The sequence below is a fragment of the Amblyomma americanum genome, chromosome 1, assembly GCF_052857255.1.
Source record: "Amblyomma americanum isolate KBUSLIRL-KWMA chromosome 1, ASM5285725v1, whole genome shotgun sequence".
NCBI classification, from domain to species: Eukaryota; Metazoa; Arthropoda; class Arachnida; order Ixodida; family Ixodidae; genus Amblyomma; species Amblyomma americanum.
The window spans coordinates 140,284,004-140,356,092 of record NC_135497.1 but is presented as its reverse complement, the minus strand read 5'-3'; the positions used below and the strand labels follow the sequence as shown (position 1 = coordinate 140,356,092).

Here is a 72,089-nt window from a genome sequence, read left to right as displayed (position 1 = left end):
TTCAGTGAATCTACTCTACAAGTACTTGAATCTATCAGCACGAGACAGGGACGAGAAAAGAAACAAAACAAGCACTGACTCGCAACTGAAGTTTATTGAAGTGAACAGAGAGTATACAGAAAAGCCACATGCCACACAACTACACAATTACACATAAGCTACATCACAACATAAGTAAAAAGATTGCCCTTAACATTCCTCTCATCTAGACAGTCCAACCCGCTGCATGTTAACGCTATGGGCAGCACACTCACACATTCGTCACCGAGTCATAAGATGTGTCTAGCCTCGATAATTTTCTGGTTAATCTGCTGTGAACGTAGTGCCAAAATGCGTGTTGCCGAAAGGAATGGCTAGCAGCCTTCACATCTCTTGTAATATGCAGATAAGTTACAACCCCTACCAATATCCAAATACCTCTCATGCTCCTGTAGTCTTACATTGATACACATTCCAGTTTCACCAACATAAACCCAACCACATGATAATGGTATGCAATGCATGCAATGGTTGCAAGGCACATATATGTTGCCACGTTTCACTCGACACATGTGCTTTTCCCTAACGAAATTCACAAAATTAACAATTTTACAGATTGTAGACAACTTATTAGGGGCCGAACACGCCATTTTTACGTCATACCTTTTGGCCACAGTTTTCAAATTTTGCAACAATCTATGTATGTACAGTAACACAGTCAGTCTTTTGGCATCTCACTGGCTGGCCCCAGCCTGATCATGCCAGTCCCTGCGAAGGGGTTTCAGCTTTTAACATGCTAAAGGGAAGAATGGCACAGCATCAAGTAACGAGGAAAGCAGGACAGCACACCCACGCACAAGTGCCAACCCTGGAGCAGGTACAAAATCCAAGAGTGCATGCTTGACATTCAGCGTTGACAGTCAAGGAAACGAGGAAACACGGATTTGAACGCTAAAGATTGAACGAGCCCGATCCTTGGCTGCCAACGCTGAATGTCAAGTACACGCTCTTAGATTCTGCATCCGCTCCAAGGATGGCACTTGTGCGTGGGTGTGCTCTCCTGTTGTCCTCGTTACTTGATGCTGCGCCATTCTTATCTTTAGCATGTCAGACCAACTTGCCCAATCTTATATGCTCAGCTTTAACAATTTATCGCACGCTTCTGCAATAGCATGGTTGGGAAATCATGCTTTCATTAGCCTTAAAATCTTCTCTTGGAAACCAGTTGTCACGCTGTAAAAGCATGGCTTCACCAATACCGAGCCTAGACTTGACGACGCAATGCTATCTTTCACTAGCTTAGAATCGTTTGATCAACAGTCAAGTAGCTGCTTAACACTCCTGGGTGAATATCGCTAGCACACATGGCGTGTGCAGAACATCAAGGTAAGGTTCAGAAACCACAGCTCTTTTTGTTGGGACATTTTCTCCAAGGTAAACTTAAGACAAAGGCCTTGCTCCTTAAACAAGTTCACAATATCTACAGGTCCCACACTATCACAACCTTTGTAAAAGACCAGAAAATCATAGACGTAGCGAAAGATTTCCCCCAGCCCATGCAATTTCTTGGCAATCATTCCTTCCACCCTGCTTAAGAGAATATTGCTTAGCACAGGGGCAGCCTTCGAATCGATACATTTAGCAGACTTTTGAACATATGCCGCACTGCCATACTCCACAAACATGCTCTTCACTTCAAATAAAAGGAGGCAAGTGCCAAAAAAGACTTATGTTACACACTGGTTCCTAAACACGAGCTCATCGTTGTGCTCCGATATACACATTCATAAGCTTTTCACAAGATCTTCATACGGGATAGAATAAAATAGTTCTGCATCGACACTAATCACATGACAATCCACTGGATTGTCATTCTTAAGATACTCAACCACACTGCGAATTGAGTACAAGAAATGGATCTTCAAGATGCGAAGTAGACAGATGCTTTTGCAAATAACCAGAGATAATTTTGCATGAATCATTTAATGAAAATTATCTGAAGAGCATGTTATTGAATAGCATTTATTTGAAGAGCATGTTTGTAGAGTAGCGCAGTGCGGTATGTGTTCTAAAGTCTCGAATATGTAGTGGTTCAAAGGTTGACCTTGTGCTAAGCAATATTTTTTTGAGTAGGGTGGATAGAATAATTGTCCAGAATGTGCATGGGCTGGGGGAAAAATCTTTTGCTATGTCGATGATTTTCTGGTCTTTTATAAAGGTTGTGATAGTTCGGGACCTGTACATCTTCTCAAGTTGTTTAAGGAGCAAGGCCTTTATCTCAGGTTTACCTTGGAGCAAATGTCCCAAGAAAAAGAGCTGTGGTTTCTGGACCTTACCTTGATGTTCAGAACACTTCATGTGTGCTGGGGAGTGTTAAGCTGCTACCTGGCTACATGTCGACCATTCCAAGCTAGTGAAAGATAGCATTGCACTTTCTAACGCGGGCTCAGAATTGATGAAATTATGCTTTCACAGCATGATGACTAGTTTCCAAGAGCAGATTTTAAAGTTAACGAACGCAGGATTTCCAAACCTTGTTACTGCAAGAGCATATGATAAATTGTTAAAGAAGCTGAGACAGTTTTGCGGTGACCAGCACAATCAGGCTGGGGCCAGCCAGCGAGATGCCAAAAGACCAGTTGTGTTACCGTATGTACATAAATTGTCGCACAATTTGAAAAATGTGGCCAGAAGGTATGATGTAAAAGTGGCTTTCTCGGCCCCTAATACGTTGTCTAAAGCATGTAAAATTTTAAGAATAATTCTGTGAATGTGGCTCGAGAAAAGTACACGTGTAGAGTGAAATGTATATGTACCTTGTAAAATGAATGTGGTATCAAATATTATTATCTTGTAGTCTGGTTTACGTAGGTGCAACTGGAAGGTGTATGAATGTAAGACTACAGGAACACAAGAGGGTAGGGGCTTGGCTAGGTGGTTGAGGTAACTCTGCTGTACACTGCACGGGATGTGAAGTCTGCTACCCTTTCCTTTTGGCAACACGCATTTTGGCAGTAAATTCAGAGAGATTAAATGAGAGATTATCGAGGCTAGACACATCTTATGACTCCGTGAAGAATGTGTGTTTTGTCTATTGTGTTAACACACAATGAGTTGGACTACCTCGATCAGGGAAATGTTGAGGGCGATTTTTGACTCATGTTGTCCTGCATGCTTACCTGTAACTACATGGTTTACGGTATTGCTTGGCTTTTTATATATTCCCTGTTCACGCCAATAAACTTTAGTCGCGAGTCAGCACCTGTCTTGTCTCCTTTCTCATCCCTGTCTTTCGCGCTGGTGGATTCACCGCAATGGCTCACCTCTGCAGAAATCCAAGGCATGACATTTTCCTCTTCACACTCGTGGTTCAGCGCATAATATGGCAAAGGCTTTTCAATTCCAAGGAAAGTTCATGGCTCCATTGAACACTGCCTCCTGCTTACAAGACACAGAGCAGCAATCATTGTAGATTCAACCTGTGACACAAAGAGCAAAGTTTTAGTTTGAGTGGACTAAACTAGGAAAGCAGCACAATATATCTATAGCCAAATAACTGAACTGAAAGAAATAGAGGGTAGTGTAATAGTGAACATACTGATATATTGCAAGTGAGATATATGCATAATATATTGCAATATCCAACACTGCTACCATTGCCTTAGCCAACTACTTCATAAATAACAATAAATGCAATATCACAAAAATACTGATAACGTACTATTAGTGTTAATAGTAGCAGTGCAGGTTCCATGAACTAAAAAGGGCCCAGTGCTGACTGTCGTTCCCACAGCAGCCCTGTGACCAATGGCCGGTGTAAAGGAAAGAGGAGGAATGACTGAAAAGAGAAAGAGCCAGGGGGAAGGAAAATAGGTATAGAAGGGCTTAGGATATCATAGGCAAATAAGGTTGTTTAGACAGTGAGCACAAAATAAACATTACCACACAAGTAAAGACATACAAAACCAAACATATATATCATTGTGCAGAGTGGCAAACTTGATGCCATTTAGCCCAAAATATGTTTTCAATAAAGTGATTATAATTATTAATAGAACAACTGACCGAGTGAAACCATAACAGGGATGAACAAGGAAGTTGTTAATATTCTGGCAGAAATTAAAAGAAGAAAATGGATCTGGCCAGGGCATACAATGCAGAGAATGAATCACCAATGGTATCTTAGGGCAACAGAATGAATTTGATGAATTTTAATGGCACAAGGGCATCTGTGGCCAAAGAGTGCCTTAGCACAAGTTAATTTCGTCTACTCAAGGTGAAATCAGAGACCCATTTCCCAAGCATTTCATTCCAGATAAGCTGAGCACCACGCCAGGAAACAGCTTGTGCATTGTATCGCAACAATTTCACCCTAAGGAAAATATAGCAGGAGATAGCTGATTATAAGCTCACTAGATAAGATTAGGTGACTTCTGATAGTGTGGCATGTAGCTGGTGCAAGACACAGATAATTAAACTGGAAAAGGCCATTGTCCTGAGGTGAATGTAAACTAAGCAATGAGGATAATGAAATTCGCTACACTAGAGCTGTTAAGAATCAGCTCAAGTTCCATGCTTCAAGATGATGCAAGTTTGCTCAGTGAAAAAAAATAAGTTCACCCAAGAATTGGTATCTTGGCGGTATCAAGCTGCAGGTGCAGATGAATTAATCCTGCCTCAGAGAAGAGCTACATAGAGCACAAAACATTTTCGGCCAGTCCTACACTGACAGCTGTTAATAACTATTTTAAAACTGTTTTTCATTGCACAAACAATAATACCGAGTTTGTGTTGGTCATGTGATTATGTTACTGAGGCTCTCCTAAAAATTCTAGCCAGAGCTAAAATACAAGCTGTCTCAACTAAGTTTTTATATCAACAATGAGAACATAAACTCATGCAGATTTTTCAAGTAGAAGTTTTATTCTTCATGACGTGCCCTACAAATTTTAAATTATACTTAAAAGTAATAGAGTAGAGTGCTTGTGCCAAAAATACTAAACCTCAACAACAAAGAGAACACAAGATAAAGGCAACAACATATTGCCCAAAATTTAAATGTTTGACAGAACAAATATGAAAAGAAAACCTCTCCACAACTGGAACAAAACAGCGTGATACCGAGCACACATTTGAAAATTGTTTCATCCAAATCCCCAGTCTGATGCTCCAGCACTCTTCAGCCAGCATGTCATGAAATGTACCATAGTTCTGGTATACAGCTGATCCGGCATTTTGATATGTGAACAGTAACCCTCAATGACCACCAGGCTGAATACTTTCAAGAGGCTGTTCTAGTAACAAGACTGCAGTGAAACACTTAGCAAGTTATGCTGGCGTAATAATGCAAACCGTTAATCTGAGAGTTCGCTACCACGCAACTCTGTAGTAACTCCTAAAGTGTTGCAATCGAATGAAAAAAAGGACTGCCTATTATATAAACAAAAGTCAAGAGGCTGCAATGCAAGGCCACGACAGAAGTGCTGCAATACAGCAATAGCGATACAATGTACACTTTAAGCAACACAATGAAACATTATCTTTTATCCTTAATTATCAGAATTTAAATATTTGTTTTCCTTGCTCTCTTGCAAAATTAAGTTTAGATCGTGAAAGCACTCAAAAAGACAAGGATACAGAAAGAGATTTCCACACAGTGCACTTACTTCCAGTGTCTTTTTGAGCACATCCACTATCTAAACATGGTAACCCAACTAGTATAAACACTGTCGTTATTCCAAAATTAAGCCTTTCACAAAGTGGGAGCCCCTTTCCCCATACAAGGTGCACCATAACTAATCCAACACTTTTTTCATGATATGTTTTCTCTGAGAATAAACACTGTTTGAAGATTTTGCAATAGTACTTGTCTTTTCAATTCTACGAATGTATCATGCAAGTGTTCAATGAAATGACCATCTGCCTATCTTGACCATTGCTCAAAATCAGGGTATAATGCACCATGAAGGGCAGGCTCTGCTTGATTTTTATGTTTTCCTAATGAAGCATGTACGTGCAACCCTTCTGCTGGCTTGTATGCAGCAGGTTTGTCTAGCTAGGCGAACTGTGGTTTTGCTATAAAGATGAAATGGTACTTTGGAAGTGAATGGTTTTCTAAAATGCATTTAACATACATACCGGGGCTTTAACAGCACCTGGTGTAAGCAACATCAGTGGGGGAACCGCAGGAGTGGCCTAGTGGTCCGAGCATCTGCCTCGCAAGCAGGAGGTGCGGAGTTCGATCCCCAGTGCCACCGGCTAACCAGCGGTGATACAATGGGTCGTTTCAATGGCCAGTTTAAAACTTGAAATAACCATGCTGCAATATATACAAAAAATGATTTGTGTGCTCTCTCTTACATGGCATAGTTAATCATATCATAGTGTTGGTAGTACACAAAATGCATGTGTGGAACATATACATGCACTGTTTTTGTTCACATCTTACCTGCTATGTGCTGTTATGGCAGGTTATGTGCTGGGAAAGCAACAGCTAGTGAGCAATGTGGTGTTGCAGCCTTTCTTCTGGTGGAATTTGAATCATGTGAGGTGCAGCTGAAAGAAATTGTTTCATACATAAGTATATTTCATGTAACACAACAAAAAGTGCATAGCCCCATCATGAGTTGTGGTTTAAACTAACAGCGAGTTTTTTACTACTCTATTTAACATATGATGCAAGTCAGTGATGCTGGAGGCACAAAACTAAATACTGTGAGGTAACAAGAGCTAATATGGACAATCATGCCTTTAGGAGATATTGTCAATATATATTTTCCTGAATGAACTAAAGTTATCCTTAGAAGCATTCAGAGGAAGATAATTTTGCTAAATGCCTTTTGCCAGAATAGGCCTTTTATGAACCAGTTGCAAATGAAAAGAATAACTTTAAGACCATGCTATGCATGCTCTAACGCCAAAGTAGTTGCATACAAGCAGTATACTATGCCCCTAGTTTTATGGTGGGCCTGTACTGCACAATTTTCATGCAAGGTAGTGGAAAGTATGTGCCGTGAAACAGACCTCTGCTTGCTGAAACTGGCAAATAAGTACTGGGTTTTTAAGGCAGGAAAGAAGTTACATAGTTCCTTCTGCTGGTTTTGAACTTCAGGTTAGTTATTCAAAAAATATCAATCCCTGAACTGCAATGATTGAAGTTTTTAGCAAATAACATTTCCATTGTAACAGTGGAAACGCTCTTTTATTTGAGGAACGACTTTTCAAAAGCCTGCGTTTCAAGGTGGCTGTCAAGTAGCCGTGATAAAGAGAAACCAGTCACGACACACAACCAAGCCCCCGTAGCACATTTTCAACTATACCCTCATGATATAGCTTTAAAGTAAGTGTTAAGCAATACAAATACAAATCCCTTGATTTCCTTCATGATTTATCACTGGTGTATACATACAAAGATAACCGTACAAGATGTGGAGTGCATGGTACAGAGAGAGTAGGCAGATGGTTTCTTGACACTCAAAAAGTGAACAAGGGAAGGAAAAATCTCAGGATGCTTGCCGTTTCGACAAGACAACTTGTTTTCGTCTGGGGTAAACATATACAGAGGAAACTTAGAATCAAGTACAGGTTTGTCCACTCTTAGTGCGAACACGCGAGCACATGGCTGTGCTCTTTGGGCCACTGTGTCTGACATTGCCACACATCGAAGTGTAACATGACACGAAGCACCACATCCAGGTGCATCTCCTCTTGCGCCATTTTGCAGCGATGAGTGGCTGCGCCGCACACAGTGGACCTCTAAAGAGTGCGGCCATGCGCTCACATGTTTGCACTAAATGTGGCCAGCTCTGTACATTCCGGAATTGGCATAATTATTTGAAAAGGCCTTGCACATGGTCAGAGGTTTCCCAACCCATAATTTCCCCCTCCTTTCCTGCATTCTTTAATTTATCATTATACTTTAACCTTACGCCCTGCACCTCCTGACATCACTTCTCGGAACCTTGGCCGCCATACTCCTCCCGCTCCCCCTTCTTTTTGCCTTTTCTCCGAACCTGCCCTCATTTTCTCTTTTTCCTTCAAATTATTTTGCCCCCCCCCCCCCCCCCCCCCTGGTATTTTATTCTGCCATGCTGCTTAATTCCTTTATCCTAGTTTTTCAGGAAAAGGCAGCCAGCCATACCAAGCCACCTGTTGCGGCTGGACATAAAGCCATTCAAGCCCACTATCCACACTCCATACCCCGAGATTCGTTTCTACTGAATTGGGCTTTTTTGTTTTCACAGTTTTGCAGGTCAACCGGTTAACCTTCTTTAGCAGCTATCATGCTTGGTCAAGGTTCACGCTCCCCATTGTAACGCCCTTCCCATATCGCACCCTCGTCCCACACAACAGGCCTTTCGCCTCGACGTGAAAACCTTATTTAAACCCCACCAATGATGAACACTTTGCCAGACAAAGACAAGTCCTCTTGTCGAAACGTCGGCAAGCACCTTGAGGCTTTTCCCTTCCTTATTCAGTTTGTGAGATACCAGGGACAGGTGTTCAAGCAGCCATACCACACTAATACCCCTGTCACACGGGCACCGCAAAGGCCTTTGAAAATCATATCCAAAGGCGTAAGGAGTGCAGCTACCCGGTACAAATGTTGCGCCTTTGTCGCTAAGGGCCTTGGAGGCGAAGGCGCTCAACCAAGACCTTCGGAGCCCGAAGACGCGGCATTCGAGAAGCTGTGATCGCAGTACCATCCAAAGTCAAAAAGTAAAAGCAATAAAAAAAATAGATAAGCTAATAATGTTTGAAAACATTTTTTTCAAATACGAAAGGTATGTCTGGCTTTGGTTTTTGTACGGGTGTTTATGTTTTATGTTCAAATTTCAAGACAGTGAAAGTGTTGCGGCAACACCGAGCGCCCATGGTGGCCAAGGCAATACACGTACAAAACCTGCTCCTGCTGATGAGAGTAGCTGTTGCGGTACTTTTAAGGAAGCAATCAGAATAAAAAAATTGTCAAAGCTCAACGAATGAACAGAATACACCACTTTAATTTTAGAACACTCACTTCAGCCACCTCGAGTATAGCAGCGGGTGCTAAGCCTGAACGACTTTCACCTTTGGGCTGCACCGTGTAGCTGCATCGCTGCTCCTTTAAGCTTTCGCTCCTTTGGTGAAAAATGGTGCCTTTGCTGGAAAGGCCTTCGAGGGATGCCATGTGACAGGGGTATAAAGCACATTTTTTACTGACACGAAAGACTCAGTGCCTTTAGTTCTGACAACATTCTGAATCATGCTTTGGTGGCTGAGCATATCAAAATACTGGACATGACAAAATCAGCTAATTAGTGAGGGCTATTATTTGCTATAGGTAAAATTATAACATTCTCCTAAAATAATGAAAAGAAACCACCAGCACTGACATCAATGTACAATTTGGCTGTAACATACTGACATGACAATATAGTTACACGTAAATTCCCTTTTCGCACTTCAAAACTGCATGCATTATTTCTAGAAAGTGCGAGAACAGAAGCTCATACATAGTGCCAAAGAAAAGAGTGCATAATAGTACCACTTATGAGGTGTTTATCGGCAACTGCAATGAGCAAGGCTATGTTAATGGCAATCCAGAGTTATTATGTGTCTTATGAGCGCATGCACTTGGGAGGTGATAGCAGCTGTGGACGCAGCTGTCCATCGCAGTTTTGAGTCTGTCGAGATAACACATGGGGTAAGGTATTCCCTGTTTTGCTGCCGAAGGCAAAACCGTCAGCGAGTGGAGTTGCCTTGCTATTCACTGTCAATATCTACTGCTCAAAGTAAAGGAAACTAGGGCATAAAACATACAGCATTTCATACTATGCTTTGGACAAATGCAGTGAGAATGAAACAGACTAGAGACTTGTCTTATGACGTTTGCACTCTTTACTTTGCACCAGAGGAAAATAAATTTATGTACAGTTGACCTACTGCTTGCCACAGTCCTAGAAGAAATGAATCCAGGTCTCAGAAATTCTACCGAGAGAATACTGATGCTGCATGTGCATTTCTCTGAACTGTTCTGAAATATGCAGAAGTTACCAAATTTTTTACTACCTGATTACATACTGTAATCTTTGCAAGGAATATGAGGTTAATGGACAGGGAAAAAATGTCAGGAATGGTACCTGTGGTACGGGGCACTTGGACAAACAAATGACCCACTGGGCGTCCCCAGGAGCTCTGCTACCAGGCACCCCTAGCAACAGTAGTCAATTTTCCAGATCCAAAGGAGCCATGCGAATGATTGCCGAAAAGTCAAGTTTAAGGACAGCAGATGCATGAACACAAAACAGTTTTCCAACTTTGTTTCAGTGTGATAAATGGTTTCAAATCTCTAGACTATATCTGGTAGTACACAAATTATCAGAACACCATCTCCCGCTCAGAATCATCTCAAAACACATTCGACACGCAGTACCAACATGGACAGTTCGTGCTTAATTGAATCCAAAAGTTTACGCTGATCGACCAATATTACTCTAAATAGAGACAGAAAGCGCATGCACGTTGTACTGATGTTATTGTGAACATAACATGCGACGAGACACAGGGTTACAATACAAACAAAAAACCGCTTTCAAAATTTGAGAACAAAAGGCTCACCTTCTCACAAGTTCGCCAAACCGGAGACGTTGCCGAGTGGCTGCCGCCAAAGTCACTCGCAATGCACAGAAACAATAAAAATGCAGTGCCGCTGACTTTCCTTGAGCAATTCCAGTCGATTGAACTTCCAACTGTTCGCACCGACTACCTCTGCAAGCATGTCTAAAAGTTAGCGGCCCGCAGCCACGCCATTTGCAATTTACGGAGCTACACGGGAAATTCATAGCGCCATTCGCGTATTCGCGCTCAAGCTCACGTCGCAAAGGCGCACAACGGCAAAAACATATAAGATGTATTTAATTTTACGGTAGCTTTTTTAGTTGACAACCTGAATCGTTTGATATATTGTTTTTTCTTTTCGTTGCATGAACGTTATTACCACCAGTGGCAGCGCAGCTTGGCCATGGCTAGCCATGGCGAAGTCGAAGCGCTAACCGAGCCCGCAGTCGGAAACATGTGCGCAGTTAGCGCAGCGTGGAGTTGAATGAACAGGCGCTATGGAATGGGTTTTTGTTCTTCCGTGTTCGCTGCGTGCGTCCTGCGCGTTGTGTGTCTTTAGTATGTGTGTGTGTATGTGTGTGGCCGGAACGCTGCATTGGAGTGTACATACAACAGCTCGCTGTCCCGTGCGGCATCGGTGCGTAGTAAAACGATCATGCAGAATGTGCGTTACAATGCCAGTGGCCCTGCACGAAAGAGGAGACTTGAAGACGACGGAAAAGCTGCTCTCCCTCGTGGGACTGCAAGAATCTGGCGAGTAACAATCGACGTGCGTTTCGGTGGATGATTCCGTTTACCACGCCAAAAAATTCAGCACTGGCCAACAGCAATGATGAACTGCTGCTGCATCATCACCTGTGTGATGTTTGTGACAAGCTTGTTGGATGTGAACGTGGCCATGAATGGTATTCGCCGAGCAGTGGCCCTTAGGGCGTGGCACCAGTGGATACCTGAAGACGATTACTGTTTGCCCGCGCCCTGGCGCCTCGCATTCAACCGAATGCTTTGGCGTTAATTATTTATATCTGAATTTCACACGTAGTTGGACTCGCAAATATTACCGCGTACAAACGTACCGTCGGAAGAGCACCCTTTTTCATTTTTTTTAGGGAGGGGGTGGGGGAATTACCGTCTGCTCAAATTTAATGTCACTAATATTTTGAGCTTGTTTTCTAAACAGGTGCCGTGGTGGCACTGTAAGCAATGCATTTACTGGGCAGAAGTTTATTTTATGTTGTGTTGGCACAAGGTTAATGATTGTCATTGTACTGTGGTGCCATGTTCAAACAAAACACATAATTGTACACTCTCTTTGAAGAATGTCTAATGAGGTAATAAATTACTGAGCAGCGACTATGCACTGTGGTAAATGCGACGGACGTTACTGAATTACTTCACACTTGTCATGTCTGTTGTCGTTAGTGATTACGTATGCCTTGGTGTCTGCTGCTTTCCAGTGTAGGGGTCGAGAGGCATGTCGAGCTCCACTTAGCAGCTTTTTTTCCTTCCACTCTCTACTGGCCAACGTGGTAAAATAAACTCAACATAATGCGTGATTGCTCAGACCTAGATTAGACTACCATTTCACTTATTTACTCTCAGGGCCAATTGGCATCGAAGAGAGGAGAGCGACTAACATAAATACATGTGTAGGCAGATTAATTAAAATGATTATACACAGCAGACTTGAAGGCATTGGATGCAGTGGTGGACATGACGAAGGCAGAGAAGATGTGACAGCTGGAAACGTAGAAAAGTGGAGATCTGCGTGAGTTTGTACGCGACTTAAGGTGAACGCTAGCAAAAAATTAAGAAGGCACAGAAGACTGAGGCCAGAGTTAAAACTGTAGTTTAACAGAGGAAAGCACCTCCCAGCAAGCCAAAATGTGCACATGCAAGCAGTTATGTGAACACAGAACATAGAAAATGAAACTCCTTTTTGGACAGAAGGGAAGCTAAGGCACATTGCTTATTGTGATGTTGCTTAAAAAGTTGGTGTCTAGTTGTTGCCCTTCATATCTGGTCCTTCCACACCCAGCAACTGAAATGCCATCAAAAAGGAGCATCTCCAATCACTCTAATTACATGGGAGATACACATCGCCAGATGTCAGAGGCTTGGCATCTCATCTTGCAGACTAGCTAGTTTGGCAGATTTAAACTTTACCGCATGTAAGAGGCATGCAGTAGCCTTGAAGGGGAGTATTTCATAAGTGTTACAGCATATTGTACAGTGCTGGCATGCTTCATTATTTACATCACAGTAATATGCTAGCACAGGCTGTAAAGTTTGTAAGTGAACAGAAAAAAACAATGTTCATGCCATATCTTAGCCACATTCTTAGTATTGTATAAAAAGTGCAAATAAGGAATTCCTCATTTTTTTGTCAGCTTTTTCTTTCTGTGCATTGATTTTTTGCAAGCTAGCAAGGTTCTACAGTCTTGTGTGCCTATCGGCTGGCCCCTTGTTTGTCAAAGGTACCGAGTACACAATGGGTCGTGTCAGTGCAAACTAAGTAAACGATGGATAGAAAATTCGTGCTTTCAGAGTATTTCCAGAAAAAACTGCTATTATTTCCTACTCAGGATGGGGGAACAGCATCGATGGTGCACATCCTCCTTGTCACTGCAGCAATTATGGCTGCTCGCTGCTTTTTGGTGGCGTTTCATTTATCTGCAGGAAGAGCAGGCATGAATGGGTGGCAATAGGTACCTACTAAATTAAACATTGCATTGAGCAATATGTTGTTGTGTCGGTGCTTTTGTTATCCATGAAGGAGTTGGTGTTTTTGATTAATGGTTGTGTAGCAAAGATGTAACTGCTACATTGCACTGAATTCACAGATTTGTTTGCCCATGCTTTTGGTTTACTCAGTTGTTTATTTCCTTACCAAATGGCAGATGGAAATTCGGCTTTCAACTTGTGCACTTTCATCATGTTTGCAATGTACTTTCAGCTGGTGTTCAGTTTCACTTTGGAGAAGTTGTCCAACCATTGTCTGTGTCTAAATGTTTTCTAACAGTTGACCTCATTACGCAGCATTTCTCACAGAAAGCAAATGTTGCAGTAACATTTTTATTAAATGTTACTCTATCATGTGGCTAGCAATGTAGCGAAAAATATTTTCATCAAGTTAGCTTTTAACATTATAGCAAATTAAGGCCTTTGTTATTTAACGTTGCTCACAATTTGTACCATTCACTCAACCTTGAAGCAGCGTAATGCGTTATCACCCTTCCTCGGCTCTTTATTGTGTTAATCACATTAGACATGCTCACGGTCGTTCGCCATGCTAGTTTGCGGACATTGTTGGCTAAGAGTAAACGAGACAAATAAAAAATCGGACGTCATGTGATGCCTATAGTCCGCGGGCCAGCAGTTCATCGTGTAAAAGTGGCGTCACATCATAAGCATCTTCTGTTTTTGCTGCCTTTAAGCAAGTTATTAGTGCGGTTGGTGCAACACATAGTCGATGGGGTCAACCGTCCTGTCGTGTTAAGTTTTGATCCCTTAAAGTGAATGTTTAGTATTTTTCCCTGCAACGACTACAGAGGAACACGGACGTTTCCTTCAATACTGGACTGAATATACGGTCATTCCCTACGTTTCATTGAAAGCAGAAGTGGTTCTGTATTTAAAACGTACATAGTGTACGTTATAGGTACGGAATTTTTTTACAGTGTAGGCAAGGACGTCACGAGATGCAATCGACTGGCGAGATGATTTTTAAATACAAATTTCTCGGAGATATATGCGTCTTTCGCTGCCGTACAAATGTCAACATAGCCAGAGAATCAATTTTTACGGAGGGAAATAACTGGATGCAGTTTTCCTCGGTGTCTCTTGAAGTGATTTTGAAAGTGCTCGCTGAAACACCTGGTACGCAGAGTAATTATGGGCTCTTTTGTGTCTCATTGCACAGTTCGTTTTGGTTTATGGGGGTTCAACGTCCCAAAGCGACTCATGCTATGAGGGACGTCGTAGCGGAGGACACCGGATAATTTCGACGAACTCGGTTTCTTTAACGTGCACTGACATCGCACAGTGCACGGGCCTCTAGAATTTCGCCTCTATCGAATTGCACTTGCCACGGGCGGGATCGAACCCGCGTCTTTCGGGTCAGCAGCCGAGCACCGTAACCGCTGAGCCACCGCGGCGACTACCATTGCACAGTTTCATTGTAGAATTTGAGCGGCCTCGTGCACTCCATTATTTACTTTTAAAACAACCTTGTTTATTCAGCTACCGAGTACAAATTTCTTGGCCAGATTTTGTTCCTGACTGTCGGGCTGCGTGCCACAATCCGCTCTGGTGCCTAAGGGAGAGCCCAGTGTCTGTGATTGTAGCCGTTCAAGAATTTTAATAAATTATTATTATTATTACTTGACTATGGCTAAAGATACGTCTACTTGAGCTCAGTGCACAAACGCACGCGCAGCGGCAGCAGACGTCTGAGTGGGCAAAGTGCACCGATGGCAATGCACCAATATTTTTTTTTTTTTTTGACAAGCGTGAAAGGCATGAGAAGAGGTCCTTCGACAGCTCCCTCCTTCGACGGATGGTTGATATGTCGACGCTCTGAATCTGCTTGTGCGGTAAAGCTCGCTGGTAGCCAAAGACCCTATTTCCAAGCGTTTCACCCCAGAATAGCCGAGCAGTAGGCCGGAGGAAATGTTGTGCCCATTAGAAAACTGGTGCGTACCCGGCGGCACTGGGGATCGAACCCACGACGTCTCGAATGCGAGGCGGATGCACTAACCGCTAGGCCACCGTTCCATTTTTTTTTTTATCGCATGGGAAAACTAAAAAGGGAAAAACCGAACCTACTCATGCCTCAGATCGCCATGCTACATAATACGAAACCGCCATACCCCAGCACTTTCCCAACAACACGAACATCGAAATTTTGTGAGGCACACATGCGTCAAGATCAGGTATCCAGTTAGTAGGTTCTTCCAGCACATCAAAGCGCACTAAAGCGCACCAAAGCCCTCGAAACACAGACTTCGATGATCGTGGTGGTTTGGCATATCGGTCCATCATACTACTCTTCCACAGGCTGAATAGTCTCATCAGCACAAGGAGATCACAAGACACAACAATGTTTTTCTCAACAAGCAAAAATCTGTGCGACGTGATCCATTCTAATATGTGCCAGAGGAACATAGAATCACGATACAGAATAGAACATTGATTATTGGTCTCTGGCTGACTACATGGCTGCCAATTCACCGACCATGGCACAAACATCACCATAGTGTGAAGCAATGCATTGGCAGGCAGCGTCGACGTAAGCAGACTAAAAAAAATCGATTTTGTGACAGGTTGAGTGCACATTCGCTTAAAATGCTTTACGCACACTGCTGTCAAGAAACCGCAGGTAAGGCTGGCGGTACAATGGTACAGTAAAAAACGACTCGGTAATAACATGTCATATTTACGCGGAAAACATAGAGCAGAATCGCAAAAGACAACTCACCAGACATGCGACAGGGGAATCGCTAACTTTCAACTAAGCTCTAACCACTAACCACTAGGCCATTGAACACAGAGATGCATATACGTTCCTTGTAGCCGGTGTGTTGTCTACAAAATACCACTCCCATGTGGCAGTTACTACATAGGTCAAACGGGAAAATCTTTGAATGTGCGTCTGCAAGAACACAACATAAAAGTCTGTAACATTGCTACAGACGACCAACTGGCTGCCCATTGTAAAAAAAAAAATGTGACGCAAGACCACCTTGCCAACCTTTTTTACGAAAAGGCGATCGCTCTGTTTTCCTTCCTTGTGTCCCATCCCTTGCGCTGTTTCAAATATGAGCACTAGGATGCCTATTAAGCGCAGCTACTAAGAAAGGATGGTGTGACGAAACATGTTGATGCACGAACAAGTGACCAACGCCTGCTCCACCAGAAACTAGTCACGACGCATGGGCTCCCGTTGAGAGCACCACACTAAAGTTCAAAATATTCTTTGCGGCGCCTGTACCTTCTACCTCGCACAGTGCAGGACTTGCAAGATGTGTGCGAGCTTTGCAACCAAGGTGTTGCAGACTTGAGCCCAAGCAAATAAAGAGGTTATATACCCGACCCGATGATTCTCAGTGGGCCCCACTGTTGCGAACCTGGTACAGAGAGACCCATAGGTACTGAAGGGCGCCACAGTCTCAGCTTGTCACCAGAATGGCTTGGCATCGTACCCAGTGATCCAATGAAAATCCACACGATTTCTCCAGATGAAGAGCCGTGCCTGATAGTTCGCAAAGCTGCTTAGTCAAATCCGAAACCTCAAGTGCACCCTTTTTGTCAGAACAGAAGAAGGAGACGTCGTCAGCGTAGGATAAAATCTGAATTTCACATTGAGCCAGGGTTGAATCACGGATTTCGGCGCTATTAATAATACTGCGGTGAAGGGGCTCAAGATTTAGGGCGAACAACGAAGGTTATAAAGGACATCCTTGGCGAACAGATGATCTCAGTGGTATAGGTTTGGTAAGCTCTTGGTTAACGATCAGCCTTGTACAGGGCTCCTTACAACACATGGCCTATGCCCCTGAACAAAATATCACCAAAGTTTGCATGCTCCATGAACAAGAAATCATGACAAACTTTGTCAAGCGCCTTCGCTTGGTCAATCTGAATAAGGGCTACTTCTCCAGTCGCATCTGTAACTGTGTGCAACATCTAATGTGCAATTTGGATATGGGTTCGGAAAACGTTGCTTCAGATACCACAGTCTTGAATGCCAGCCTATTAATTTCATGACAACAAGGTGCAGAAAGAAACAATCAACCTTAGAAAATATTTTGTAATATGCATTACAGAGGTAAATTGAACGATGCCCTTCAGCAGTTTTGAACTGAGTCATACCCGTGTTTTCTTTGAATTAATATAGTGCGCCTGGAATAGCAAGCAGGAGGAAGAAACCACCGTCGTAAGACGCTTGGAAAACGTTCACCAAAACAGACGCGAAGAAGGCGCAAGGCAAAGGCGAAAATATTTGATAGAACTCGCTAGTAGTACTATCCGGACCAGCTTATTTCTGACCGTGCAGTTTGGAAATGGCATATTTGATTTCGTCTAAACTGAGAGGCCCTAGCAGTATGGCTCGCTGGTCATCGTCGAGTCGAGGAAAGTCTTTGAGTAAGCGACTGTAATATGATCCCCCGTTTTCGCACCCACGACCCTCAACGAGATGCCAATAATAGTCAAAGAAAGTACCAAGGTGCGTCGCTGCAAATGCAACCTCCATACTGAATTTCCAATACTTCCTTCGCAAGAGCAGTCTGCCTTTCAATGCCCCGCACCTGGCAAGATGGTTGCTCATCGAGAAATCTTGGTCTCACTGTTATTAATGTAGCACTAAAAGCGGTATTCCGTGCATTGAGCGGACTCGGATATACTCTTGTTTCTGGTTACATTTACTCTGATGAAAGGGGGATGCAGGCAACGTTGTTTGCAGGCAATGTTGCCAGCAAGCTTTCCAGCGTTAATAAATTTTAGAGGAATATTGAAAAGTTGAAATCAAAGTTAGTACTCTCCTTTCTTTCAGGTGTGGTGTCATAATTATTGCCGCGGGGAGGGAGTATGACTGCCTGGTTGCGTTGAAAAGACAGGGTCCTGCGATAGAAGATGGCTGGATGTTGGTGGGGCAGGCGAATGTCCACTGAGGCTGATATCCTTCCTTCGCACCTGTCGGCCAGGCGATTGCTTCCGGTTTTCCTTCACTGCAGTGGCTCAAAATAAACGCCCGATATCCTCGATGGACTGTACTGATGTTGACCCTGCACGTGCAATTCTTCACGCGCTAGCGCGCCGCTCAACACGCATTGCTAATTGTTGGGCTAATCAGAAGCACTATTAATCTTTAATACAGAACAAAGCCGGATTATCTAATGACTACCAGCAAAATTTGGATGCTCCTGTCCGGTTGCCTTTTGATTGAGTCCGACTATAACTTGGTTGGCCGAGAAAACGTGCCGAGAAGCAGAAATCCAGACCTTCCAAACATTTAGGCCTTGTCATTGCTGTAGGCGTTACCGAAAGAAAGCAACTAAATACGTTACTCGTTACGCTAAGAAAAAAGGAACGCGTTACCGCCCTATGTTACCTACAAAAAAGTAACGCGTTACTGTTACCGTTACCGAAAAAAAGTACCGCGAGTTATTTTGCCGTTACTTCATGACCATAAATTTTAATTATTGCGTCTTCGCCTGATGAACTCACGATTACAATTTTATAAAGCTCATATTTCACATTTAACTTCTAGCCCAAACAACCATTTTACCCGAAATCCTAATTAGCGAGATTACTTTGCACAAATGTGCACGAGCTTATCAATGTTATAGGGGCCTAAAGTTGCCTGTAAAGTTACATGTGATGGATTCTAACTCTGTGGCACATGATGAAGCCATTTTCTGAATGTGACATTAAACACAATATGACATTTCAACATCAATTCTAACTTCACAAAGGAAACATCACTGAACTCTCAACAAATTTACAGTACTTCTGAAAAATATGATGTTCCAAAATGCTCGGCACGCTTCCACTTTGTAGAGAGTTGGGTTTGTGAGTGGTTCAGGAAGGGGAGGTAGGTGACGGCAAGTGTGTGAATGCGTGTTCGTGCACGTGTTTCGTGCTTTATGGCTATTCTGTCTTTTTTTTTAGTTGGGTGCGTCGTCAAGGGCAGGTGTTTTCTGGCATGCATGCAAGCCGCAAAAAAAGTCATCGAGAGCACCTGTTTGTTTATTTGCAACATCACTTCAGGTGCTGTGCGCTTTTTTTCTAAAAAAAAGAGGGCGGAGTGGGGGGCAACTGGAACAAAAAGTAACTAGTAACGTGACACGTCACGTTGCCCAAAAATGCTAACGTAAGTGCGTTACCCGTTACAGTTCCCAAATGGTAACGAGTACGTTACTAAGTTACCGAAAAAAGTAACGCGTTACCGGTAACGCCGTTACTTGTAACGCGTTACCGCCAACACTGGGCATTGCCTACTTTCGATCTGAATTTGCCTAAGACGTCGGCACTAGCTCTCCGGAACTGCGGAGAACCCCTCTCGACCTGAGGGCTTGTGTACTCCATAAGCAGTAGTACGCGTGTCAGTGCATACAATTATTTTCTCTGCATTAGTTCGACACTTGCGTCCTATTATAAAAAAAAATGTTTTCTGTTCTTTTCTGATAGATAAAGGACACTTGTCAGTGCAACTGAGCTGAATTTGCGTTCGCTGATGTGAGATCACGGTACCACAGATGTCTTTTTATACTGACTGTACGTAATGCTCAAAATTTTCCTGGAAGACACGCCTAAAGTCTTGGAGTTGTCGGAAGGGACCATTTTACTTGCGTGGCCAATCAAAGAGATTATGTACTTCGCAGTGACTCATGCAAAGAAAGTTTACAGCTGAACGCCCCAACAAACTGAAATAAAGATTGATTGAAATTACACTGGAAATTCACCAAATGGAAATCCTGCATTTACACATGTAGTTCCAATTAACAATTAACTTTTTGAGGCTGATATATGTGCGCCGTGCTCAAAGCAACCCGGTGAGTGTACTTAGGTCAGCTTCATTGTTTCGAAAGTAAAATTTAATTTTATTAAGCTTTGCAGTTCTTATTGTGAACGTGAACTCCGTAGCATGCATCTGCGCTGACGGGCCAGGGGATCATTCGGTGAAACACCCGCCGCGGTGGTTCAGTGGTTATCGCGTTCGGCTGGTGAGCCCAAGGCCGCGGAATCGCATCCCTGTTGCGGTGGCCGCATTTCGATGGAGGCGTAACGCAAAAACGCCCGTGTGCTGTGCAACGTGTACTGCACGTTAAGGCGGCCCTGATATGATGGTCCGACATACTGCAGTTTGGTATCCCAGTAAATAATACAGGCACTTATTTTATTCCCCAAGTTTGAGCTCCCTAGACGCACCCTTTGTTCCGAAATAAGCAACTGAAATTGAGATCACGAAGCTTCTCCCACCAGCAGCGACCGCCATGCTGAAATGCCTTTCGCGACTTTATGAACCGATGCCCGCAGCCGCGTCGTCTGCAGTGCCGTCTGCTGCTGACACACTGCATGAACAACGCTCGCACATGTAAATGCATCCAAATGCTCCTAATGATTACTCCTAATGATTTCTCGGCAGGTTTGTCAAAAGAGCACGCAGACTGTCGTGCAGCGAAGGTCTCGTTCTTATTCCACACCCACCTTAAGCGCGACCATCGGAATCTACGACGGCGACAGCATTCTAAGTATTCTAAGGCGCTTTCTCCCGGCCGAGACGACTGCATTTGACGACCTACTACTCGAAGAACTGGCACAGATTTCGCGAGAAGCTACCAACATTTGTAAACAGGACTAGCCTTGAATGCAGGGCGGTGTTCGCTGCTCCGCCCAGCTCACTTTGCTGTCGCGCATGCGCAGTGCTGTATAGTGCAGCTCTGCTAAGCCTGAGGGGGGGGGGGGGGGGGGGGGGGAAGCAGTCATACTGACTTTTCTAGAACCCGGAAAGCTAGGTGGGGGCTCAGGTGCAACCAGATCATAATACAGGATATTTTTTCGCCGTGCACATTAGGCGACTAAAGTTTCCGTCTCTTATGTATATGGTATTTTTTTACTTCGCAAAATCAGTCGACAAAATGTATGTTTCACGGAGGTAGACATTTCCATTTCGGTGTCGTACACGAAGGTGCCTTAGTTGAAGTGCGATCATCTCCGAGTGAAAAAACTTGTACAGGCGCATGACTCCGTTTTCACAAACTGTAATAAGAAATAAAATGGAACCCACCAGGTCGCTAGTCCCACAGCGTATGGCCCCGCACAAGACCGTTAACTGGTCTATAGCTGATTCCGCTCCGAAACGGTGGTCTAGGGCACATAAGACTCGCCTGCATTGGATTTAACATCTTTATATGGTTTATATATCTTTATATTACTTTATTTGCTCTCTCCTACACTGACTGTGCGGTAGGTGATGAATGCTGATATCGTTTAGCTTTTCTTTCAGTCCGCCTATATACGGGTCCCCTGGCCAATGCTATATACTCATTTCTAATCGCGAGCAAGTTGTCTAGTGTTAGTAAACCAGCCCGCCATCGCCGTTGAACAGTGACAGGAAACACTTATTAATGCGAAAGCATTTCTAGGCTATGTCGACGGGGTCGTATCACCAAAGCGTGTCACCAAAACGTGTCCGCAGCGATCGTGGCGTTCTAGAAGAGGTAGCATCAAACGAATGGTTGTGATCGCTAGAAGACGACGTGAGGATGATGCGCAAAAAGTTTGATGTTAGTAGAATAATTAGTTAATTAATTAGAGCCAATAATGTAAAAAAACGTTGAAATAGCGCGGACGTCGAAATAGTAAGGGGGCGGGAAAACAGTAGTGGATGGCAAAATAAGAAATAGGTAAAGAAAAGCAACTAAAGTTTGAAATGGATTGAGATATGCTTGATGAGTGATAATTAATCGAACAAGAATGTTTGACTGACACAGATTAATTAGTTAATTAATTAGAAGCAAACGTCACTGGTCTCAAAGAGGGGCAAAGAGAGGCGACGAGTGTCGAGGAGGCGTCAATGCTTTCGCATTCCTTCAATGCGAGTAGACGCAGTGCTCTGAAGTTTTTGTGTTACTTGATATTCCTTTAGTGCGAGCTTGAGAAACTGATATTTGCTCTTAAAATGAACGAACTCTGCCATCGCCAGTAGCCACCTTGACAATAGATGGACATGCTGTACTGACGCTGTGCCCTGATTTCGATACAGCCAGGCACGCATGTGCCGACTCGGGAGGCACTTCGTCAGAAATAATGACATATTTCCTATAGCATTGTCAACCTGGTAATGCACGCTTAAACTACTTTTTTTTTTAAATGGTACGCTGTAACTGCATTCAGACATTTACTTATTCGATACTGGATGAAGTGAAAATGCAAAACAATGTTTTCTTCCCACACCTCTCCTTTCCTTTATGAATACACCCTTTTGTCTAGATCTTGTGTGGTTAGGGAGAGTAATTCTGTGCCCTTCCTTCAATGTCAATTTAATAACAATGAATAATTAAAAGCATTTGAACCATCTCATTTGACTTCCGAGTTGCCGTCAGCTTTACGTGCTCACTATAGAATTCAATATTTTTTTTGTGGCGAAAATTACGCCTCTTTGGCAACGCTAGAACTTGCAAAGAGACAGGTGGCTCTACTTTGCCAAAATATATAGAGAACATCTTCTAATTTCTAGAGCAAAGTGGCTTTCCTGGCTCATTTTGGAGCGCCACAAGCGTAAAGCGCAACAATAAAATTTCACCCACCTTTGGTATAAGATTCATTAAAGGTGCTATGCTTGATTAAAAGGCAGCGAAACTTTGTCCTTAGCGTTTTTTAAACCTGATAGCAAGCCAAATTACCTTTTAATACCCAAGCAGTGCAGGAAAATTGACACTCGAATTAGTTTTTACTTAATAACGATGCAGGGTATGTTGCTGGGCTAGTTGGTGTGGGTTCTCTCTGTGTCCTTGTCTGGCAGCGCTGCGATTCCATGATGTTTTACTAACGATTCTAGCAAGCAAATGCATGCTTCCAAAGTATTTTCTCAGACCTATTTACTATTTCTGGATATACTATAATGCAATAATGCCCTCTTCTCCGAGGCATAAATGTCTGCCGGTAATTCGTTTTTCATTTTTTTGTGTTTTCATGGGCACTTACTTCCTTTTGCGTTCATTTACTGTCTGTTCAGAATGATTATTAAATTGCTTTTATTTTCAGGTGACATAATCTGCTGTTCCGTCTATTACTGCATACTTTTGTAAGCAGTGGGTGGATTGTGAGGATAACATAACGTCATCAGGACAGTTCAAATAGCAATTATCCGCTTCCACAGTTATGGGATGAAACACCATCAGCTTTCATTGGATTTCAGAGTAGCGAAGTCCACGCCTTCCCAAGTTTTGAAGAGATATAGGTAGAGGGGTGGTTTTGTTTATCAATCTTGGCAGGAAACACGCCAGGATGACAACCAAGTTGTCGAGAAAGACATTGTTCGCACGAGCCTAAAAAAACTCTAGACTGTCTGTTATCCACATTTTCGAAGATTTGGCCCTGTTATCAGGTTCTACAGTAACTCCATGCACTGTGAGGCGTCACGTGCGATGTGTTAAACCAAAAGACAGGGGCCCAGCTCAAACCCTGCACACCTGTGAAAAGAATTGCGTTTCCAGGATGATTAAGGTAAAAGAACACTTGGTGTGGACAGGTCACGAATGGAAAACAGTTATTTCATTAGACGAATCGAAGTTCTTGTCATGCGGGAATGATGGGATTGGTTGTATACGTTGCTCCAAGCGCAATTTATATGGACCTCGTTATCAACTTCCCACGTTAAACCACAGAGGCGGGAACGTAACGGCACGGAGCAGATTCTCCTCTCGTCGAGCTTGTCTCCTTGACTGAGTTTAAGGTACCATGAGTGAAGATGCTTATCAGGGCATTCTTGAATAGGTTAGGCTTCCATAGGTATGCAAGAATCTGGGATTTGGATATGTGTTTCAACAAAATTACGACCCGAAGCGCTCTTCTACGCTTGCAAAAAATTATATGAAGAAGAGGACGGTGGACCTTATGGAGTAACCAAGCCGGCCTACTGAGATTATTTCAATTGAATATATTTGGGTAAATATCGCGCATCGTCCGAGAGACAAAAAGCTCGCAATGCCTAGCAGAAAGTCGAGAACCTGCTGCAAAAGTGAAGACTGGATTAAACGTTCCCTAACAGCATCCTGGACTACATGCTTCGGCGGAGTCAAGCAGTGATCGCCGGTAAAGGCTTGCATGCGAAGTACTGACGCACAAGGTTACTGTGAAAAAATCATTCTTGAAATTATTGCCTCATTCTGTAGAAAAGAAAAACTATAATCGCCGAAGCCTTCATGCAGCGCAGAAAGCAGTTCTTTAATAAACTTGCTGTGCGAACAAATTGTGGATTAATATAATAAAGATTGATTGCAAAATTGTTAAAAGCCTGACATTGTCGTCCCGCCAATCCCGTGCGCAAATTTTTGCCAGGTAAAAAAAAAGTTAAAATAGAAAATGAAATATCATATCTTTTTGTTTACTACTGTAACTTACTCATGAAATAAGAGAAAGCTATATGTGAGCTATGCGAAGATGAACTGACGGTAAACCATATTTAATGCGATGGAATTTAGGTTGTCCTCTCGCAGACAATTTCCGGTTTCTCTGTAACGAAATTTCGTGATTGGTCGAGAGAGATCACGTGGCCTTGTCACATCGTCACAACCTGTCCACCGGTGTGGGTGGCAACCTGCCCACGGGACTGTGAGCAAATTGGCCACTCTGGCAGGTGGAAGTTAAATTAGTGATTGGCCGAGAGAGATCACATGACCTTGCGACGTCTAACCTGGCCGCCATGGCACGTGGCAGAATGCCCGCCGGGTTGCGAGCTACCTGCCCCCAATGGCACGTGGTAATTGGCAATTACGTATAAGAATTAAAATAAATTCAATGCAATTGACACCTGTTCGCCGTGGCGCTGCGCATGAGCCTTACGGGAGATCGGCAGTAACAACCTGGGTCTCACAGGCGCCACCGGCGGCTGTGCTTGATACAGCCACCTGCCAGGGTAGTGGCGCATCGCATAACCGCTGCACCACTGCTCCATTACTGGTGTGAGGACTCCCCCACGATCTATGAATGCGATTGAAATTTGAAATAGACTTTGACAGAGACAACTGCATAGAAATGGCTTAACTGCATGCGTAGTGTGAAACGTAAAGAATTTGTCAGGAATTTCAACAATGAGTAAACTGGTCAGTGCTCCATCCCACCTCATCTCAGACCTGCTGTGATAGCATGTAGTCGAGGCGTGGCCGGTGATGGTAGAGGAGTTTTAGTACAAACACGCATGAAACTGAAATTAAGCAAATGAAAAAATTTTACCGCAAGAGCAACATCACACACGCATTCACACCTTAGCAGGAAACCTAAATTCTGTCCCATTTTCGTCTTTAAAAATGCGGTTGAAAGGGGCCCAGAAGCTGCACTAAACTGGAAAAACTAGGAAAGAAAAGATTTTACTGAATTTCACAATGAAAACATCTCTTTTCACTCAACGTTGAGGCGGAAGTTCACTTTATTTGTCGTGTGTTTTTAGGTTTCTAAGGAAAGCGAATGCCTTAAACAAACTACGCATTTGGAAAACTTTAGTCCATTAAACAAAACATGCACGCATTTTTAAACTGCTTGTTTGGCTTATGATAGCCTCAGCGGCTTATGTGCCATAAAACCCAACACAACAGACAACTCCGCTAAACCATATGCGAGAAAATGCAGCTTAGCGGAAGCACTTCTTTCCGGGGAACCTTACTATAGTAGGAGTGGTAGAAAAATGTTTATTGGCGGGAAATAAAGCCTCCCCGGTGGTGTTCCTAGTCTGGGGCCCCGTATGTCGGGGCCACCGACAGCGCACGCTCCACCAGCCAGCCATTGCTGGCCAGTGGCCGTGGTGAGCTGCTCCTCCCAGGAGGTAGGTATACTTGTGGGGTGAGGAATGGATGAATAATCTGGAACGGCCATACTCTCAGTTTATGTGCGAAAAACGTTGATTGAAAGCACTTATTTTAAAAGGTTATGCGTGAGCAGGGCCTACATTTGTAGTTCAACTGCTGATTCTGCTAGGAGAATCTGCTAGCGACCACAATCGAAAGAGTTTTTCCGTGTTCCTACTACAGTATTTTTTGGGCTAAGCAGTACCAGCTGTCGCAGTGAAATGCTTGCACGCGCTGTACGGATGCGGATACAGTGAGTTCGAATCCAGCCTGGGATGGGATTTTTTACTACTATTCTTTTGTGTCTGAAAGTCCTTCCTAGCAGATAAACCCTAGAAATAACCACCAGGGGACACGTGTTAACTATCATAGTCCTGGCTTCGGGAAAAGTGTGATCCATTCTTTTTCTTCAGTCAGCGGGACCCGGTCCACGCGTACTGCGAGTAGGCAGGATTTTTATTAAATTTTTCTGTGACTGACAAAGAAAATGTGCTGCCATGAAGAAGTAAGCGTAACATCGTCGCAATACGAAAGCGAACGTTTTATTTTGTTGCATGTTTGATGCATAAGTGTTCATAGATTTATCTGGTTGCCTGTGCCACATTTCTCCTACCCGTACGCATGGTACGTCACTCGTAGGTAGTATGTTTGATAACTGACTATATCCACGTTCGACTAGATGGCTCCGACATGAGGGCCTGCATATAATTAGCATTATCAGCATGACAATGTGCCATGCTTGCCAATGCCGAGGCGATACTAGGCAAAGTGTGCTTATCTTGGTTTCGCTTCTCCGTCGTAGCATTTGCTGGCTCACAAGAGAGAGCGATGCGTTTGTATAGACGAAAGCTGTCTCACTAGACTATCTTCGCTGCCTCTTACATGCCGTGAGAGTGACTCTAGTGCTGGCCTGATGTTAATTTAACGTTTCAATCACCAAGTCTACGTTGTAGCGGCCGTTGGCAGTCGAGAACGCAGCCCTCACCACGCTCTTCGAGGCGCGTAGAGTGGAGGCAAGAGTGAGGCGTGCCGCGTCACATGGCGCGCTCTTGACTCTAAAAGAACCATCCCAGTTAAGACACGTGAATAATATGCAAATATGTGGTCAATATGATGACATGGGGCCATTGATTGCTTAAATTTTGACTGTCTCAAGACGAGCCACACGAGCATACACACTTCTTCGGTCACTAAGTTCGCATATTACGTTGGAGGCATATGCAGAAAGGAAAAATGATAGGATTGTTAAAAGAGCGTGCGTGTAACGACGTGCCAGTTTTGAACACTGCGAAAAATATGCTGCAAACGACGCGGCATGCTGGGAAGTGGGTTTGTGACTTCAGCTATCACTACATGCCAGACCAGCAAGCTCTTAAAAAAAAATCTAAAAAAATATTTTGAAAGTACCAGCTGCACCGATAGAGCCCAAAGTTTGTGGAATTGTAGCTTTTAATATGAGGAATAAAATTCAGTAAACAGATGATGTTCCAAATTTGGGTGTCAGGCCACGTTTAAAGCACCCCAGGCGGTAGAAATTATTCTGGAGCCCTTCACTACGGCGCCCCTCATAGCCCATGTGTCGCTTTGGGACGCTGAAGCCCACATATTATACAATTCGGTGTATCAGACGCTTGCAAGCTTATCATTTCTTCACTATAATTTGTTCTCAAATGAGGTCCCGTTTTCGAGCAAGTTGTATTGAAGCTTTATGGTTTATCGGAGTTGGAGGTCCCAGAGCGACTCAGGCTATGGGAGACACCGCAGTGAAGGGCCGCGGAAATTTCGACCACCTGGGGTTCTTTAACGTGCACTGACATCGCACAGTACACAGTACAGCAGCCGAGTGCCATAACCACTGAGCCACCGCAGCGGCCAGATGTATTGAAGCTAGATTTACATATTAGCTTGAAACAGCGCGTTATCTAATTAATATCGGTGAATAACTTCCAAGACCTTGTTATATTCATACAATTCTGATGATGCACTGTACAATCAAAAGTGAACAGCACTTGGTGGCTTTCGTTCGAATTTCTCGGTTAGATAGAAAGTGATCAAGGTTGTTGGAATAGCTGTAGACCTGCCACGTCAAGCTAATGTTATACAACTTTACACATAGTAAGAGGGCAGTACTGCAGCTGACGACAAAAGCGTAATATGTGTTCTAGAGCTCGCAAGGTGAACTACGCCAGTTCTTCACTACCCACACTGCTTTCTTACTGGGGCCCTTCGTTTCCGTGTAAAACTTGATTTTACACCATTCTAGCACGCCAAACAGATTTCTTACAAATCGGGTTAAACCTGTTCCCGAAAATGCGCCTTCGGAGAACGTGCGCTTTCCAGTGCCTAAAGTTGACGACTCTACAGAATAATTAGCGTATATGGTGTGCTTATTCAAGAGTGGTGTTTTCGGTCAACTGATGATTTTACACCTCTTTAACAATTGTAGGTACGAATTGCGCACAAAAGACACACACAGGAAAAAGCACCTACAACAGTATGCACCAACTCGCCCAACAAGAAGTTCTCCTTTAACAATGTTGTTCATGGCGCAACTTAATTCGAGGATATGTTCTAAAATTACGTTTCAGAATCTAGAGACCAAAACACAGGTACGTACTGACCAGACGTCCTATTGGATAGACGTTTTTAGCATACCGGAGATGTACTAGCGGAGACGTATACCGGTTTACCGGACCCCTCCTGCGCACGCGCAGTGGCTCCCCTTGACCCCACCAAAGAGGGGTCCGGTAAACCGGTATACGTCTCCGCTAGTACGTCTCAGGTATACTACAAAACGCTTATTGTATGAAGCGCTATCCACGCTAAGCAACGTCCTGCTCAGTGGCTCCTGCGAGTTTTAACTTTACCGCTGTCACATAGAATGATTGTTTTCGCAGGGTACAAAGGTAGGCCGTTTTGTACGGCGCGGTAGTGCTGCGTAGGTTGGCAAATTACTCGACGAAATAATCGTAATACGTAAAGAAAAAATCTCATTGGTAAGCCGTTTTGAAGTGCAGCCTCCCATTTCCATGTTGTTTTTGAAGTAATGAGCAAATAAGGTAGACATCTTAAGTCCCCGCAAAAAGGAAAATCGTCTTTTCCTGCAACAAATCATACGAAAAACTCCGAATCAGGCAACTTTACGCTGAATAACGCGACTTTTAGACGAAATCGATGGAAAAAATCGTGCCCGATTTTTAGCCCCCGAATTCAGGAAGAAATAAAACCCGAAACCAAAGGCCCGTATGTAAAATCGACGGCACCCCCTTTATCAAAACAGCATATATGCTCAAAATATAGATCTCTCGCAACGAATTCGTTAAACTGGGCAGTCTTCCGGCAAAAAAAAGAAAACGTTCCGTCAGATATTTCAGATAGGATCTCGTTCATTAACACACGCGCCAAGAAAGAAGCAGAAATCACGTTTCTTGCAATGAAGTGTTTCCCGCTGGCGATTTTAAGCGCTCACCAACCTGAAGAATAAGCCGCACAGCCTGTAACGCCTTAGCTGCCATCTGGAAGGCAAACAGAAAACTGCCTGCTAAAACAAACGCGAAACTGTGTACGTGGCGCCATCTATGCAAGCTTGTGAGAGACGTTGAATCACAACTGTCTCATCGCAGTTTCCTTTTTTCGCCAGGACACGGCGCGCGGGGCACTGTCCTGGAAAAATCTGAGTTACTCAGTTGTTTGCTACGTTACCAGAGCTAACTTGATGCTAGAATATGGGTAGCGTTTGTTATTGCTTGTTTTCACTTGAGAGATGATTGCGGAATGTTTCCACTTATAAGCTGTCGTCAACATGCCATGCACATTATGCTATGTGTCGTAATGTAGCAGTACAGTATTTCAGTGCACCATTATGTATACGACGTAATAGACCACCGGGCAGTTTGCAGTGCGCCAGGGGAAACCTGTCTCGAGAGCCTCTTTTTCAATAAGAACTGCGAGCCGTAACACTTTTCTTTGTTCTTGATTGCAGTGCCATCTGGCGGCTGAGGCTAGAAACACTGTCAGCAACAGTTTGAAGACGGGAAGATGCACAGCCTCCGAGATTGTACGACTAATCATCTGACGCTCCGTTCAAAGCGGTATTTGCGCTATGGTTATTGTTGGCACGACTGTCACAGATTGAACTTCGTCACCATACCGTGTGGGTATATTCGGTGCACGCATCAACTCATCTGGAGCTTGTACATACGGATAAAAACAAAAATCTGCGGGCAGTTTCGAAACCCTGGCTCAACACAGATGGTTCGCATGAGGCGGCAGCCTACAGGCAAGTGTCCGAAAATTTAAACAACATGCTTTGTTATTGAGGGTCTACCTTGAACACAACTGTGGTTTTATACGATTTATACCGTGCCGACTGGTTTTCTGTCGCGCGATGTCACAGGCCAGAGAAATTACGGTGCATACGGGATGATAACGTATGGGATTTCATCATGAACTGTTCGTACAAGTCCCTTGATAGATGCAATGTCCCTCATTCTTTTATCACATTGTTGTCGTCTGTCGCGCCCAATATGTTCAATCACTGCTCTCTCGTGACACGATATAAGCATATGTCCTGTTGGTATTACACAGGCCTCATATTATCTCTACGACAGTAAACGCTACTTAGGTTCGCTACGGGACAGTGTAAACAATTAAGATCACTCGCTACATTCTTTTAGATTCCCTGGAAAACTTACAGCCGCAAAAAAGCAAAAAATGACGTGAAGAATTTCCGCGTTCAGCATTTCTGCTACTCCCAAGAACCGTCTGATGGCGTAATCGAATGTTATTACAATTACTCCTTTCTGCCTACAGCCGTCGCGGTGGGTCAGTGGTTACGCGCTCGGCTGCTGACCCCAAAGACGCGGGTTCGATCCCGGCCGCGGCGGTTGGATTTCGATGGGGGCGAAATTCTAGAGGCTCGTGTACTATGCGATGTCAGTGCATGTTAAAGAACCCCCGGAGCCCTTAAATACGGTGTCCCTCATAGCTTGAGCCGCTAAACCCCCATTAACCGAACCAAATAAAACCATCTGCCTCCTGATGTAGATGTTTTACTTTGCAATATACAAAACTCGCAAAGTTGTTGCGAAGCAATTACTGACTAGAGCGCCGCTACAGGTCAAACCGAATCTGTAAGACCTATGAGCCATGAGCGGCTGAACTGCCGGATGTGATCCCATTATATGTCTTCGTGTCCTTAATGCTGCTGGAATTTGTCGCAAGTTTCGCACTCTGCTTTAATTTTGAATAGGGTGATGTAACAGCACCATTTTGGCAGTATTATCGCGAAATTTGACCAAGAACAATAACTGAACCTTAATGTGTTATTAGCAGCCCGAGGTCGCAAGGAGTGTGTGAGAAAATAATATTACAGCCTTTTCAGGACGACCACGCTTCCTGATAGGTTACTCAGTGAAGCAAGCGGAGGGAATTTTTGATTTTTTACATTACAATTCTTCTCAGCAAAACCTTAGTCAGCGCCAAGCACAAAGTGGTCCCTGCATCACAGACCAGTGAAGTTATTTCGGTTAATTGCAGATATCTGACTGTTTTTCGCTTCAAAATGCCCGCACAAGCCGTGTAGTTTTGAAAGGCTTCGTGTTGAAAGTTAAGCATAATGCTGGTTGATTGGTTGGTTTATGGGAGGTTAACATGCCAAAGCGACTAAGGCTATGAGGGACGCCGTAGTGAAAGGCCGGCTTTTCTGCGACGCCAGGTCCTTAAAGCTGTCGCGTTAAAAGCGCTATCATGATAGTGCAGTTGGTTGAACTTGGTCGTTTCAGGGCTCATTTTGTCGCAATGACCAACGAAAGGCGTCGCGTGCGGCGCAAGAATATTTATTGCTCAAACTCGACGCACATTCAGGGACAAGCAAGCATTCAACGTGAAATAAGAGAGGGCCTAGCCGCTGTATCCTAGGTTGTTTCGCGTCCAGGCGCGCAGGAGGCCTTTCGTGCCTCCCTTAGTGCCACCCGCTTGGGCGGTTTTCTGGTGGCGAATCCCTGTACTCCACGAACTTGAAGCGGTCTGCTGGCCGGAGCCTTGGTCCGCGAATAAGTTTGACTGCACTGACGCACTTGGCGCTTCCGGTAGCGCCTGCTGTGCCTCAGCTGCCTCGCCCGTCTGCACGGCGGCTTCTTCTTGCGAAGAATGCTCCTGCTGCTGCTCTGCGGACGTGTCCGATGCGCCAAGCTGGCTGAACTCGTGGCTAGATCCCCGGTAGTAGCCACGAGACGAAACACTGGAATCGCGCGCTGCGGACGACTGTTGCTCCTCTGACGTCTGTTGCACAGCCGCTTCTGAGAGAGAAGCCGCTTGAGAGAGGCCCGCCGCTAGTTTCGTGAGCTGAGCACTATTCACTTGAGCCTGAACACCGTCCTGTCCCGCGCTTAGTGATCCGAACGGCTGCAGGCTCTGGACTGCGCTCTGCTGAGTGGCGCGCCAGCCCCCGTTTCTGGTCACTCGTCGTTTCGATTGACTCTGCTCTTCTTGCGAGCCCTTTTTACTCGAATACCACGTGAGGAAAGGCGCACTAATTTTCTTCTTACCAACTTCGTTTACGACGGCTAAGGCTTCGCTGCCGGTAAGCCCGTTAACCGTGCCTTCGTTAGAGGTTACCGTGTTTTTTGTGAGACCCTCGGTTTTGTATTCACCTTGCGACAGGTCGTACGGCTGTATTGCGTAGACAAGGAACAACGGGACTTGAGAGTACATCATTTTGTACGCATACGACCATGGTTCTGGCGTTCGGCTTTGTGCTATGAGCGATCCGAGTTGAGCGCTTGAATAAGCGGCAGCTGTAGTAGATTCTAGGGATGACGCCAGCTGTCTGAGCTGAGCTTCGGAGAACTGGAAACCGGACTGCTCTTTTGACTGTGACTGGGACGATGTGAGCTGGGCCGCGGAGTACCGACGCGGTTGAGAGCTTGTAACTTTTTGGGATTCAACCGCGGACTGAACGCTAGAAACTTGGGTATTGGCTCCTGGAAAACAAACAAACAAGTAAAGCGGAAATGCCGTCATGTTTTGCATCGAAGTGCCGGAGCTACGGCACAGATAACGCCAACTTGCAACATTCGTGGGTATATTGACAACATGTCAGCATAGCCGCATTAAGTAATGATACGAGCAGACCCCAATAAAATAAATCAGCTTAGAGTTGGCGTGAATCCTTAGTAATACGAAACAGAGGCAGTGAACTAGCTTTTTCACTAATAAATCTGAGGCAAATAGCGCGTGTGAATTCATTAACTTGTTACAGTTTCAAGAGGGGAAGTTTTGCTTAATCTGTTGACCTTTTCATGTGTTTTTTATTTTGCCGAGGGAACCTAGAGACGGCACAAGGAGTTCAGAGTGAGCCCATAACTGTCGTTTTCTCACCTTCAGTACAAACCGCTGGAAAATTCTTCGATGACCTTGTTGCAGGGTCGAAAATCCAAGCAGGCAGGTCTTCATAACTGCACCCATTCTTATCCAGGATGTAACGAATGCATCTGTTATCCCTGCGGGGAGTGGTGGTGCGCGTTTATTGCACATCGATTTCAGAGGCAAAACTGTCCTTGTTCATAAGCGACAATACTTATTACATATACTTTACTCCTCAAGTCAGCTACCGTTTTCATTGTTACACAGAGGGGGAGCCCTCTTAAAACCATTCGGTTATCACGAATTTCGAGATGCATCACTTGGAACCGCAGCAGTTACTTTTCTGTCTACTGTATTTAATGTAAATCTGTTCCCAATTTACCTCAGAAGCGAGAAATAGCGGCAATGGTATTGGAGATAAACCGGATATTTTTTTTATAGGAGTAGGCGCGTTCCGTGAAATTTAAGCACATGCCACTGCTCATTCGCTGCATATCATATTTTACACTTGCTGAGGCGTAAATTAATTTAAAAAAGTAAGCAATCACGATACACTTGGTTTGTGATAGTAAACAGTTTTTCATGCCCTGATATGCATATAACTATATCAAACAAAACAGGTAGTGCTAAGCTTCGTTAGTTAGCGCATAAATTGCCGGTGAGAGCCGGCTTACTGCACTTTGTGGTGTGCTGCTTTGATTTTTTGCTTAAACAGCGCAGAACAGCCACAGTAAAAACAGGCGAGCTATGCTGTGCTAAGGACGAGCGCTGTCTAACCACTGATTCTTCTGAAGCGACACAGAATAAACAGTTGGTACGCAGCGCCTGTACTCTCTGTAGTGTTTCTTCTGTGTTCCGTGTCGTTTTTTGTGCTGCCCTCTTATGACTCAAGCATGAACCAACTCGCTAAAACATAAAATTTAATTTTATCGTTTTTTACCTGTAGAAACGACCCAAGCCCGTGCTTGGCTGGTTCGTGACCGAAATGTCGCGTCTTGAACGAGCAGCACAAGAGCTGCACCGTGCTCGCATTTTTTGCTTGCCGGCACTACAGCCGCAGTACTCTCGTACGGTCAATGCGCCAACTGGACGGAAACTACGACCGCACGGCAACTACGGGCAAGCACGGCGCAACGGTAACAACGGCCATACGTTATCGCATTGTCCTTACTAGCCGCGCGACTGAGGTAAAACACTCTCTAGAAGCGGCCACTAGCTGTAAGCCCACACTATAGTACAGTCGTTTATTATGAGGAAGCACGGCGGCGCGTTGATGGTCGGGGGCGTGCATTTCACTGTGATCTCAGAGGCGCTTGACAGCACCAGCCCCTTCACGTCATGTACTACCGGGAGCAAAAATAACTGACCGCTCGTCCAAGTTACGAACCGTGCCCCACGGCATGCGGTGGCCACTTGACGATGCACTCTTGGTGTTGAGAATGGCGCAGTTACTTATTTTTGTCCCCGATAATACACCCGGCCATTTCCGCACATGCACTTTTTCTCCTTTGCTTCGCTCTCCGCACCGTGATAAGGCGCGTACTGGTCGGCTGGGCGATGTTCGCGCGATACTGTGTACATATCCCGCTGCAAGAAACCGCGCTCCCATTTTAAATCATGGGCAATCCTCTGAAAAAAAAAAAAAGAACTCTGAATTTAACCCTTTTTTTAGGCCATGCAGTGCAGTCGAAACAATTATGCGCACGCTTTCTCTTGCGATGCCTTCGGTTTCGCGCTATGCTGCCCAGTCTGCTACGCCGGCTGCGCCAGAGCGATCCTGGAATACTCCCACCACCGCTCGCAGGGTGGCGCTGGCTTCGAAGGCAGCTAACTTTCCTGTGTCCGTGGCGCAACGTCAGGGAAGTGACGGGAACTGGAAGCGTGGTATTTTGTCTGCGACTGAACGCATGCCGAGACAGCGCCGCAGCTCGCGTTTAAGTCGAAAAGTCGAGGCAACGTTTGCGGAGGCATGGTGATGATGCTGATGATAGAGCGGACACGCTGAGCAATTTCTGGGTTCTGGCTGCTGCCTCGCAACGACCTACTCTTGAACATACCCTGAAGGTAAGTCGCATTTGTTTATTCATTTATTTTACCTCAAGGGCCTTGTCACGGGGAATTACATGAGAGGCAGCCATACAGTTTGCATCACGTTAAATAATCGCGAAATGACTGATTCAACGTGGACTTCGGTCACTGAATCGGGAGTACTCACATGTCCCGCTAAATTTCGCTGCCGTCAGAGACTTTGCATTTTGAAACACTGACTTACGCCTGCATTTAGTACAACAGCCACGCCCGCCACCTCGTGCTAAGCAGGCTCAACCATGTGCGGAAACGCGTGCTCCGGTACTCAGATGTCCTAGAAACAGCTTTCCCTAGAAACAGCTTTCCCTAGAAACAGCAACCGCTAATGTCAAAACGAAAATGACGGCCGCTGGTTAAGCAAACGATACTCTCGGGTTTCGACAACCTGTGTAAGTATACTCCGCGCTTGGTGCAAATTCTTAGTCAGGACTTGGGTTTAAGGAAATTTTCTGCGAACTTGTTAGGAGTGGAGGTAGCGGCAGGTACTGAGCAAGAATTACCGGCTTAGAGGTAATACCAAATTTTTCACTCCAAAACAGTTTTTTTTTTATCAGAATGTCATTTTGTGCACCCTATATAGGGGTCGTTGCTATATGCGTACTGTCTGGTCGTGTTGTTTCATTTCGAAGAAGGCAGCACCCATTTCGACCTTCCTCATTCTTCATGAGCCTGAAAAGCAGGCTTTTTCATTTGTCACACATTGACTGGACAATATAAACGGCAAAGAAATGTAGCTCTTAGTGCTCCATTTGCTTAACGCATCATCCAGGAAGGCACTCAGCCCTATCGCGAAATATACTCTTTGTGCCGCCTCCGAGGTGTGTACCAAAGAAAGTTCGCAGTAACTCTTTAGAGTGATTATACTGGAGGCGTCTTAAAAGCAGCTAATCGGTATTTACTCATCCGGCTTGTGAGGCGTTTAAGTAAAGCCATACTCCATCTCACTACTTCTCTCAGTGGGTGACGAGCCCTCGTAGCTTCCACTGCCAATGGGTGTAACCGAGTGGATTCCAAAAGAAGGCAAGCGTAGTAGAGGGCGACAGAATGTTAGGTGGGTGGATGAGATTAACAAGTTTGCGGGCATATGGTGGCCGCAACTGGCATAGTACAAGGTTAATTAGAGACATGGGAGAGGTATCTGCCTTGCAGTGGGCGTAGTCAGGCTGCTGCTGATGATGAGCAACGTGCGAATTTTTTCTCCGCCTCGGCATGAAGCAGTGTGCTGTCTGGCCGTATCGCTGTGCGCTAACCCTCGAATGTGTGGTACGACATCGATGTGGTGAATATGCTCTTTGGAGGTACTCATTTCTTACTGTGGCTGTACATATACGGGCGAAATATTGCGTCCTGTTCGTAGGTGGTGTTCACATTTCAATCCGGCCTGATAGTGCGTGTACGGCGCGGCGCCATTTTCATCCCGGAGGATCTCCAACAACGTGCAGTGCGGAAATTGGTAGCTCGCTTCTTTTATACCGTGGTCGATAAATGAAAAAGAATGTGTCTGCTTGTAGACACTTTTCAGCGAGAGGTACGTACAGGCACTTTTCAGCTGCTCCGCTCGAAGAAAGTATGCAGCGCCTCCTTAGTAGCCGCACGATGCGCTTTGCTGTGCAAGCGGCGTCTTGGCAGCGACCTGCACGTTGTACATCGCGTAAGGTTGAAGCAGCTCAGATTAACGAGTGGTTCAAAATTTTTTTTTCTCGCTTCGCATCTTATGTCCTGGACACGAGCTTGCAGGTAATATCCCCGCCCCGTCAGGTCACACTTAAGTAGAAGCAAAATGCAAACACTTCCTCGCCTAAAAATTTCAGTCGGCGTTCAACAACAGTGGGGAATCAGCGCATACTCTGCACTGCAGCGAGATTAGAGTTCGGGGCACACGAATTCATGAAGTAAATTTGTTTTTTTTAGTATTCAGGGAGTGAGGTTGCTATTCAATATCCTTTTTTCTTTCTACTGTAATCTTTCACGTATGTGGGACACATACATACAGTTTGGTATGTATGTTCCTGTTCTTCCATCCACACATTTAAATACTGCGTGCAAGACATTGACAAACTATTATTTTTCTACTGCAAGTGAACCATCCCTGCGGCCAGTACTGCATCTCTTCAATCAGATGCAGGTAAGTTTAGGAGAGCACGTTGTTGGGCGAGTCGGTCGTACATACTTAACGAAGGGAATTGCGCTAAAAGAGACACGGACGAGAAAAGACAAGGACGGGCGCAATCCTTCTCTTTCTCGTCCGTGTCTTTTTTAGCGCAATTCCCTTCGTTAGGCAGGTAAGTTTGTGGCTGAACTTACCGAATAATTGACTGATCCCCCCCCCCCCCCCCCGCCAAAGATTGTTTTGGGAGGTGTTCTGTGCTTAGTTGCAAGCGAACAGATTGTCAGAAAGGGTCCGGTTATCACAGAAAGAAAATTCAATAACCTGGCTTTCAGCTTTACCCAGGACGCGTGCTGATGTTGCTTGTTGCCAAGCGGCCACCGCGTGCATTATCGGTGTGGTGGGCTGCCGACTACTTTGCAGCGATAAAATCTGACTTACTTTCTTATGATTCGCTAAGTTATGGTGCAAACAATATCGCGGGAGCGATTTTTAATAATAGCAGTTTACAGTGCTCCTTACCATTTGGGCACCTTTCGTCTTGCGTTGTCTTTTGGAGCGCTGGAAGGCGTGAGCAAGCATAGCGCAACAACAGGTTAGGGCTCCGTCTCGAACTGGCACCTTTTAACGCGCATACCGCAAATGTGTCAGCGTTTGTTCCAGAATATTTTTTTTTCAATGGACGAACTGATATTATTGTCCCATTTTTTAATTCTACAATGAATCACAAACATATAAGAGCAACCCTTGTTTTTAATATGGTCTCATATATGTTCACGTATGTTGAAGGCATTTATGAATCATTGATTGTCACTGCGAGCGGCAAGAATAAGAATCGCAAAAAATTGTAAGCCGGAATGAACGACTTCCGTCATTGGGTATCCCGTTTTATATTTTTGACGTCAAAAGGAAGTGAACTATCGAAATCTTTGCAGAAACAACGCGCTTGAGACCTCCTCTCATACAAGAAGGATTAGTGAATGTTAGTAAGCGAAATCGCTTATAGTGTTAAAAAGGAAGAAAAAAATGTCTGCCATGAACTGGCCCCTTCACTTTAAAGCAAACTCAGGCGCTCACAGAATTATATCCACGTTGGCATAGAAAGAGGACAAACGCGAAGACTATTAGTACGCCTTTCATGCAGGGTAGAAATTCACACCGTTCTATCTCTTTGTAGTTGGTGTTCTCGTTCAAGAAGGTAAGTAACCTTCTGTTGTAAACTTCAGCTAGAATGACGATACCCACGCAACACGGATTCAGTGAATTCACTAGATGCTAAAAATGATTCGAGACACCTAGTCCCTACTTTTCTGTGCGCATGAAGTGACGTCTTTTTAGTTTTTTTTTTGCCGATAACGGCTTTGACTTACGTAAGACAGAACTTCGGAATATACGCCGCACTTTGCTTCGTACAATTTATTACAGAACTATTTATCGCCTAGAGTTTGTTTCGCTTCCGGCGGGTTGCGACGTCAGAGGCCAGCATACGCAGAACCGCCACAAGTAACGTATGCCCACTGAACAGTCAACGCATTCGCGGCTCCGTTGTTTGCTGGGAAAAGCACGAACGTATGGATACATCCGACGACGGCCATATCCACGGGGCCAGCCGCCTCAGAGATGTTGGGCTGCTTCGTCTGACTGCAAGTCGTGGTTAAATTGCAAGCTGGTTCATTCAGTGCATGCGACTTCAAAAGGGATTGATATGTTGTCGTATACGTAAGCAATGAGCACGATAGTGCAGCCCTTGTCAAAAGATAGCAGTCGAAGGGGTTTACTACCATGCCGTGTATAGTGGGGCTCTTGTAGCATCCTTGGAAATCCTAAGTTTCGAAGAGTTTAGGACGAGAGTTCCTCTGGCCTAAGGAGATAAGTAACGCGAGCGACGCATAACGAGCCGCACCGCGTGGTCCGGAATTAAACCCGTTGAGCTCTTTAGTTTTGACATAGGGTACACATAATCTATGCGTAAAGAAATCGCAGCGAAGTTATTCAACTTAACGGCATTATGAGCATTGTTCAACAGTATGACGCCGTGCCAGTAACAGGAGAGTCTGCAGCACTTGAAGCTTAATGTCAATTTTTGTGCGCGTATGACGCGGGCATAAATCCTATAGTTCGGATTATGAAAGGCTGGCAGTAATCAACGTAAGGAAGTGGCGCAGATGTCTTTGATGGCCAGTGACAAGCAATAACTTCATCATTTCTTACCTCGCGCACACTGGTGCTTTGCGCTCTTCGACGTCAAGCTACGTGGCACACGCTCCCAAACCCAAAGCTTCGCGTTTATAAGGGATGGTCCACTTACCGGCTTGAGCCATATTTTTCTTGACCGTGAGTCGCTGCTGCCTCTGCTGCTGTTGCTGTTTTTGCTGCTGTCTGAAAGGTTGGTTCTGTTGCTGATACTGTTGCGTTTGTCCTTCCTGACTGCTTGGGTCAAGCACAGGTGGTCCGTAAACAACTTTTTGACCTGTGTGGAGAAAAAGGGTGCATTGCACAGCTGCGCAGCAAGCAAAGCAACTATCGATGTTATAGAGGCGGTTTAACGAGTGATTTCATCGTACGTTGCAGCTTCATGTTAGCAGTGAGTGTGATGTGGTCCGATGTGAAATTACTGCAGAACTAGATGTCTGGTGCGGTCTTTCACTTGCGAAGATATGCTTCTATGGAGGACTTTTCTCTCTTAGGCCACCTTTTTATTTCAGTTTTTGGTGCTGTTGCGCCTTCCTGATAGAAAATTTCACCTTTGGAACGTTTTCGGGCATCGGTAGCAACATCGGAAAAGGAGATAATTGAAGCAGCATGGCAATTCATCTTCAAGAACCCCTTTTCATCGACGACTTCCTGTTTAAGGGCACAGCACGGTCGCAGACCCTCTTTTCGTGCGATGCGTTAAGCAGCTACTGCAAGCTTTCACTCATTGACGAGAATCTCTCCTCTTCCTCTCGCGCTCGACTTATCTCCTCGTCCTCCTCCGCCTGTTGCTGCCCGTGCAGCGAAGTGCTACTTCGTTATTCATGAAACGGAGAAAGAGCACTGGGCTCGATGCACCGGTGGCCTGGTGCTTCGAACACTCGCTGCCTGCCCAAGAGACGCGGCTTCATTAGCCGTATTTGTGCATTTTTTTCCCGCTCCAGTTCCTTCAGTGCCAGCGCCTGCCTTCTGTGTGCACATGTGTGTTTGCTTTTGAACATATTCGTGTGTGTGAATGCGTTGAAATGCTGGTATGGTATGAGGAGTTTAGCGTGTCCCAAAGCTACATATGGGCTATGAGAGATGCCGTAGAGGGGCTCCGGGTCAATCTACTAAGTGCATATATCTCGCGATTTCCGTCGGATTGTAATACAGCGTATGTTAACAGCTCTAGTGGCAAGAGATTACAGGTGACGCGCAGCACGACGGCTCCCACTATGGGAAGTAAAGCGCATGTTCTGTTCTTTGCAGTTGCTTTTGAGCGGCCGCAGAGAGCGTGGGTGCGAGTGGTCACCTATAGTGTTTGTTGAGTATTTGCGAGCTACTGGTTGTAACGAACTTGCGCGCACGGGGCGCTGACCAATTTGGCTTACAGCGCCGTAACGAAGATGAGCGTTTCTAATATAGATGATGCATAATATTATCTTTTATGAAACAGAGAGCACCTAAAGATAATAGCGTGCATGCAACAACAAACAGGGGTACAGCGTCAGCGGAACAAGAGTCTATCGGGCAGCGCTAATGGCAACAATCGAAAATGGTACTTAGTGTAGTCTCGGCACGCCAGCCGTTAAGAATAATTTTTCCCTTTTGTTCAAAGAACCAAGATGGCTTTTTCACCTTACAATAATAATTTGTTTTTTGGGGGAAAGGAAATGGCGCAGTATCTGTCTCATATATCGTTGGACACCTGAACTGCGCCGTAAGGGAAGGGATAAGGAGGGAGTGAAAGAAGGAAGAAAGAAACAGGTGCCGTAGTAGAGGGCTGAAGAATAATTTCGACCACCAGGGGATCTTTAACGTGCACTGACACCACACAGCACGAATTTTATAAAAAAGTCGCTCTTACCGAAAGCGAAGGACGTTGCTATGGCAACCACCGTCAGCGTAAGGAGCTTCATGTTGTTGTCAAGGTGGCTCCGCTGGATAAGAGAAGGTAAAGCTTTACTCCGCAGAAAAGAAAGCGAGACACATCGCTTGGGTTTACGGTGAACTTACGTAAATTGACCTATTTTTAACCGAGACTTACTTGGTCACGACGGAGCGATATGTCTTCGAGTAACCCTGCTACTAACCAAATTTCGATACTCAATGTTCAATCTAGCTTAAATGTGATAGCCCCCACCGGAACACAAATGATACGAGTGGAGTGTGGAAGTATCTTTGATTCGCTGCCGCCGGGCTCCCCGCCTTTGGCGTAATCTTTTCGTGGGACAAAACCGACGCCTCCAAATGGTCGTCGGCAGAAGCGCGTGCCGCCTTAGCTACAATTTAGCATGTCACGTCGTAACTTAGCTGTTAATAAGACAGAGCTGGGCGCAGTTATGCACTTTGACAATTTCCAGCCAAACGTTTCGTCATCTTATTGTCAAACAGTTCTGAGATGCTCCGTTGTTTTCGCAAAGACGACATTTCAATGTTTGTCGGAGATTTATATAAGCGGGTACACATTGCAAAAAAAACAAACAAAACAAGTGTCATCAGTAACTGCATGTCATAGCCTTAGACAAGCTGGATAATTTACCTTTTTTTTCCTTTTTTAACGTTGCGCAACTCGCATGCACTCGCTCGTAAATCCCCTCACTTGGGCACTATAGCTAGCTCGAAACGAGTCGCAAGATAGTGGGTAATGCACGGTCACCTGGAAAGCGGGTTGCAGCTCGTGGCCTCACGACGAGTGCGAGGGACCGTCGGGTCACGTTCTCGGCTGACCGCAGCCCCGTCTCGGGAAGATATAACCTAGACACGCTCGCGCGAGCTGTCCACTTCCAGAGAAAGCCCAGCCGCCGCTCGTTTCCGCACGCGTTTGACGGCCGTTTGCGTCACTTTCAAATCGTCTCTTTCTCAATGGCGAGCCATCGGCCCGATCGTGCCGGGGCCATCTTGTTTACAGGTCCAGATGGCCTCCGTGGAAGCGCTTTTAAATGCCCGCCATTGATATCGGCCGAAGAGAGAAGTCACGACATGGTTTTCGATCACCGTTTGGCGGCTAGGGTACGCTCGCAACGAAAACCACCGCGGCAGGCATTCGGACGCAGTTTCAGTTTTTAATCCCTTCGCGTTCCCTAAGCGCGCGGAGTTGTGGCCGAGTGGTGTTTGCGTCTCGTATTGATTTGCGCGATAGAGCTGCCGGTGTGGGTTTATTGAGTGCACCCTCGGACAAAGCACGCCGCGAAGCGCCCCTGCTGAGCATCGGAGGCGGCCGCAACGTCTCCTCGCGCCCATTCGCAGCTCGCAGTCTGTTTCGGCGAACAGCGAGCAGGTGCGGGCCCTTTTCGACGAACCTAATTTCCGTTCGTGGCTCGCCGCGTCAGTGGGCTCGCAAAATCATGACCACTGCGTAATTAGGTACGTCCTGCTTCGCCGTACCCTTCGGCACTTGCCATTCTTTCCTCTCGGCGCGCCTAAAAGGTGGCGAACGGTTTGCGCACACCCTGTCCGCTTGAAGCCCGCTGATGGGGCGGCGCTTTCTTAAATTATGGTCACGGCTTTTGCTTTTGCAAACCTGAATTGAAAATTTTCATTTTAGTCATCACATTCACGAACACGTGCGGCACGTTTTCGCAGAAGGCTCATTTGCACCTCGGTGGAGGAACCGGACATGGTCATGGTCAATGCTTAGTTCGTCTCGAGTGAGTGTGCAAACCGTGTGCTTTTAGTGTCGCTTACGTCGACAATGTGCGTTTTGCCGTCACTTGAGCGGGAGGAATAAACGATTCTGGGAACGTAACAGTACATGCTCTTGGACTAGTTGTTTGACATTATTTGCATAGCGACGCGAACGGACAAGAGGCAGAGGTTGTCGCCGTGTGTCGCCCTTATCGACTCATCACCTTACGCTGTTAAGCAAATATGAAAAGGTACGAGTTTACTATGAGCATATCGCAAGATACTTACCAGTTATTTGAGGAGCAGAGAGCTGAAACCAACAAGGGATAAAATTTGTTCCTTAGAATGTAAAACTGCCACCCAGCGCAAATTTCAGTCAGAGACATTGAGTGGGACGTCATTTAATATGATTTTAACATTAGAAGACGAGAAGCTTCCACATTTCCATTCGTAAGGAAATAGACATGGAGTGATGCGTAATCAGAGCTGAAAAAAAATCGTGATGAACCTGTGCTCGTCTGTTCAAAAACGGTGACGCATAACAAGGCAGTCTATTTGCTGTCCCGTGAAGCGCAAGCGACCACTTTTTACGGCGACGGAAATTTAGAGTTACCACCCTTAGCTATCGTTGCTTGTCAGTAAAAAAAAAAAAAAACCTTGATTACTATGCTACTGCAGTATATGGCTACGGCTTATGAAAGGCTAATTCCCTCAGTCGCGAATTAAAATTTACAGTCTAGCGATTGGCGCGAAAGAAAACACAACAGAAGAAAAATACTGGCAGAAAAGATGAGGCTGACTGTCATGCAAGACGCACGTGAACGGCAATCTACACTTGAGGAATAAAGAACAAAGAATAAGGCGCAAGAAGGAGCAATGGCGCTGCGTGCACTAAACGGAGCTGAAACTACGAGTGCTGTTGGACACACAACTTGGATCTCTTTTGCCTATGTGCAAACATTGCATGTCACTACAGGATGGGGTTTGCAGAAAATAAGAAAGATTCGCCTGACAGTTTATTTTGAGGCAGGATATATGGTCGTATACGAAATTCTACAGTCATAAGGCGGCTCCTGTGTGGACCACAGTCAGCGCTGTATCATATATTCACTTGTGACAAGAGCAGCAGTCCTGGGACTCCTTCTATTCCGTTCTATTCATTTGTATTTCTCCCACGGGCATGCGTGTGCTTGCATCGAACTAAACAGCTTGTACTTAGTACGATGTAGTTGTAGTAGTAGTACAAACTGAACAGAAAGAATTAATGTATGCAGATCTTGTCTTAAGTCCATTGACGGTACAACAGTCAGCACCTCGAAGGCGGAAACTGTGAGTAATCACCCTATATTCGGCGCCATGTGTATGCGCGAGCCTTTATTTGATCTGGTGCGGGGCATACTATGACATCACAATTAGTGTATTAGAGGAATGTGCGAGCAGATAATGGAAAAGTGTCATTGCTAGCACGAGGAGATTGCCTGTCTGCGCCCAATAGCAGCATTCGTGGCAGCGGGTTTCTGTTGTGTGAGCTTCCCTTATGCACATTACATTTTCCCCCAGTTTTTAGCTATTTTCATGTTTTCTACAATCTATAATGGGCTCCACGTAATAACCACCTTAGCTGGTAGCCAAAACCATGTCCTGTCTTTTTTCTCTCCACTTGTCTTTCGTGCTGTTCCCTATATTAAAAAAAAAAGAAAACGTGTCTGCTAGCTAGTCTGCAGACGCTAAGGGTTTTCTTCCTGTGCGAGCACCAGAGGTAAGCACATGCCCTCATTTTTGGCTTTCCTCTCTCACAATCATCAATAAATTATTGTACCTCCGTCACCCTCACCTTTATTTAGTATAAGTCCATGGCCCTCCCTCGCCTTCATGCTCACTTAGTCGGTCCTCCCTCACCCTCACAATCAACATACTTAACATTCGAGTTATTTTTTTCTTATTGCAGCGACATGCTGATGTTGCTATAAATCGCACTAGACGGGATCTGTTGTACACTGTGTTAGCTTCTGTGTCGAGCCGCGTGGACCTTGCTTTGCGCTCCGAAGTTCTAAGTAGCGAAGATTTTCCGCAAGAAATAACGCAGGGATTACAGTCATGTTGCAGCCGATCGCTAGTAAGAGATGCGCCAGTCTGGTAGTTCCAGCATTGGCTAAAATGACCTGTGCCGAAAGAATGGTGGTCGTGAAAGGAGCGGAAAAATCCTTCCCACGCTTCCCTAAGCAACCAACCAATGGCGAGTGCCCGGAGAACTACAGCCAGGATATTCTCCGGGTTGCTGGTATAGATACACACTGCCGTATTTAATAGGGCTGACCTACGAACTGCTGCACACTCCGTACTATTGGAGGAGTGGGGGACGACAAACTACTTCACCCCATGTGCGGAAAAATGAGCTTCGAATTGCTTACCGGCGAAAGGGTTAAGCCTGATTATCCGCTTACTGAAGGCGTGGGGCGTAAAAGGCATAATGGAAAACCAAAAAAATACTCTTTATCTAGCTGGGGCAAACCACTATCACGCGCAGAGCTCAAGAGTAACCAAAAGCAAGGCAGTGAAGCGCACACCACTGAGGAATTATAAGGCTACTTAAGCAAGAATAAAGAGAAGGCATGTTTAAATTAACACATGTGTAATACCGGCGTATTTACCGAAAAAAAGATGCATAAACGTACCCCACCGCCTCTGCCCTCTCTCCCCTCGCCCTCACAAATTTTTCTGCGTCTCATCCTCACCTCACCGAGTGAAGCCCACATGAGGTGAGGATGAGGATGCCCTCATGAGGGCTCTCCTTCGTGAGGGTGCCCATGTTCGGTGGCAAGCACTGTATGACAGCTTCTGCTGCTGATTCCTGCGTACTATCGTTGTCACCAAAGTTCCTTGGCCAGCCGGCCTGTTGCCGAAGCCGGATATAGAATGCGCCTCGTGGCAAAGCCCCTGCGTCATGCTCATGTGCGTTAAATTTAGTGGGTTAGCGAAATACCTTCTCTTCATGTTTACTCTCAAAACCACGTAAAAATCAGTGCGCTGCCGCATGCTATTCGCGCCCGTCGCAGACGCGGATGCTTTGGGCCGGAAATTCTGCGACAGAAACAAAGTGCGGACCTTACAAAAGTTCGCAGGCCATCACTTTGTTTAGAAGCCCATGTACAGTGCGGATCGCATCGAATACACATCACTTTAAATTTGAATGAGCATACTATCTTTCCTTACTCACCCCTTTAAAATTTGGAAGTGTAAATGTTCTACTAGAACTACGCTACAAGGCCCAGCAGCAAACCCGACAGCTAAGGGAACGTTTAGAGAGGAGGTCACGTGGTCGAATTCGGCCAAATCTAAGCTGAAAACTGTGAAAAAGAAAGGACATAACGTATTGTAAAACATTGCCGGCAAGTTTCGCTAAAACGCACGCCAGGTATTTTTCTAAAGAGCTATGAGATACAAGGATGACTGCTTCATGCGTTTGTAATACAGAACGTCAGCAGCAACAATGAAAAGGAAAGTTGCAATCGTTGATTGCGATGAACGAAACTGCGCCGGGTACGTCTTTAACGAGACACACTGCCAAGCCTGTGGCTCTTCAAGGCCAGGATACGGTACTCTCGCATCAAGGCCGGCTCGCGCGTACTTTCAAAGCCAGCTATCAAGCGCTATTTTTCGCCGGGGTGCCAAAACGCTACAAGAGTACGCTACGAAGTGCCTTTGCGCCATGCACAACAAGCGTGCTTTGTAACCGCTGGGAGTGCTTAAACATGCCATGAAAGTAAAAAAGTCATCTTGGCACCGCAGCGTTGTCCACGGATGCATTAACCACCCCAGGAAAAAGAAGCAGCTCGATTGTTTAGCGCAGCGTGCCATGTGCACGACGTGGGTCGACACCTTTGCCGCTGCGGAGTGTTTAGACCACATCGTTTCCCAGTCAGGCGTTAAAAATGCCGACCTGCGTCAAAGATGCATTGCTGCGCTGCACAGAACGAATTACGAGGCAAGTACGAACGCACGGGTAAGGACACTGGTACTGCGTTTGAAACGGTCGATTTAACTGCGTGGCCATCGCAATGAGTTTAGTATTCAGCGATCGTGTTATGGAAACATGCAGGTATGCTCGGAGCATTCGGGACGGGGTCACTGCGAGTGTATGTGTCACTGGAGGACGGCGTGAATAAACGTCTCCTTTTCGGTCTTGGAGACCTGTTTCCTTGCCGCGAGCTGCTCTCCTCTCTGCGGAGGTTGAGTGTGGCGCCATGGTGCTGTGTTGCAGCGGTGCCCTACTGTGCGTGTGGTGACGGCTGGTCAGCAGAGGGAGGCAACCTCATGAAGTCGACCTCAACTTCGAAATGACCTCAACCTCACGTCGTGAGGAGAGGTTGAGGTGAGGTCGGCGACGGCTCGAAATTTTGTGAGTGAGGTCAGCAATCCAGACCTCACCTCACGCGTGAGTTTGAGGTTGAGTGAGGTCGTCATTGATTGAGGTCGAAATTTTGAGGTCGAGACTTTTTGCAGTTGCCACGTCTTACTCCGACGAGTGCAGCTTACGAAGCCGAGCTGCAGCGCATCACCACAGTGTTTATGCAGTGACGCTTGGTGTTCGTCTTCCCCTGTCTAGACAACCGGATGCCGCAGTCCGCTCTTAGCTTTCGGTGCTGCGCCGTAATGTCCGTTCAGCCCGAGCCGACAGGAGGACGCACCTCTCTGGTCTTCCCGGGAAGACCAGACAGTCACAGCACGCCACTCTCCCTTCCCCTTGCCCCGCTGGCGTAGCACCCGTAGCTGCCTGGCGGTCGGCTCAAACTCCCGGGAGCGCGCAAACCACGTAACTCACTTTGACCCGTGGTATAGCTTCGTTTGATGCCGCAAACAAATAAGTTCAGTCTAACAAGTACGCAATAAATTCGTCGCAGCGCGGATGGCCCCAAGCAAGACTGCTTCGTGTTCATGCTCGTTGCCGGCACTGACGTCATGGCTCTTGCCTTGCAGTCGAAAAAAAGGGGACCCTGCTGTACACAGAGAAATTTAGTATTCCACGTGCTGCCGCCGCGGTGGCTGAGTGGTTACGGCGTTCGGCTGCTGGCCCGAAAGACGCGGGTTCGACCTCAGTCGCGGCGGTTGAATTTCGATGGAGGCGAAATTCTAGAGGCCCGTGTACTGTGCGATGTCAGTGCACGTTAAAAAACACCAGGTGGTCGAAATTTCCGGAGCCCTTCACTACGGCGTCTCTCATAGCCTGAGTCGCTTTGGGACGTTAAATCCCCATAAACCAAACCAAAACAGTATTAGTTAAACTTTCCCGCCCTCCTACCGATGGGAACGGCTTTTAGCAGTACGAAGAGCGCTTCAGGTCTTCGTCCGACGACACGTTGACGGTTGGGGCAGCAATTCCAACTTCTCAAAGCAAAACTTATTTATTAAAGACGGGATTGAAATACAAGGTGGTGATGATAAGGCAGTTTAAAGAAAAGGCTGTTAAAAACGGCCGAGCTTGAGACTCGGCGCGCTCGTCCCAAGTCGTGGTTTCCCGCGGGTTTTAACCCGTTCGATAATTGGGCGGAGCTTGAGTAATCTAGCTCTCGCCCAATTTGGACCACTAGCAAAGCAATTGCATCGTATGTACTAGTTGGCGGAGCCCAGGGCTCGCCGGTCCGAGCCCAGTGGAATGCGCAGCTTGCTGCATGCGCATTCGATCCACCGGTTGCCACGCGTCGGGACAGAAAGGATTAGTGCCCGAGCCCAGTGGAATGCGCAGCTCGCTGCATGCGCATTCGATCCACCGGTTGCCACGCGTCGGGACAGAAAGGATTAGTGCCGCCTCTCACCCTAAGCGCGGGCGTCACGCCTCGACGTACATTCCTCGATTCCCCCCCTTCCCCGGGCATGATCGCTCCTGGTAACAGGTGCGGGGGGGAAGGGGGGGGGGCATCGGCCCCGTGGGCTTCCACTTAACACCTCCCCACCAAGAATGTTGGGGGGACACTTGCTGTACAAACAACATACCGAAGCCCACAATAGCACAAAGAATCCGGCCTTCAACAGCATACAAAATGCGCGAAAGCAAAAGGGTCGGGGCCCCCACTGGGCGCTGTACCAGCACAAAAAATACCCTTCTGCATCCTACCAACAATTGAAAGAAAAAAAAAACATGCTAGGGAAGATACCTTCAGGCATGCAGACGCAAGCACCATTCTCAGTTATAGGAAGACAAGCAGAAATGAAATCCTCTCGTAAAAGCATTACAAAAATTTCCCACGCAACAACATGGAACTGAATACCGAATGAAGAAAACATACAATAACTCCAGCTCTCATGCATATACACCGCAACACGATCCGACGAGGGCAAGACAAAAATAATGACACGGTGCTCTTCGTCACACACGGATTACCTGTCAAAACGAGAACAGTTCACATAGGACACAATTTGCACACTGGCATGAGCGAATTCATCGCGTTCCCCCACTCTCACCCACCGCCCGATCGTGTGCTCGAGCCACAAAGAATTGTTACGCCTATCGCAACCTGGCAGTGGCAAAGTGGGTTAAGGTTGTGGCCATTATGCGTTTGTCCCTATCCACCAGTATCGAACACGTTGCTTGGTCGCATCAAAGCGAACAATACTATATGCACATATGGGGTGCAAGCCTCCGCGAAAGGTTTTAATTGCTCGGGTCTAGAGAACCTCTTAGAACGTGGTTTGGCCAACTCAATGAATTCGTCATCAGAGACCTCCATGTTCTCGATCTGCCTGTCGCCCAGACCCGCACGGAGATCGCAGCATGGGTCGCGCTTCGCCTCTATCAGCGGTAGTGTAACTTCGCTTCTTCCAGGGCATGAGGTGAATCCCCCGTCGTCACTGCTTTGATTCCCCTCATCTAGAGCCAAGCTTATTGCGGCGTTGAACGAGTCTGAGTTCTCCGGCTCAGAACAGCCTAGCCTACCCAGCTGTGCGGGCTTCTCCGACGCCGTTGTAAATGCTGCGCATGCCGTTTGAACGCGAACGCACATGCCGCTTTCGCAGCTCTCTGCCTGGCATGCTGGTGCTTCAGCTGGCAACAAAAGGTCGCACGGTGCAACCGGGCCGTCCGAGCAGTTCATGCCGTTGCGCTCATCAGTGCCATTAACACCGCCAACAACAAGCTCGGCTGCCTCGCCAGAGTTGACCTGCACAGTTTTGTCATGCGTCGAATTTTTGCCGGCCACGTCTGTGGAGCTCACTTCCACCTCGGGAATAAACGGCTGCTTTTCTGTGTCGACAATTGAGGTTGACTGCACGACGTGCGGCTCCTCGACGCTGCTGATCGCTGCACTATCCGCAGGGACCCGGGATTTTTCTCGACTGCTCTCAATAAGCATCGATTGAATGCCGCTGCCGCTATCTTCTCTAATCGCCGCATCGATCAGCGTTTGATGAGCGTCGTTCACGATGATAGGGCATGGCTGTGTCTGTGCCGTCTTCGGCAGTACACGCGCCGCTCTCCGAGAGCGTTTCTGTTGCTTAATTCTCATCCTCTCCTGCCGTAGCTTCTCTTCGGCTACCGCCAACCGGCGCTTGAGGTCTCGAATAATGGCGTCGCCTCTCTCCTTTTCTATGGCCCGCTCGGCCTCTGACATTTCTGCGCGCTCAGCGCCATACTCGTACTCATATTCAAATCCATAGCCACAGCCACTTCGCAAACTAAATGTAGCCATTGTGCCTTGCGTAATTCTAACCCTGCGGCTCAAGCACTGCCGAGACAAGTGAAGTGAGAATGGGGAAACTCACTCCGTTGTCGGGCTGTCGGTCATGGCACTTGCTTCGTGGCAGCAGCAGGTCACGTCCTAAGGCGCAGAAGGGTGGCCGGAATCTGTAGCTCGCAGCAGGCCCTTCACGTCCTCCCGGCCTTCAAAGTCGCCAGCCGCCGGTGCCGCAGAAGTCGCCTGCCGCAGGCGCCGAAGAAGTCGCCGCGCTTCGCTCCGTCGGTCTCGCCTCACTGGCCCCTCAGCCTTGACTCCGAGGCCTCGCCTGGACTCTGGTCCCCGGGTCTTCTCCCCAAGATTTTGTGCTGCGTCAATCTTCAGGAAGGTACTGCCTCCAACCGCTCTGCAGGAAGCCGCTCAGACGATCCTGGTCACGGCACCAGTTAAACTTTCCCGCCCTCCTACCGATGGGAACGGCTTTTAGCAGTACGAAGAGCACTTCAGGTCTTCGTCCGGCGACACGTTGCCGGTTGGGGCAGCAATTCCAACTTCTCAAAGCAAAACTTATTTATTAAAGACGGGATTGAAATACAAGGTGGTGATGATAAGGCAGTTTAAAGAAAAGGCTGTTAAAAACGGCCGAGCTTGAGACTCGGCGCGCTCGTCCCAAGTCGTGGTTTCCCGCGGGTTTTAACCCCTTAGATAATTGGGCGGAGATTGAGTAATCTAGCTCTCGCCCAATTTGGACCAATAGCAAAGCAATTGCATCGTATGTACTAGTGGGCGGAGCCCAGGGCTCGCCGGTCCGAGCCCAGTGGAATGCGCAGCTTGCTGCATGCGCATTCGATCCACCGGTTGCCACGCGTCGGGACAGAAAGGATTAGTGCCGCCTCTTACCCTAAGCGCGGCCGTCACGCCTCGACGTACATTCCTCGATTCCCCCCCTTCCCCGGGCATGACGCTCCTGGTAACAGGTGCGGGGGGGGGGGGGCGGGGGGCATCGGCCCCATGGGCTTCCACTTAACAGTATTCCACGTGTGTCCACTAATTATGGAAAGAGAACCCGCGCATTTTATGTACCTTCATGTTTCAACAAATTTGAAACTGACAACACCTTCACCTCTGCTCGAAAAATTAAGGCATTTATGCGGTCATTTGTGCTGTCAAATGAATGACACCGTGTGCTTTTCGTATGCTGCTCTTATTAGACAATTAATTTGGAACAATGCTCTTAATTTATATGTAGTGCTCAAAAGATAATTCAGTTACAAAATGCCCTGTCTGTTTTTTTTTATGTGTACTGAGGAAAATACAATCTTGTTCTTATACTATGCTAGTACTAATACCCTGTTTTGAGCCTCGCTACTTTGCGACATACATGTGTTTGTTTATTTCTTTTGAACATTTGTGTGCTTTCAATATTATGTTCTCTTTTCTGGAAATAAACTATTATTATTATTATTATTATTATTATTATTATTATTATTATCATCATCATCATCACAAGCTGAATTAACAGAAACTGGAGTAGTCGGCACAGACGAGAGAATATGATTCATGCTGTTCCTAACGACGTCTGCTGATTTGATTAAAAAAGCACGAAGCCAGAAAAACCTGTATAACACCGTCGAAGCTTTTGATCGGTGTCTTCCCCTTTCCAATCTCACACTAATTTTGTATATTCCCATTCCGTAATGGAAGCAGATGGGAACGTAATTTCACTTTTTATCCTTCGAATAACCTCTCTTCTGGTCTCCGGTTCCTTGTTCCTTCTGGGAAATTCGCTTATTATGCCGAAACACCGCAACACGAGACGAACGCGCCAGCATAGCGGTGTTACAGCAGCGAAAAAGTACAAAACTATAATGAATGTATGGCGATGTGGTCGCTTATTCCTTTTCCTTTTTTTAATGAAGATGTGTGAATAGAACTGATTACATGCTCGCGCTGTGCTGCTGAGTCGCTCTTTCAAACCTTCTAATATGACGTTTAATGCTTCACACTGCTGTTCGCTTCTGTGTTTAGATGGCGATTTTTGTTTGTATGTTTCTAATCATTCTCTCTTTTTTCTTTTCTCGTATGGGATCAGTTAGGTTGGCGGCCTGCCTTTCAGACGACCAGGCACTACACGTTATGTTTCCTTTAACTATTCTGCAGAAACCCATCGTTCACTTTAAAAGGCTTCGCAGAATGCTCAAACGGTGCTCGCGGGTAAAAAACGTCGAGGATGATGGCGTACCATTGATTATTTCAGTTTTGAAGGAAAACAAGTGATTGACTTAAAGCAGCTTGTTTCAAAATTCTGTTGAGGCGTATGAGTATTTAGGCGTTTCTTTTGCCTCCAAGGGGGGGGGGGGGGGGCTCGGAAAAAGATTTCGCTGCGGGGAAATTTGAGCGGAGAGCCATAGTGCTCTTGACAGAGAGAGCGGTTCACGCTGCCCACTCTAGGCCAGTTGTTTTGACCCGTGTGATTTTAATAGTTGGCACAGTGTTCGAAGACGTAATCTAGCTCTTTCAAAATGACGTCGGGATCACCGAGTCATCGGAGAATTCCCAGGATTTCGAAACCATTACCATCGCCATCTGTAGGGAAGTGGCGGAAACGGGGGAGGGTCTTGACCTCCCAGGAACATCAATATCATCGTCCTTAATTATTAGCTGCAGGTATTCCTATTTTTCCGCACAATAATTGTCTTCGGTTGCTGGGTAATGTAGAATATTTAATCAATTTCTGGCAACTTTTAATTTGGTAGCGGTATATCAGACTTCCCCGGGCTCATAAGGATACTGTAAGGTTTCTGGCGACAGCCGGTGGTCTGATTCAGCTGCGTATTCGGCCAGGACACCTGCAGCCGGGGTCCCTGCACGGCGATATGCATCTTGGTTCCCACGGCCGGTCCTCGCGTGGTTTATTGGATTCGAGACGGAGGATTCCACTGCCGTTTGAAAACAACATTGTTCCCGGAAGATCGACCGTGCGGCACGGAGGCAGTTAGCGACCGCCAGAATCGAGCAGGGGTGACTCACCCCTTCGACTGTGCCTGCTCGCCGGCGCCTCGCCCATTCGGACTTCCCGGATGACGTGTCCGGCTGGACAACGCTCTCTCTGGTGGGGGCGATTGTCCAGCGGCACCCTCTTTCTCCGGTGAGGCATGTGATGGGGGCGTGTCTCTATGTGTGTGTGTGTGTGTGTGTGTGTGTGTGTGTGTGTGTAAGACAACGCAAGTTAGGCCACGCCAAACCTGGCGAAGACTTCCTCGAACCTGGGGAATCCTAGGGACCGGACCCTTTTTAAACCGGACGACGAGTGCCGTGAGAAAGGAATCCTCGATCATCCTCAGATCTTCTCAGATCCTCCGACCTTCCCCATCACCCTCCAATGGGTTCCAAAATCTTGTAAATAATGTAAAATAAACCCCGTACAGTTCCCTTCATAACCAAGTCCGACAACGTCATTCGGAGAAGGGACCTGCGGCGCTGAAAGAGTCAGCTCACTAAAGGACCCCTCGTCTCTAACAACTGGTTGGCAGCAGCTGGGATGGACCGTGCGACATCGTGATTTCTCAACCGGTAAGCGTTTCGGCATTTTGCTATAGGATTCGCCAGGCTTCAGTTTTTGAGAGAATAATCTAGAATCACTGGGAAGTGTATGTCAATTGAGAAAGGGTAATCTCACGACATTTTGAAGATAGCATTGCCAAAGCGGAGAAGGCATTGTCATGGACCTTATGAAATTGTCAAAGTCGGACTTGCTGTTGTTATGCGAGGAACTGTCAATAGAAGTACAGGGAAAAATTACAAAACTTGAAATATGCAAGGCAATTCAAAAGCACGTAGATGACGATCAGCTGGCAGATACGTGGAATTTGGTACAGGAAGAAAAAAGAAAAAGGGAAGCGGAATGGGAAAAAGAGAAAGAACGGCAAAAGTGGGAAGCTGAAAAAAGAAAGAAATCTAAAGCGATTGCAGCTTGAAAGCGAAAATCGAAAAAAAGGCGACAGTTCGAGAGCCGGGTCTCCTGAAAGAGCAAGCGATGTACAATCATATAGAATGAACAGATTCATGCAGCCCTATGAAAGTGGAAGGGACATAGGATTGTACCTAGGAAACTTTGAGAGAACTTGCGAAAGGGAGAGCTTTGCTCGCAGTACATGGCCGCAACGGCTTCTGACACTCTTGCCATGTGAAGTAGCTGAAGTCATAGCGAGACTTAGCACACAATACGCAGCTGACTACGAAAAACTCAAAGCCAGCCTGCTAAAAAGGTACCGGCTGTCAGCCGAAGCTTTCCGACAGCGCTTCAGGAACGCCATGAAAAACGATAGCGAGGGCTATCCGGATTTCGCGTATGGACTAAAGACGAATCTGCTAGAGTGGCTAAAAGGAGCCGAGGTTTATGAAAGCCGAGACAAAATCATTGAGTGTTTTTGCCTTGAGCAATTTTACCGAAGCATTCCCCAAGTGGTGAAACTGTGGGTTCAAGACAGGGAAAAAGTCGACACAGTTGAAAGGGCCGCTGAGCTAGCAGAGGAGTACGTTTCGCGCAGAAGGTTGAGCACTGAAGAGGGCGCGTCACACGCTCGAAACGCGATGCGAGATAAAGGGCCTAGCAGAAAGACGCGAAGTGCTAGACGTTCGGAGCAATCAGAGGCAACGAAGGTAGCGCCAGAAAAGCGTGAAGAACAGGCGAAGAGACAGGGAGCAGACAAAGCCGCGAAAAAAGAGTTTGAGGCTAGTAGGCCATTTCGTTGCTACAACTGCAACGGTGTCGGGCACTTTGCAGCCAAGTGTACAAAGCAACGTTTGGTGTTCTCGTCCGTCGAGGATAACGACGAGAATCTAGAGCTCCTTAAGCCATACCTGCACGAGCTGCACGTTAACGGGTAACCGTGCAGGGTGCTTCGTGATAGCGCCGCGACGGTGGACGTTGTCCACCCGTCTTACGTGTCAGTGGATGATTTTACGGGAGAAGTCTCGTGGATAAAACAGGCAGTAGAAGAACACAGGGTATGCCTTCCCATAGCTAGAGTGATAATTTGTGGACCGTTTGGAGAGCTAATCACTGAGGCCGCAGTTTCGAAGGCCGTGCCACTTCAATATCCTTACCTCTTCTCGAATCGATCAGACCAATTGCTACGCGAGAGAGGCCAGAAACTCGGAAGCGGGGTGATACAAGCTTTGACAAGATCGAAAACTCGTCAGCTCGCATCTCAACTAAGTCAGATTCCCGAACCTCAGGTAGCCAGAGACGCACCAGCCAGCATATCGTTGCAATCAAATGAGGAGGGAAGTGAACCAACGAGGAATGAAAGCCAGACAGCTGACCGAGCAAATGAGCGACGAGGGACTTCAACCACTAAGTCGGTAGAGGAATCAGAAAACGCTGAAGGATCCGTTTTATCTCCAACATCGCGTAGTTTTGATCGCCTTCTGCAGGTGAACAGGGAGTCCCTAACAAAAGAACAGAAGCAGGATCCCACTTTGGAAAGACTGCACCTTACAGCTAAAGAGGGCATCGCGAGACGCAACATAACGATGCATGAGAAGGGAGGCTTACTATACCGACACTACCAGGACAGAAAAGGCAAAACATTTGATCAGCTGGTCGTGCCCGAAAAATACAGAGCGGACATTCTGAGTCTCTGCCACGGAAATGGCTGGGCAGGACATCTGGGAATCAATAAAACAAAGGAGCGCCTATTAATGGAATATTATTGGCCGGGTTGTTTCAAAGATGCAGAACGCTACGTAAAATCATGCGATGCGTGCTAGCGCGTGGGCAAGCCGGGAGAGACATGGAAGGCTCCACTGAAAATTGTTCCATTGATCTCGGAACCTTTCCGCCGGCTTGTAATAGACACAGTAGGCCCTTTGCCTAACACGAAATCAGGCTATAAGTACTTGCTTACTATGCTATGTCCCGCCACAAAATTTCCCGACGCAATTCCGTTGAAGGACTTGAGCTCCACAGAAATAGTTGATGCCCTTTTGTTAGTGTTCGCGAGAATAGAATTTCCGGCCGAAATCCAAGCCGATCAGGCGACGGTCTTTACAAGCGCCTTGACGACCACATTCCTAGAAAGATGCGGAATAAAACTGTTGCACAGCTCGGTGTATCATCCGCAGTCCAACAGTGTAGAGAAATGGCATTCGGTGCTGAAGCGGGTGCTACGCGCTCTTTGTTATGAGCATAAAGCAGACTGGGAGGATTGTCTGCCGGCCCCACTTTTCGCTTTACGAACAGTCCCCCACGAAGCTACGGGGTTTACGCCAGCAGAACTCGTGTACGGAAGAGCCCTCCGCTCTCCCCTCCGAATGCTGAGAGAAATGTGGGAAGGGACAGGAGAGAACCAGACAGTGGTTGAGTACGTGCTTAAGCTACTGGACCGCCTTAACAACACGAGGGAATTAGTAAATCGAAATATGAAAGCTGCCCAGGAGGCCGCCAAGGTCTATTATGACAGAAACGCTCGCCTTCGAGGTTTCACCGCGGGCGATCGCGTGATGATCCTCCGACCACCGAGAAAAAACAAGCTGGAAGTTCACTGGGATGGTCCAGTAGAAGTGTTGCAAAACCTTTCGGAGACGAATTACGCGCTAAGGGTTCCAGGCAGGGGAAAGCAGGTGAGAATCTATCATTGCAATCTGATGAAGCCGTTCGTGGAACGCAGCGGGATCGTCAATCTGACTCTAAATGAACCAGAAGAGCTGGACAGCGAGAGTCAGGGTTAGAAGGGAGGTGCGGACGCTAGTGACAACGTGGAAAACACTCTGGCTCACTACGTGAATGCAGATTTCCTAAGCGGGGCACAGGTCGACACGCTAAAGCAGTTGTTGAGCGAATTCGCTGACCTATTTAGCAGTCGCCCGGGAAAGACACACCTCCTGACACACGAAATCGAGCTCACCTCTGATGAGCCGGTACGGTCGAAACCCTACAGGGTATCACCGCGGCAAAAAGAAATAATGGACGCGGAAATTCAGCGCATGTTGGAGTTAGGGGTTGTAGAGCCAGCGGAAAGTGACTATACCTCACCGCTAATTCTTGTTGAGGCCCCAGGGAAAGATCCTCGTCCCTGCGTGGATTATAGAAAGCTTAATGCAATTACCAGGGATAAGCTATACCCGATTCCCAACATAGAGGAAAGGATAGAAAGGGTGAGCGGCGCGAAATTCATTTCCACCCTCGATCTCGTACGGGGATATTGGCAAGTTCCCCTCTCAGAAAGCGCGAGCAGGTATGCCGCTTTCATCTCCCCAGCGGGCACCTTTCGACCCTTAATGCTTAGTTTTGGGTTGAAGAATGCCCCCTACAGCTTCTCGAAACTCATGGACATCGTACTGAAGGACATGCAGTGCTTTGCACTCCCTTAATTAGACGATGTGGCAATTTTTTCTGAAACCTGGCAAGAACATCTAGAACACCTAAAGACCGTGTTTTCCAGTTTACGACAGGCTGGACTGACACTGAAGGCAGAAAAGTGTAGATTTGGTTGCGCACAGGTGACGTACTTGGGCGACGTTGTAGGCCAGGGAACTAGGAGCCCATCCGAGTTAAAGATTGCCCCGATCGCAGCATTTCCGCAACCACGGACGAAAACGGCCATTCGCTCATTTTTGGGATTAGTTGGGTACTACCAGCGATATATTCCTAACTACTCACAGCGGGCTAGTCCCTTAACTGACGCCTTGCGAAAGGGAGCACCTACTAACGTAAGTTGGGATAACCAAAAAGAAAACACCTTCAAAAGCCTGAAGGAAGCACTCGTGTCCCGACCCTTGCTCAGGACCCCTTACTATGGGAAAGAGTTCATAGTCCAGTGTGATGTCAGTGATAGAGGGCTGGGTGCTGTCTTATGCCATGTTGGCTACGACCATGAAGAACACCCAGTTCTGTACATCAGCCGCATACTGACCAGTAGAGAGGAAGGGTACAGCGCTTCCGAAAAAGAGTGCGCGTGTTTAGTTCGGGCAGCGCAGAAGTTGTCGTGTTACCTGTACGGAGCAAAGTTTGTATTTGAGACTGACCATTGTCCTTTAACGTGGCTGCGACAGATGTCCCCCAAAAATGGTCGCTTGCTCAGATGGAGTCTGGCTCTCCAACAGTACAATTTCTCGGTGCGTTATAAGAAGGGGAAACTGCACGGAAATGCTGATGGAAGAAGCCTGGTGATTCTTTGGCGAAGTCCGAGCGCTTGCGGGTGGGGCAGTGCTTTGCTGTTTGGAACGTCCCACCTGCGCTTTCCTTTGTTGGTGGTGCTTTGGGTTCTGCCTTGGGGGCGATGATATTGCAACTTCCAGGGGACCAACACGGACGCCATCTCATCTCTTCCTGCCCAGCGATCGTCAACGCTGGACATTCGAGATTTTTCGGGCCGCGGAGGAGCTGTAAGGTTTCTGGCGACAGCCGGTGGTCTGATTCAGCTGCGTATTCGGCCAGGACACCTGCAGCCGGGGTCCCTGCACGGCGATAGGCATCTTGGTTCTCACGGCCGGTCCTCGCGTGGTTTATTGGATTCGAGACGGAGGATTCCACTACCGTTTGAAAACAACATTGTTCCCGGAAGATCGACCGTGCGGCACGGAGGCAGTTAGCGACCGCCAGAACCGAGCAGGGGTGACTCACCCCTTCAACTGTGCCAGCTCGCCGGCGCCTCGCCCATTCGGACTTCCCGGAAGACGTGTCCGGCTGGAGCGTGAGAACTGTCGTTCGGACGCGAAGACAACGCTCTTTCTGGTGGGGGCGATTGTCCAGCGGCACCCTATTTCTCCGGCGAGGCATGTGACGGGGGCGTGTCCCTATGTGTGTGTGTGTGTGTGTGTGTGTGTACGACAACGCAAGTTAGGCCACGCCCAACCTGGCGAAGACTTCCTCGAACCTGGGGAATCCTAGGGACCGGACCCTTTTTAAACCGGACGACGAGTGCCGTGAGAAAGAAATCCTCGATCATCCTCAGATCTTCTCAGATCCTCCGACCTTCCCCCATCACCCTCCAATGGGTTCCAAAATCTTGTAAATAATGTAAAATAAACCCCGTACAGTTTCCTTCATAACCAAGTCCGACAACGTCATTCGGAGAAGGGACCTGCGGCGCTGAAAGAGTCAGCTCACTCAAGGACCCCTCGTCTCTAACAATACACTGTTAGGATCATCACCATTGTCATCATCTCGAGAGTCAAAGGCATGTGTCGTTGCATAATCTTTGCAGTATGTCATACATGAGAACTGGCGCGTTTACCTGCTGGACAATCCTAATGTAATTAATGTGGACAGGGTTGTGGGCACTCTTTGTAATGCATCATGCGCGCATGTGTAGTAATGTGGGATCCATATGGATCATGATATGGGGGTGAACGGGGCCTGGTATGACGAGAAATTACATCGTTGTCACGTGAGTAGGTGTGATGTCATATTACAGCATCGTCACGTGGCTAGGTTTGATGGCACAATAGATCACTGTCACGTGACCTAGTATGACGTCGCACTCATATGATGCCATCACTAATTATACTATTAGTATTAGCATTATCTAATCATATCATAAATTATATGACATCATCATCTTCGTCGCGTGACTAGTCGGCTCGTGATGTCACCTGGTGCCGTTTCTTGCTGACACTTTTTGCGGATATGACCTTGAAGTGGGCCATTTAATGCTCTCGCAATAATAAAAGAAACCGCTCACTTCTACACAGATATAAACACAAATTAAGGGACGCTTAAGCTTCGCCTTTAAGTGTGGAACGCGACAGCGTGTTGCAGCACTGCCAGGGAGTCCAAGGAACGCCACCGCTCGTTCGGCGCGATGCCTTGCCCGTTAGACAAATCGCTCTGCTACGTACAGTGAAACGGACGCGCGCAGCTGCAAACCACGTAGATGCGCTGCCAGGCGCCTTGCCGAAACGCGTGGGACTCAAGTTGCAGTCGTAGTTCGTCGGCACATCGTTCTCGGCAAACGCGATGCCACGAACGCCAGCATAGCTTCCGCGACGAACGAACGAACGGACAGCAAGCCGCAAGCTTCGTGAATAATAATATAATAATAATTGGTTTTTGGGGAAAGGAAATGGAGCAGTATCTGTCTCGCATATCGCCGGACACCCGAACCGCGCCGTAAGGGAAAGGATAAAGGAGGGAGTGAAAGAAGAAAGGAAGCGAGAGGTGTCGTAGTGGAGGGCTCCGGAATAATTTCGACCACCTGGGGATCTTTAACGTGCACTGACATCGCAAAGCACATGGGCGCCTTCGCGTTTTTCTTCCATAAAAACGCATTCGCCGCGGTCGGGTTCGAACCCGGGAACTCCGGATCAGTAGCCGAGCGCCCTAACCATTGAGCCACCGCGGCGGGACGCAAGCTTCGTGGTGAATGTTTTGGTTTTGTTGCGAGGTACGGACTTCAGACTCGGTGAAGGTTAGGAATTGGGTCTTTATTTAGAGATTTTGACCCAAAGAACAAAAGAGGGCACCAGGCCCTTAGAAGGCACAGACTGGCTCCCCGAGCAGCTGCTCTCTTCCGCTGCCGGAGGAAGACTCTCTTTGTCCGTTGATGGTCGCGTTTTCGAACGGCGTGGTCACGTGACCAAGCTGCGGGTTCTAGGAAGGAAGCGTCCTTGGTGGCCGAATCCAGACCAACCCGAGTTCCGACGCGAGAGGAGTGGGGAACAGCCGTGCGTCGCGACCCTGGAACGCCAGCGTCCGGCGGAGCGAGCGGACGCATCTCACATGGGCTCCGTGTTTTTTCTTTGAACAGCCGGTTTTTTTGTGTCGCACCTTAACGAAAGTGCATCGACCGGTTGCATGAAGTTATGTGGACCACCGAGAACCCAAATTCCGAGGTAGGGGACCGCCTTTTCTGAATTTAGAGGACTTTTGCGTGCCAGGAGGAGCGTCTATCGCTGGGCCTAACGTCGACCTCGGCCTTGGCCGAGGGAGCGGTAGGCCTAGTCCGAGCCTCGGTGAAGCCGCCAGCGGAACATCCAACCATCGGTCATTTCGCAAGTGAGCATTGACCTAAGATGACTATAGCTATGCGTGTAGAGGTGGACGGCATCGAAATTTCGCCAGACCAGTGCACAAGATCGCAAGGCTGGAAAACTGCCGGTGAGAGAGTCAGGCACAAAGGCATGGGCAAGCTAGGCCTAAATTCCGCACTTCAAACGAGCCAAGATGGCGCGAAGGCCGCGGCTGATGTCAACAGCCGGAGCAACAACCTCGGCGGTGGCGCCACTGGCAGCGATACACGTCACTCAAGGGCGAAACGTGTAAACAAGAGCAAATTGTTGAAGGGCGCGCGCATGCCATACGTGCCACGCGGCGCACGCGGCGACATGAAGATCGTGTTACGACCACGAGGCGGGCTCCACCTGAGCGACGTGACCTGCGTCGAACTAAGTCGTACAATTGCGGTGGCGGCACAGATCCCAGCCAATGAAGCAAGTGAGGACGTCGTGTGCCCTTACCTCCAGCAGAATATCGTCGTGGTGAGCACCTCCAAGAGAGAGCACGCCGACCGATACGCTGCAGTAGGAAGGATCGACATGCGCGGCACGGCGCACGAAGTAAGTACCTATGAAGCGACTCCTACGGCACGGTAAAGGGCATCATAAGGGGCATCCCGCTCTAGGATACGGCCCAGGAGATTCAGGACAATGTTGTGCACAAACATAACTCAACGGCCCTACAGGCAAACCGAATCGGTAAGACCCGATCAGTCGTCCTTCGAAGGGCACAAAGTACCCAATTACGTGAGATACGGTAACCTGCTCACGGAGTGCAAGTTGCACAGAAATCAAATCGACGTATGCTATGCGTGCGGAAGAGTGGGCCACAGAATGCACGTGTGCCCGGATCCTTCGAACACGATCTGCCGAGGGTGAGGAATCTCCAAACCCGCCGAAGACCACGAATGTGTCCCGAAGTGTGGCCTGTGCGGAGGCAAACACCTGACCGTGGTCAAGGCCTGCAAAGCCCGCTTCAAGACGCCCTACGTCGTCCGCCGGCGGCGCTGGGAACGGCGCCGAGCGGAGGAAGAAGACGCCGGGAGAAGGAACCAAGACAAGAGAGGTACTGCAGGCGGGCCCCGCCGTAGCGCCTCCAAACAACGGGGCTGGTCACACGCGCCAGGCCGCAGCAGCAACAACAGAGGCGGGGGAAACGGCTGCCAGAGCCGATCCCGATCGAAGACACCATCCGGGGCCGGCAACGGTGGCGGCAACCGCCGCTCGCGCTTCCGGGCCAGTTCGCGATCCGGGGACAGTTCGAGGTCCCGGAGCGAGTCAACCGGACGCCGAGGGATCGCCGAGAAAAAGATGGGCTGGGCCAACAGGGCTCCCGTCGCTCCAACCAGCAACACCGAATTCCTACCCGTCACCCCCTCCCAACCCCTTAACTCACAAGCGAATCCGCATAAGGACAGCAGCGAAGTGATATAGCTTAAGAGGATCATAGAGCGCCAAAACGCTCAGATCCAGGAGCAGACCGCCCAAATACGGGCGCTTATGAATAAGATCGATACGCTGTCGAGTAACGGCAGCTCGGCAAATGAAAGACCCCAAAACAACAGCACGGCGGCAAACAACGCCGCAGGCTTGCGCAGGGTGCCACGGAGGGACCCCCCCCCCCCTCGCCCCGCCTAAGGCGGGCGGAGCGAGAGGCTGGGGCCATAACGTGCATCAAGTAATCAAGAGGCGATTGACGCCGAAGAGAGCCCCGCGAGCAGGGAGGCAGCGGCGACCGCACAGACCGCGACCATGGCAACGGCACATATCCCGAGAGGAGAGCTGACGGCCATTTTGGCCGCAATTTCCCAAATTAGCGAAAGGCTTGGCAAAATGGACGCCCTCCTCGACGCTGTCGAGAGCCAACTCCACACGCCATCGGTGAGGCACCAGCGCCTAGCGCCAAAATTACCCTCAGCATCGATGAGGAACCGCTTCACGTCCTTGAAAAAGGAGCGGGCCGAAAAAATCGAAGACGCGATCGCGAAAAGGCGCAGTCGACTCAAGACGTTCAGAAAGGATGATGCAGAATCCAAGTAAGAAGCACAAGAAGAAGACTGGGTGGACACCATCATAATTTACCAATGGAACTGCGGTGGGATTCGCAACAAAGAAGCGGAGCAAATGTTACACATTGACGGGCAAGAAAACAAGCTCGATGTAATTTCTCTACAGGAAACAAACGGGAAAACAAGGCTCCCGGGGTACGTCACTTACACTGACCCCACGGAGAACGGAACGGCGGTGCTCGCCCGCAGCAACATGGCGGCAACTCAACATGTCACATCTCAGGGTGTATGCAAGCACACGCTGGTCGAAATTCATGCGAGAGAAATTCGCAGCTCGGGCAATTTATTTGTAATGAGCGCATACTGCCGGCCGTCCCAACTGCAGTACGAACTTGAGCGCATCGTGAGCCAGGCGAAAGGGTTGGCGGGGACCATGCCAGTGCTGATCCTTGGCGACTTTAATGCTCCTCACACAACGTGGGGTTATCAATTGCAGTCCAAGATAGGAAAAGCACTGACCAAAGCAATGGAGGATCACGAGATGGCCCTCCTAAACGGGCTGGACGTAATCACCAGAAGAGGCAACAGTGTCGCGAGGGGCACCACGCCAGACTTGTCGCGGTTATTGGGCACGCTAGACGTCTCCTGGAGAAGCGAAGAAGTGGACCTGGGGTCTGACCACAGCGTGATCGGCATCACGATCCGAGGCTCCCGATATCGGGCTGTGTTGGGGACGGCGTGTTTCACGGATTGGGACAAGATGAGAAAGTTTACCCAAGAACAAGAAGAGGCGCCCGAGGAAGAATCGGGACAAGCTGAAACACAACAGGCCTACACCGAATGGGCGAGGGACCAGAAGAAGGCCCTCCAAAAATTTACCCAGGAAATCGCAACGACGTCGCAGACACCGTACGTGGACGCCAGACTGACCCACATGTGGGCGGCTCGGCACTCGTTAACGTGGCGGTGGAAACGTCAGAGACACAACAGAAAGCTGGCCAAGTGTATAGTAGTCTTTAACAAACAGATCGCCGAGTATGCGGCCAAACTATATATGTAGGGAAAATTGGATGAAGACCTGCGACGGCCTGCAGGGCAAGCTCTCGACGGGGAAGACGTGGTGTCTCTTGAGGCATCTGATCGACCTGCTGAGTAGCAAAACTGCGACCAATCGCAACCTCACCAAAGTATTGAACACGTACCAGGGAGACGGCTGCAGGCTCCTGGAAGACCTGAAGGCGAAGTATCTAAAGACGGAGAAAGGCCAGTACCCGGTGCCCGAGAGGTACGAAGGACCCGACAACGAAGAGCTGGACCGGCAGAAACTGCAGACAGCGGAACTGCATGATGGAACTGGAGACAGCGATAGATGACAGTAACAAGAGAAGTTCACCCTGCTGGGATGCCATAACTTACAAACTACTCGGTAGCATGAGCGGTACAGCGGCCTGCGGCCTCCTAGCGCACATCAACGAAGCCTGGGAGAGCTCACGGTTTCCGAAGGAATGGAAGGACGCCGAGGTCCGCTTCATTCCAAAGCCCGGCAAGGCCCTCACGATGGAAAACATGCGGCCCATCTCCTTCACGTCCTGCGTGGGGAAGGTGATGGAGCGCATGGTCCTTCGCCGGCTGCAGAAGCACCTCGAAGAAACGGATCAGATGCCGGAGACGATGTACGGCTTCAGGCAACATCTCAGCACCCAAGACGTGTTGATCCAACTCCACGAACTGGCCGTGAAACCCGCAACGAGGCACGCGGGATACTCACCCTCGACCTGAATGGAGCGTTTGACAACGTGTCCCACGCGAGCGTGTTGCAGAGTCTGAACAAGACCAGGTGCGGCTGAAAGACATTCGGCTACATAAAAGATTTTCTGTCAAACCGAACGGCGGCCATCAGGATAGGGGAGGAGAAGTCGGTCCTTGTCGAGCTCGGCGATAGGGGCACCCCTCAGAGATCGGTTTTGTCGCCCCTGCTCTTCAATCTGGCCCTCCTGCCCCTGCCTGATCTATTCAAGCAAATCGAAGGCGTGGACCACGCGTTCTACGCCGACGATATTATGGTGTGGACGACCCGAGCCGGGTCCGATGCTTGGACGGAGGAAGCCTTGCAGCGGGCGGCAACGACCGTGCACCAGTACGCAAAGTCGTGCGGACTGAGCTGCGCTCCCCAGAAATCAGAGCTGCTCATGATCCAACCGTTAAAATCCAAGAAGGAGCTGCCGCCGAACGTGATCATCACCATCGACGGAGGATCCTCGGCCTACTAATTCAGAGCGACGGGAAGGCACACGCCGCCGTCACAAAGATCAAGGCTACAACCATACAGATACTTAGTATGCTTCGGAGGGTATCTAACGGAAACCGAGGGCTTAAAGAGGACGATGCCATGCGCCTGGTACGCGCGTTCGTCGTGTCGCGGGTTACCTATACTCCACCCCGTATCTCCAGCTGACGAAGGCGAATAGGGACACCATAAAGACGATGCTTCGTGAGGCAGCGAAGCAAGCACTGGGCATGCCCATATACTCGTCCACGCAAAGACTGCTAGACATGGGAGCCCACAACACGGTGGAGCAGCTCATCGAAGCCCGCCTCTCTAATAAGAGAATCCGGCTCAATCGCACAGAACACGGACGAGCCGTCGTACGCAAGATAGGATGGCAGATCGAGCCAGTACCCATCAAGGTGGCCCTTCCGGAGGACTGGAAGACAACCATTCATACCAAGCCCCTTCCCCGGAACATGACGCCGGGCAAGGACGACGAGAGGCGCACCGCGCGGGCCAAAGCATGAGCCCGGAAGCTGGAAGAGAACCCCAGGATCCTCTACGCGGACGCCTCGCTCCGAAAACACAGTGACCGTGCAGCGGTGGTGGTTACGTCGAAAGACAGGCTGATCGTCAGCGCGTCCCTGAAAACAACAGACCCCGCAGTTGCCGAAGAAGCGGCCGTGGCCCTCGCACTAGCACATCCCAGCGCGGACAACGTGGTCACCGACTCAAAGACAGCCTACGGAAGCTTCCGCAGGGGGGTAATCTCCTCCGCGGCCCGAGCCACTCTATCCAAGTGCAAGCCTCCGGTAAGAGCCATAGAGCTCGTGTGGGTCCCGGCTCACTCGCAGGTAGCAGGCAACATCATCGCCGACTACCATGCCCGAGAAATGTCAATCCGGGCCGAGCACAAGCCGGAAGAGCTACCGCACCCGGTCACCAGCTTTCGGGACATTACCCGGATGTACCGCGAGGAAAGGTGTGGACTGCCAGAACCACACCCCAAGCTCACCGGGCAACAACAGACGATCCTGCGTCGAGCGCAGGCGGGATCGCTTGTGCATCCCGTACTGATGAACCGCATGTACCCTGCGGAACACGATACGCACTGTCCTTTTTGTAAACGAGAAAAGCGCACCCTGCCGCACGTCTTGGCAGAGCGCATAAAACTCAAGACCCCCCCCCCTCCCTTTCCCGCCAACACCCCCAATTCCCAACCCCTTGAGCGATGGGAGACCTTGCTATCCTGCCCCGCCCTACCGATTCAGCTCGCACTGACGGACAGGGGCCAGGAGCTGCTGGAAACATATGGGTACCGTAACGAGGGAACCACCCCCTCTGGTGCCTGCGTGCATCACCGATTTATTTCGGGCTTAATAAATGTTGATTCATGATCATCGCGACCCTCATAAACATGTCAAGTCCGAGAGGGGCGCGTCTTCGGCTGAACATGAGCCCCGCGTCCGCGACGAGGCCGGCACCCTGTGGCGCTGAGGGCAGGCCGGAGCGTTCGCGGCACAGTTTCCGGAACTCGCTGGCCCACAGGCGAGCAGTGTCTTGCAACACAACAATGTGCGCTGCGCTGTTTGCCGCTCACCGCGTGATTTCTGCGTGCTCGCACGGCCCCACTGCGCCCGAACGAGACGAGCGGGAGGCGCTGCCGTCGCGCGCTATCTGTTGGGGCAGGGGGTAAGTTGCGAGGAGGAGGAGGAGGGGGAGTGCGAAGAGGAGGATTTTTCGCTCACGGCCAATGCCGCCGATGACACCGGCTTTTCTGCTACACGAGCTCCTTAACGCTGTTGCTTTCAAAAGTCATCCGTCTGGCCCTGGACACCGCTGACAGTGTGCTGAAAGGGGAGGAATATGACGGCGGTCAATACTCAAGACTTCACCGCCCTCTGATTCCTTGACAGGTGCAATTAAAGTTAGTTCATCATTCACATTCAGCGCCGTTCGGGTGTCCACCGAGATATGTGAGACAGGCCTCATATCCTTTCCTTAATTCCAATTTTCATTTCATTCTCCTTTCCTTACGGTGCGGTTCGCGTGTCCACCTATATATGCGAGGCTTTCCTCAAAAACCTATTTTACATTTCGCTCGACTACTGATCCGGAGTTCCCGGGTTCGAACCCAACTGCGGCGGCTGCGTTTTTATGGAGGAAAAACGCCAAGGCGCCCGTGTGCTGTGCGATGTCAGTGCACGTTAAAGATCCCCAGGTGGTCGAAATTATTCCGGAGCCCTCCACTACGGCACCTCCTTCTTCCTTTCCTCTTTCACTCCTTCCCTTATCCATTCCCTTACGGCGCGGTTCAGGTGTCCAACGATATATGAGACAGATACTGCGCCATTTCCTTTCCCCCCAAAACGAATTATTATTATTATTTTGCCCTCCACTACGGACCTATTTGTTCCTCTCTTCTTTCACTCCCTCCTTTATCCCTTCCCTTACGGCGCGGTTCAGGTGTCCAACGATATATGAGACAGATACTGCGCCATTTCATTTCCACCAAAAACCAATTATTATTATTATTATTATTATTATTTTGCGTTCCGCACACTGAATAGCGCACCCACCTTGCCACAACAGCAGGTGGCACTTAATGGTTGATCGCGAGAGGTTGGCCCCGCAACGAACGCTGCGCCCTATTGCTGGAGTGCCGCGTGACTGCCACAACCTTTTCAGCGCTAATGCATACAGCACACATCTCTCTCTCTCTCAGTACCCGGGTTCGAACCCGACCGCGGCAGCCACGTTTCGATGGAGGCGAAACGCTAAAGGTGCCCGTGCGCTGTGCGATGTCAGTGCACGTTAAAAATCTCCAGATGGTCGAAATTATTCCGGAGCCCTCCTCTACGGCACCTCTTCCTTCCTTTCTTTTTTCACTCCCTCCTTTATCCCTTCCCTTACGGCGCGGTTCAGGAGTCCAACGATATATGACAGATACTGCGCCGTTTCCTTTCCCCCAAAACCAATTATTATTATTACTTAGCGCACACCAGTAAGAGGAAAAGCTATTTGACAGCTCGCGGTTATATGTGTCGCTTTGCTGTTATTTTCGAGATGCATTGATAAATAAGATCAATTAATTAAAATCTATGCGCAAGTTAAGTAAGTACATGTTATCTGTCTGTAGTTTAGTCATTTTACGCGACTACACAGTTGAATTTATCGAGAGCTTAAGAACCGGAACCAGCCTCTGAAAGGTTGTTCAGAAGAAAGGTCGAAACTGCGAAAAGTTATCACGAGCCGGCTTTGGCATAGGTACCAGGATGCAGTTCATGATGAATTAACATTTACTAAGCCCAAATAATTCGGTGGTGCACGCAGGTGCCAGACGGGGTTGTTCCCTAGTTACGGAACCTATATGTTTACAATAAATCGGTGGTGCACGCAGGCACCAGGCGGGGTTGTTCCTTATAGTTACGGGACCCATATGTTTCGAGCAGCTCCTGGTACCTGTCCGTCAGTGCGAGCTGAATCGGTAGGGCGGGGCTGGATAACAATGTCTCCCATCGCTCAAGGGGTTGTGGAATGGGGGTGTTGGCGGGAAGGGGAAGAGTGGGAGTCTTGAGTATTGTTATTTTTGGGAGTCTTGTGAGTTTTGGCAAAGGTAGATGGTGGATGGAATTACGTCCAAATGTTGTAGAGTAATAAACTTCTCTTTGTGTGTGTCCATGGGTGACAGTCCGTGCTATAGTGCGTGCGCAAGTAGCGGATTTGCTTCAAAGGGGAAACTATAATAACAGAATTCAGAGCCGCAGGCCCCTGGGCCCCTGCACGACACAAATAGCGCTTAAGTGTTTTCTGCCTGTTTAAGTCCGTCATGCTTGAATGCCTTTGGTACCTTTGTCACATTGTAAAAACCACCCCATCGTGACATAACATTGTGTGCTAACAAGAGATTTTCCCGTTTTGGCTCGTGCTGTTGGTGGACAACCACGGGAAAGGGGCGGTGGTGCCTTCCCAAATTTGTCCTTCGCTTCCACGTTGTTAGCTTTGAAGGGCATTTTACACAAGCAGCGTGAACCCAGCGGCGCTCCAGTCCCTGTCAGCATTAAAAAAAGAACGTGGATTATCTGAGCTAATACATAATATAAAGCGAAAGCTGTCCGAATTCACTGTGTTCATTGCCATTGGCGTTGACAACGTTCTAGACATCGAGGATGTTCGGAAAATGAACAGCGCATAACTGGCTACCTGGCTCAGTGGACGCTGCATTCGCGCTTTGAGGTACGTAGCGTAGCGTAGCGGTACTGAGGCAAAATAAAAATTTGGGGGACGCTTAAGCTTCGCCTTTAAGAGCAGGACGCGACAGCGTGTTGCAGCATTGCCAAGGAATCCACGGAACACCGTCGTCATACGGTGCGACCCTTTGCCCGGACAATTTACACAAAGGAAACACATCTTGGTGGACAGCCGAACTGCACCGCAAGGCAAGGAAAATAATTTTTTTTAAGGAAAGGAAAGGACGCCTGTCACATATCTCTTTCGACACCCGAACCGCGCCGTAAGGGAAAGAAATTCCCTTCCCTTACGGCGCGGTCCGCCGAGATGCGCCATTTTTCGCTCACGGACAAAGACGCCGACGACACCGGCTTTCCTGCTACACGAACTCCTTAAAGGGGCCATGACATGGTCGTTCTTCATATTGCAGTTTTCTGCTTCAGTAACTAATGGAAGAGCTTATGATTGAATTTCCGAAATTTGGCTGCCCTGGACGCGCTGTATTTTCAAACAAATACGATCGAAATTGAGACCGGGAGACTCCTCCCACCGGCAGCGACCGCCATATTCAAAAGCTCTCGTGACGCCACTAGCACATGCACTGAGCAACGTCTTCTGCTCTCGTTGCTGCAATATGCGCAGCGAGGTCTCATTCCCCCTGTACTTTCGCGGGCGATCGTAGTAGCAGTCGCCCCCCCCATATATGAATGACTGGTACCACAAAAGCGAAAACAGCAATGCAGTTTTTCTTCGGTATATACGTAGGGTCCGGTCACACTATAGGCCGATGCGACGGCGATCAACGGTCGGTGGGCTGATCGGTACGCAAATGCCGTCGCTGACGCACTGGTCTGTCACGATAGACCGACGACGACGCCAGCGCGATCAACGATCGCGTATCGTAGTAATGTTAAAGAGTCAGCTTAGTGGGAACCAGAAGAGAGTGGTAGGGGACTAGTTGGTATGACATTCTATAAACTTAAAAATTTTAAAACTTATTGGACCTCATGCTAGCCACGACGACATATACGATGTGCGTGCACCAGCGAAGATGTGCTTTCATTCGGTGCTTGCGCATAGAACCGATCGGCGAGGCAAGCGACACGGGCAGAAAACGCCGCTCGCCGGTGCCGCTCGCCGGCGTCGCCTGGGCTTGTGCAGCCGAGCGAAAGCTTCACGCCCGGTGAGGCGACGGCCGGAAAAACTGCGCTTGTGTAGTTTATCCGTATCGAAAAAAAGCGAAACAAGCGGCTACATGTCATATCTTCACACTTTGTTACTAATCAGTGAGAAACTTTTGCCATATTCTTGAATTTCGATTGACGGTGGACCGCCGGCCTCTTTCGTGACGTGGCCTAGCGAGTACGCAGGATTCGTGTGTGCGATTTCGGCGATTGCGGAGAG

At 47.7% G+C, this 72,089-nt stretch overlaps 1 protein-coding gene and 2 long non-coding RNA genes across 3 annotated transcripts; all 3 read right to left on the bottom strand.

Moving 5' to 3' along the window:
* Positions 1 to 6,427: 6,427 nt before the first annotated feature.
* On the bottom strand, positions 6,428 to 10,781 carry LOC144136243 (uncharacterized). The gene is made up of 3 exons (XR_013315584.1): positions 10,579 to 10,781; positions 10,101 to 10,171; positions 6,428 to 6,534 (listed from the first exon to the last, which is right to left on the bottom strand). It is a non-coding gene; the product is annotated as an uncharacterized LOC144136243 (long non-coding RNA).
* A 21,182-nt stretch (positions 10,782 to 31,963) lies between these two features.
* LOC144113755 (uncharacterized) lies at positions 31,964 to 37,231 on the bottom strand. The gene is made up of 3 exons (XM_077647060.1): positions 37,137 to 37,231; positions 33,528 to 33,649; positions 31,964 to 33,130 (listed from the first exon to the last, which is right to left on the bottom strand). The coding sequence occupies exon 3, from the start codon at positions 32,862 to 32,864 to the stop codon at positions 32,049 to 32,051; it is 816 nt and encodes a 271-aa protein (XP_077503186.1). The 5' UTR covers positions 32,865 to 33,130; positions 33,528 to 33,649; positions 37,137 to 37,231; the 3' UTR covers positions 31,964 to 32,048.
* Positions 37,232 to 37,435: 204 nt separating this feature from the next.
* LOC144113856 (uncharacterized) lies at positions 37,436 to 42,759 on the bottom strand. Its single transcript, XR_013310890.1, has 5 exons — positions 42,542 to 42,759; positions 41,750 to 41,822; positions 40,016 to 40,177; positions 38,230 to 38,268; positions 37,436 to 37,452 (listed from the first exon to the last, which is right to left on the bottom strand). It is a non-coding gene; the product is annotated as an uncharacterized LOC144113856 (long non-coding RNA).
* Between the last annotated feature and the right edge of the window lie 29,330 nt (positions 42,760 to 72,089).

Bases quoted from the DNA above. Each gene is read 5' to 3' on its own strand.
- LOC144113755 (XM_077647060.1), bottom strand. From the start codon at position 32,864: ATGATGTACTCTCAAGTCCCGTTGTTCCTTGTCTACGCAATACAGCCG.